The following is a 54,068-nucleotide window of genomic DNA, read 5'->3' as shown; positions in this document are numbered from 1 at the left end:
TGGCGATATTTCAAGCCTGTAACCTCCCCAAATCCCCGTTTTTGGTACTCAAAATGCATCTTATAATATTCTATGCATTTATCGTAGTGATGACAATTATTTCACCCATCTGGCCAGGCAGTAGGCATATCGAGAGAGGGCATGGCTGTACGCAGAAAATTTTTCATTGGGGTTTTTGTTTGTTTGTTTGTTTTATTTTCATTTCTGCGTTCACAATACATTATCAAAAATATTTACATTGTTTGTAATATACAAAATAATTCATAATGCATACAATATAAACATAATACATAATTTGAAGGAAAAAAATGGTGTGGGCATATACTTCAGTTTATTAATAATAAAAAAAGAGCATTAACAAAATTTAATGAACGCAAGGGTACCGCCATCCTGAGCGGTTAAGCTTGTAATTGATGGCGGCCTCATAATATATGCTTGTGATGCTAACTTGCTTCGCTCTCGCTTCATACTCGGAGGGAGATTACTCCTGATTGAAACTTTGGCGAAAGGTGACTCAACTGGAAGACGCTGACGTCCTGGATTCTCATAGGCACGAAGGATTATGTCGCGGTCTTTCATCAGGGCGAAGCGGACGATGATTGATTCAGGTCACGGGGTCTTGGTCAGTGGCGAAATTATGCTAGGGAGGCGGTGTGCGTTGGCGAGTGGTATCTTTGAAGCGTCTGCCGTGGGGATTCCAAGAAAGCTGGAGAAGACCTCACTTGCCTTCTGGTAGACATCTTCGTTGGGTGATTGTTGAACACCATACAGGAGAACGTTTGCCTTTCTATCGTGGATCTCAAGGAGAAGAAATTTTCCCTCCATATCTTCACGCTTCTTCTGGATGTCGTTCTGTACCTAGGGTAGCTGGTCTTTCTCAATTTTCGATATTCTCGACGAGGAATCTGACACACATGATTCAAGCATTTCAACCTTTTCTTTTGTTAGGCTTGAGGTTAATCGAGTCAAGTCCGTCAAAATCCGGTCAAACTTACTGCTCATTTGAGTTGTCAACGCACGAATCAAATGTTTGATTTCAGTGATATCCGCTGCCTTGTCGGGCGCGCCCGTAGCTTGCCCGAGGATCGGGGCGCTGGCGTCTTGAGACGATGTATCGTTGATTTGCACTGCCTGCGGCTGCCACGCCCAGGCTCTCCTTTGGCTTTAAAACCGAGGATTGTATGTCCTTTCCTCACTGATTTCCTAATTTTTCTGACGTGTGATGACATTCATAGTAAATACTTATCAGGCCTGAACTCCAAGTAGAAGATATCGAATGTAAAATCAACGAAAATGTGAGTTTTGTCAGTTTAAATTCGGGAGATTTGGCGTGCGTGTGCGTCCTCTAGTACATCCGTGAACTTCCCAACTTTCATGTTTCGGTCATGAAAAAGGAAAAACGGAATTCAGCCCTGTAGTTCTGTTTTTAAACACGTGAAAAGCAAATCGCAACACGCTTTCCGCTCTGTGATTCTGTTTTCGAACAACAACAAATAACGAAGTTATTGAATTAAAAATGTACCAATATTTTGTGAAAACAGGTATATGTACATCGTCATGAATATTCATTAGGTGGGCTGAAGATGTCACATCTCGACTTAGTTTTTTCTTATGCTATTACATGAAATTATAAATGTTTCTCTTTTTTTCAAATAACGAAGTTATTGAATCTTAAAATTTACCAATATTTTGTGAAAACAGGTATATGCACATCATCATGAATATTCATTATGTGAGTGATGAAGTCACATCTCCACTTTCTTTTTTGTTATGTTATACATGAAATCATAAATGTTTCTCTTGTTTTCACACATGTGTAAATGATGTGTGTCCACTATAATGAAATAAGATGAGGCAATAAATAACTAATGCATTTCATCAGTTGTCAATCCAATTGTTTTAGTTATTAGTAGAAAAAGTTTGAATAAACCTAATTTCATATAATATAATACAAAAGAACAAGTGGGGATATGACATCATCAGCCCAAGTAATGAATATTCATAAAGATATGTCTAGAACTGTTTCACCCGAATAATTCAAGTCAATAACTCGGTTATTTGTTATCCGATTTTGATCAAATTTTCAGCATTTTGCTTTGTGAATTTTACTCAATATTTCCAGCCCGGACCAGTCCTTTATGTGACATTTTGTAAAACACACCCCATACCTCTATTTCTTATCACTATTTCTTATTATTTTTTTTAGTACAGAGCGATGGCTGAGTTCAAAGTCATTACGACCAGTAGCGATGTTCCTGTGGGGTGGCGATTGGCGACACATGAGGAAGTAGAAGGTTATAAGACAAAGGTTGTGGGCTTACTTGGCGACATGGATGAATGGGTCATCGCTAAGCTTGCAGACGGATGGAAAATTTCCGGTTCGGGGTATAACTACCAAATTCAGAAATGTGCAGATCCTTCCGAAGGGATGGGCCATCGAGTGATCATCAATATGAACAAATCTTTCAAAAGTAAGGAGATCATATTTATCCTATAAAAAATCCAATTCGGTGCCAATGTGGATTGTAATAATCCTACATTATGATTTATCCGATACCTATTTCTCCTTAAAGACTACAGTTCACCACATAAAGTTGATTTCAACCAATAGAGGAAAATCAAACAAACAAGAAAAGCGACGAAAATTTCATCAAAATCGATTGGATAATTTTCAAGCTTCGCTTATTTTTACAAAATAGTTATAGTTACAATACAGCAAATGAGTGTCAGTGGTGTCACTCACTCGTTGTAATGAATATGAATACCGAACGAACATGGTTAGAATGTTCCGTTTAAAGGTATAAGTCTAAATAAATAAAAAAAAATTAGCTCTCCCAATTCGCGCTGACATACTAGTTTTTTCTTTCTTCATGTCTAATCAAATAAAAAAAACGTGCCTTGGCTATCCACTTTCAGTTATACTTCAGGAATATATTTTGATTACTATATATAATAGCATCATACTACCCCATTTGAATTATTGCAATGTTGTCTGGGGCTACACCTTCAAATCACACTTAGATAAACTACGTATTTTACAAAAAAAGTAGTTCGCATTATTTCAAACGCTCCCTACCGCACTCATACAAAGCCTCTATTTTCTCAACTGAACATAATGCCATTACAGGACTTGATATCATTACATTATCTCGTATTTATGTAAAAAATTTATGCTAAAATCTTGCCTCCTCTTTTCAATGACATTTTTGTCCCAAATTCTACAATACACTCTCATTTCACTCGCCATAGCAATCAAATTCATCTACCCTTAGCTCGATCAACTATATCTTTAAATTCCTTTAAAACTTGTTTTCCTAAGTTATGGAATAACCTCCCCTCTGACATAAAATCCAGTTCAACTCTTTTTAGGTTCAAGAGACTTATCAGAAAAATATTAACATGTGCTTAAAAAACTTTCAGTCAATTATTTGTTCTTATCTCATTGAAAGTCCTCCCTTCCCCCCACGTCCCCCCCCCCCCCACTCTCCCTATGTTTGCGGCTGTTGCATCAGTGTACTTAGTGTAATTATTATTAGTTGTTGTATATATTCTCAGTGTACATTTTAACTCGGTGTCCCCTTTTTACAAGCTCTGCTTTCTCCGGGGTCACCAAACCGTCATTCTATTGCTATATTTAGTATTTGTATAATTATATATTAATGGTATGTATTTAATTTTTCAGTGTTATTGTTTGATTTTTCTATTTTTATTCCAATTAACTTTTTGTCGGGGTGGACTTGTCCTTTAATGATTTTGGTGTCTTTGAATTTTGTATCATTGGAAAAGGCGAAGTTATCATTCAAATTAGACTTTATTTAATTCGATTTGGCAATATGAAAACCGTCATTCAATTTCGCAAAGCATGAGTCGAAGAAAGAATTCTGTGTTGGATAATGGTTTCATTTTCATCCATAGGCAATCAATTTCGCACTTACGCCGGTCAAAGAAAACAACGTCTAAAGTGGCCTCCTTCCCCTTTTTATATTTACTTTATTTCTTTGCTGTAGTTTTTTTAATGACGGAGTTTGTTTTAGAATTTGTATTGATCATATTTCGTTTGGAGGCTTTATTATTTTCATCTTGTTACATAATAATTGTGAATTAGTAAATATTAATTGCATAGATGAGGACGTTTGTCTTTTTCTTCATCTCGTCTTTATTTGGTTTAAGCATTTTTTTTCTAATGCTTGTCTCTCGTCTGTCTCATTCGTCGATTTCCTACCTATTCAACCGCTTGGGAAAATACGTCTTGAAATGGTTGAGCCACTGGGGGAACTTATCAAGCAATGTCGATCAAAATAAAGATAAATTACGGTAGTAAAAGTTTACGAGCTGCCATGATTGCAACTTTATAAAAAAAAAACAAGCCTTCTCTGACGACTGAACATTTTGGATCCATCCTCTTAATGCTCACGAATACTAATCTTGTCCTTTCGTGGAGCGTTGTGGCCCAGTGGATTAGTCTCCGGACTTTGAAACAGAGGGTCCTGGGTTCAAATCCCAGCCATGGCGTAGTTTCCTTCAGCAAGTAATTCATCCTTATTACGATGCACTCAACCCAGGTGAGGTGAATGGGTACCTGGCAGGAATTTATTCTTTGAAATGCGTGTGCGCTGAAATCTGCGTAATTACGGGTGCCAAGCTCCAGCTGAGGTTATAATATCCAAGTCCTTTGGAAGTGCATTGAGACACTGTTCATAATGTGATATGCGCTACACAAGAACTGTATATTATTATCATTATTATTTCGACGCTCACAGATAAAATCATTTGACATGGGCGGTAATTCAGCGAAACAGAATGGTGGGGGAGGAGGACACAACGATCCCTCCTTCGAGTATCGTACAACAGCCTTTAGACATGTTTGAACATAGTCAAGTTTTGTTTGCATACGATTTATAAAACGATTTTCGTGACAATCTGAGATCTTGAGAGAGGCTACTTGGCATACATGTATAGGAAATAGAAAAGTTGCATACTTGATTCCATGTATTCAAAGCAAAGTGCCATAAACGTCCATTGAACCGTTAAGTTAAGGACCAGCTCTTGAATAAAAGGGGAGGGTTGAAAAATTGAGAATATCGATAAGGACTCCTGATAACTTCAGAACACATGCAGCTTGGATAACTAAATCAATGCATATTCTTTGGATCAATTCGTCTTTTTTTATTTTTTGACACCCATCTCCAATTAAAGTTGATTTAAAATGCTAGGGGAAAATAACTTTAACCCAGTTCAATTAGACGTTTTATCTGTAATAAATATGGAAAAAATAAAACAGATACACTTCGTCACATTGCATAAAAGTTGAACAACTTTAAAATGTTACGAAAACGTATTTCAAATCGTGTTATTTAATACGTAGGTTCCTCCCACGACATATCACGTTTTAAGACTGACGTTTCAACGAATTTGAATGCCAGGTTCGAGGATAACTGAATTAATTTTTTTTTTTTTTTTCAATTATTTAACAATTACATGCTAAAGAAATAGAATTAGACAAAAAATTAGCTTAATTGTTGATCCACATTGTCAAACAATTCCGCGTATAATCAAAACGAAGATAATAATAATAATGATAATAATTTAGTCTTATATAGCGCTTTTCATGAAATCCATATCAAAGCGCTTTACAATGTAAAACATACGAAATATACAAACAAAAGTGAAATTAGAAATCATATAACTAAAAATATAAAAAAATATCAAGGACACTGTAAATGGGGCTATGTTAAATATGCTTTCTTCATGAGGTACGTCTTTAAATTGGACCGAAACAATGTGATATTTGGGTTAATAATAATAATAATAATATAGAGCATTTCTAAAGCGCCAAATCCACATTGATTATGTGCTCAAGGCGCTGTAATATACTTGGCGTATTATTATTACCCCGGCTGTAGCTGTGCGGCCATACAACGGAGGGAAGCTGGAAGAGTGTTCCAAAGTCGTGGGGCAGAGCTTGAAAAGGACCTATCAACAAAAAATTTCGTTTTTGCTTTTTTGACTGTTAAGAAATGTTGATTTGCAGAACGTAAGGACCTACTGGGAGTATATGCCTGGATTAATTCAGAGAGATATTTTGGAGCATGTCCATGAAGAGGTTTGAAAGTTAGGAGTAGTATTTTTAATTGTATACGAAATTTAATGGGGAGCCAGTGCAATTGTTTAAGAGTAGGTATTACATGGTCATGTTTTTTAGTGAGGGAAACTAGACGGGCTTTTCTGGAATTCCATGGAGCAGGCTATTGCAACTGTCAAGAAGTGAACTAATAAATGCATGAATGAGGACTTCAGTAGATGACTTAGAGAGATATTTACGAATTTTACCAACTTTTCTTAGAGCGAAGGATGCTTTACGACAGATGCTGTTGACATGGGGACGCATTGAAAGGTTTTAATCAAACAAAACACCTAAGATAGTAACCGTTTTAGAGGGATGGATATAAACATTTGCAATTTGAATTGGAGGTAGCCCAGGGGTATGTCTACGATGGGAGGAGATATGCAGGACTTCAATCTTGATATCGTTAAGGAGTAGATAGTTCACCGTCATCCAGAAACGAATGGCACCAAGACAATCTTCCACTTCAGTCTGCAACATTCGGAGAGCTTTCCAGACTTGAATGAGATATACAGTGCGTCCCAGAAAAAACGAAACTGAGATTTAACGATGATTTATCATAACTTAATCACAAATACAATAGACAAATGACCTACCAATGTAAAGCTTAGAATCTCCTCTTTCATCTGATATTACTTAAATTATTCCTCATTCACGCATGAGCGAGCAAAAACAATTTGAAGAAAGGATACCAAAAACTCATTTGGCGGGGGGTATCTAAATTTCAAAAAGAAAATCACATGTCTTAAAAGTTCAATATCTGCTCTTTAATTTGATACCTCAATTACAGAAAATGGTCAAGAAATAACAAAGTTCTGGTTATTTGAAATAAGGCTTGAATTTCCATAATTTCATTAAATAAACTGTTTTCACCAGTTTCCCACAGAAGCTATCGCATGGTTAACAAAAGACTTAATGCATGGCTGATCGTAAACAAAACGGAGTGTCGAGTGAGTTTGAACGCTAGCCTGTAAAACCTCTTCATTTTATGAAATTATTGAAATTCAAGCCTTATTTCAAATAACCAGAACTTTGTTATTTCTTGACCATTTTCTGTAATTGAGGTATCAAATTAAAGAGCAGATATTGAACCTTTTAAAAATGTGGTTTTCCTTTTGAAAGCCAGATACAACCCGCCAAATGACGTTTTGGTATCCCCTCTTCAAATTGTTTTTGCTCACTCATGCGTGAAGGAGAAATTATCTAAGTAATATCAGATGAAATTGGAGATTCTAAGCTTTACATTGGTAGGTCATTTGTCTATTTTATTTGTGATTAAGTTATGATAAATCGTCGCTAAATCTCGGTTTCGTTTTTTCTGGGACGCACTGTATAATTGTGTGTCATCAGCATATATCATACACGATAAACCATACGAATGTATAAGATATTCCAACGGTGTCGTGTAGCATATAAAAAGTACTGGCCCGATGACCGAACCTTGCGGCACCCCCCATTTAAGTAGAGTAGGATCAGATCGTGAGACATCTATGATCACATGTTGATATCGTCTAGTGATGTAAGAGTCAAACCACTTTGCTACAGTTCCAGAGACACCAAATCGTGTTTTCAGCCTGGAAAGAAGAACATCTTGATCAACTGTATCGAAGGCTGATGTTAGGTCCAAAAGTATGAGGATAGCATCATCTTACTTATATTCCGATGATGGATCTACGAACATGGACGGGATAACCTAAATTATTGTTGTTGCCGTTTTATTGTTTTTTATTATTATTTTGGTTAAGATTTTTTGGTGTTTGTTTTCAATTCTTCATCCAACTAGTTTTGTGATGGAGTGCTATTTTGTTTTACTCTATTTATAACGCATTTCTTTCTTTGTATTTTTTTTTCATTTCAAGATGGAAGTCGTCGACGGTCCTATTCCGAACATAAACAGCATGATAATAGTTGATTTTAGTGAATAAAAGTTAAAGCAAATATACATTAACAAGATGACTAGAAACATTTGATTTGTAAATCATATACACTACTCAAAAAAAGTTAAGGACCACTTTTTAATGTGTGTATACAATTTTCAAACCGGGTGTTGTATTTCTAGAAATACCCGAATATGGCTGTCTTGAATCTCCTCAAACACCCTGTAACAATTTCACACATGGGTGGTTTCAGTTGTTGCATGATGTCTCTCGCATTATTGCATATCCTGAAAAGTGGGCCCATTGTGAAGTGGTACAAATGTGGATTCAAATGCATTTTATGTCTTTAGTCTCTACAATCAACAAATTGCTGACAATAGCAATGCCAAGATACAGCTGTCCAGAATGCCATCAAACACAATGACATCAATTTCACACATGCAGTTCTTTCATGATGTCTCTGGCATCATTGCAGTGGGCCATAAGACAAGTGTCTTCCAAAGCATTTTCCGTCTTTAGTCTGTACAATCAACAACTTGCCTACAACAGCAATGCCAAGACACCACCTAAGTGAAACAGATGTAGCCAGAGCCCTAGGGATGCTGGAAGCTGGCCTCAGTCAGCGAAGAGTAGCCAGAATGATGGGCGTGTCACACAGTGTCATTAGCAGAGCAAATCAAAGACACCGAGAGACAGGGCTATACTCCGAGAGACCCCGCAGTGGCCGACCAGTTTCGACAACCCCTAGAGATGATCGCTACTTGACGAATCTCAGCCTCCGCAACCGCTTTCACAGTGCACGCCGCCTCAACAATGACTTCGCTGCAGCAACTGGAGTGATTGTTTCCACTCAAACAATCCGTAACCGACTTCACAGAGCCAATATGCATGCCAGACGGCCAACTCAGTGTGTCCCACTCACCCCTGCTCACAGAAGAATTCGTCTCAACTGGGCCCGGGAGCATGTCAGATGGACCAGACAGCAATGGCGTAGAGTTCTGTTCACAGATGAGAGCAGATTTTCCCTTGACCACAATGATGGACGTTCGAGAGTCTGGAGGCGACCAGGAGAGAGATTTGCAGACCCCTGTATTGCAGAACATGACCGTTATGGGGGAGGCAGCGTCATGGTGTGGGGAGGCATCACCTACGCCAACCGTACTCGTCTCTACGTGGTCCCAGGGGGAGCAATGACAGGAGTGAGGTACAGGGATGAGGTCCTTGAACCTATAGTGGTGCCATTTGCAGAAAATGTGGGACAAAACATCATTTTCATGGATGACAATGCCCGTGCCCACCGAGCTAGGGTGGTGACCGAGTTCCTTGAGGGCCAGGGGATTGAGCGTATGGAGTGGCCAGCGAGGTCCCCGGACTTAAACCCGATAGAGCACGTCTGGGACATGATGGGGAGGAGTCTCGAGCAGCTCGAAGCCCATCCACTTGGACTGCAGCAGCTGGGTGTGGCTCTGGAGGCTGCATGGGATGCACTGGACGTCAGAGACATCAATCGCCTCATCAGCTCCATGAGACAGCGCTGTGAAGCCGTTATTGCTGCAGGAGGTGGTCACACTCGTTACTGAACTGCCTGAAAGACACTCAGACATTCGTTTTTACCACTTCATGTCGGTAGCTGATACCCCTCGGGGCCCACTTTTCAGGATGTGCAGTGATGCGAGAGACATTGTGCAACAACTGAAACCACCCATGCGTGAAATTGATTACAGCGTGTTTAAGGACATTTAGGACAGTTGTACTGAGGTATTTCCAGAAATAAAACACCTTGTATAAAATCTTTATGTACGTTTTAAAAAGTGGTCCTTAACTTTTTTTGAGTAGTGTATAATATTTTTTTTGAGCAGGTCTGGATTTGAAAAAGCCTTCCAAGAATGATTTGTAGAGTAAAAACGTTGTTTGAATTCAACGCTGATTGTATATGAACGTTACATTCGACGGTAACAAAAAATAAACATAAGCATTTAATCAAAGTCCTACTTTAAATATATTTTCTCAAATTTCTGTTTGTAGTCTTACCGAAATGTTTTATAAATTTTTTTTTTTGTTTGGTTTCAGTCACTAAAGTCGAATATGGGATGCCTGGTGGCTGGAGGTTGGCGACTTACTGGGAAGTAGAGGATTCTATGAAAGATGTTACTGATTTGCTTGATGAATGGACCATCGCCAAACTTCAAGATGGGTGGCAAGTTGTCGGTGGAGGATATGGCAACAAACTTGAGAAAAATGATGATCCCAACAGAAAGTTTGGAGACCAGGTGATCACCTTAATCAGGCCAGTGAAGGATGTTCGTGTTGTTGAAATCGCAAAGGGCATCACACGGGATTGGAGTTGGGCGACGAAATCACAAGTCGAAAGCGTAAAAGGAGCTGTAGAAAAATTACTCGGAGAATGGTCTATTGCAAAGCTCTTAGATGGATGGAGAATTGATGGTAAAGGATACGGCTATAAGATCACCAAGTGTGATTCTGTTGAGGGTATTGGGGAAATGGTTATTGTACAAGAATCCCTCTAGATAATGATATTAGCAATTCTGGATTAGGGGTGGAGGCAAACTTTCCAGCCAGACGTTCAGCTTGATTCGGGGGGGGGGGGGCTCATATTAAATTAGGCAATTCGGGCCATGCGAAGAACTTTTCCAATGGGAAATGGGTAAGATGGTTAATATGGCTATTTTATAGACATTTGAAAGCGAGGGATTGAAGAAACCTAGAGGGTTATAGAAGCAATAAGTTGCATTTGCACTTTCATATTAAACAAGGGAACTTGAACGATTTGTTACGAAATTGTGTTGATTGTTTCATGAAGGATAGCAAAGTTTTCCATTCGGCGGTTTAAGGGGGTTTGATTCAGCACCCCCCCCCCCCCTCATTCTTGAATTTCATTATTTCTGGATTTTCAAGGAGTTTTGTCTTATCAAGTATAGGAATGAAGAAAAAAAAAGGATGTTTAAGGAGGATTAGGGACTCCATAAAGAGGCTGATCAAATAATCGGGATACAACTAACATTTACATGTTAAAAAATATTAATGTATTTTCTTGATAAAATATGTTTATTTTGCTCGCTTGGCTCATACTCGACAAAATTAAGTATCAAAATAGGTAAACGCAGAATCTCTTCCCATTTCAACTAACAATGAAAACAAAGGGCTATTTGGATAATTTTAGCATGTTTAGGACTGTAATACAGGAGTTGCTAGTGTTTATTTATGATCGGTGTTGACGATTTCAGGCCTATTTCAATACTGCATTCTGTGTTTAAAAAAATCCTTGAGAAAGCAGTACACGATTGCATTCGTATCTTTAAGGGATCGTCCAGGCTGGAAATATTTGTATTTCGATAAATACAGTAAAATTCACAAAGCAAAATGCTGAAAATTTGATCAAAATCGAATAACAAAATAACAAAGTTATTGAATTTTAAAGATTTGCATTATTTCAGTGAAACAGTTTTAGGCATGTCTTTATGAATATTCATTAGGTGGGCTGATGATGTCATATCACCACTTGTTCTTTTGTATTTTATTATGTGAAATTAGGTTTAATCAAAAATTTTCTATTAAGAACTAAAATAATTGGATTGACAACTAATTAAATGCATTAGTCATTCATTGTTCATGTTTATGTTCTAATATATTATGTTTGTAAAAGTGGAGGGCTCCGGTGTAAAGCCGTTTTTGTATTAATTAAACAGGACTACCAGGCACCTTAGTTTATATAATAAAGAAAACATGAATAAATGAATAATAAATGGTAACAAGATTTTAGAAAACAGTTTTGCGCATGAGTACAAGTGGGCCTATATAACATGTATAATATATTGTCTTGGAAATGCGTTTATCCTTAATTGTGAACAAAAGATAGAAATGTACTTTTATTTAGAATGGTTATACGTTAAGTAATTATAGTAGATTAAATGAAATATATTTAAAACGTGATTTTGATCACTCTAATATGTTATCATGTCTATTGAACTACGTATGAGGAAATAAACGTATTTCAGGGGTGAGATTCGAGGGTGTGAGACTGAGAGTGCATCATGTGTGCCTCTGTTATGGGCAGGTGAGGGTGTATTAAGGTCGGTTTTGACAATCTAGTTCCAAGTGCATTTTCTGGTATTTTACCATTAACCGGGGACGTCCCCGGTTCAGATTGCCATGCCTTTCAATTCCTCATGTCGTTCAAATCGTTTCATATAGCATGTATAGTAGACTGATGTTTTGTTCAAGGACAAGTCCACCCCAACAAAAAGTTGATTTGAATAACAAAATAAAAATCCAATAAGCATAACTCTGAAAATTTCATTAAAAGTGGATGTAAAATAAGTAATTTAGAAAATATTTAAGTTTCGTTAATTTCACAAGAAAAAACAGTTATTATGCACATCCTGGTCGGAACGCAAATGGGGGATCGATGACGCCATCCACTCACAATTTCTTTTTTGTATTTCTTATAATATATGAAGTATAATAATTTTCCTCCCCATTCTCTGTGAAACAAAATTTTCTTCCTCCCTGAACATGTGGAATTACCACTGCCTTAACATTTTTAGTTCAGTCACGTTGGTCCCTATCAAACCTATACGAAATTTAAATATTGCGTAATTCAAACATAACAAATTTTCTCATTTGTATAATTGGTTGGTGAGAAGACTACATCGATTCTATCAATTCTGAATATTGAGTTATTTGCATTGGTAACAGATAAAGTTAATGTACAATGAAGTAAATGTAATCAATATTGTGCATTGTGAGCATTATAAAAAAAACAATTTTTATTCGAAGTGATATGTATTTCATCATTTTTATATTTAAGAGTCTTTCGTATTTTTTTTTTCATGAGAATGGTGAGGTAGAGTATCGGAACTTTTGAATATATTATATTGGTTTGCTCTTATAGAAATATGATATCTAGGAACCATGAAATAATAAAATTACATAATGAAGTGATGGTGTGTTTGTCAGCATCTTTGAGAATTCAATTTGCTTTTGTCTTGATACATAGTTGCAGTGTATCTGTAAATTATAACGTATCCTTTGAACATAAATATGATTTGTAGAGGGGTTTGAATCTTGCCTTGATCTAATTAAACAATTTTTTCTGTGCGTAGGTTTCTGGGTAATAGCAATATTTTTTAATTCAATATATTGTACTGTAAATAATTGGTTATCAATTTGGATGCAGTTACCCCATTGCATAAACGCTACGCCAATGCAATTCTCAATGCGACAAAGGAGAGTGCCATGACGAAGTTGGTCCCTGCTGTGACGCACTGAGAGCGTTACCAGAACTTAAAGGGGTGGTCCAAGCTGGAGATATTTACATCTTAATAAATAGAGTAAAATTCACCAAGCAAAGTGCTGAAAAATTTATCAAAATCGGATGACAAAAACAAAGTTATTGAATTCTAAAAATGTGTATTATTCCGGTGAAACAGTTCTAGGCATGTCTTCATGAATATTCATTAGGTGGGCTGATGATGTCATTTCCCCTCTTGTTCTTTTGTATTTTATTATATTAAATCAGGTTTATTCAAAAATATTCTACCAAGAGCTAAAACAATTGGACTGACAACTGATTAAGTGCATTAGGTATTTATTGCAACAACTTATTTCGTCATAATGAAGACACATCATTTACACATGTATAAAAAAATGAATCAATTATAATTTCATGAAATAACATAAGAAAAGGGAAAGTTGGGATATGACATCATCAGCCCACCTAATGAATATTCATGATGATGTGTATATAACTGTTTTCATAAAATATCGACAAACTTTAAAATTCAATAACTTCATGATTTTTTGTCCGATTTTGATGAAATTTTCAGCATTTTGCTCAGTGAATCTTACTCTATTTGTTTAGATAAAATAATTTTAGCCTGGACCATCCCTTTAAGCGATGTGGTACAGTCTACAAAATATCTACAAAATATCGAGAGACCAATGCTCATGTACATGGAATTAGAACTGGTAACTAATTTCGCAGTGAGAACTGTATTGGGATATTCGGGGTATAACGACCTGCAAAAAAAAACTTAAGACGTTTTGAAAATTGTTTGTGAATGTTTATAACCGTTTGGTATTTGCTGGGATGATTGTAAATAACTTGGGTATAATGTGACTAAGGAAACTATGAACTGAATGAATGACATAAACATAGGAGACAAGTGTTCATCGGCACTTTTAAAAATTCACTTTTTTATAATCTTGATACAAATTTAGTCATTTATTATGGTAGTCTGGGGCCCGTTTGATAAAGACTTATAACTGCCATGGCTGCGGTGTCTCCGCAGCCAATTACAATGAAGGTTTCCTGGTAGATACATTAAAGCCAGAGTTACCAAAGTTGTAACTCTTTATAAAACTGGCATCTTGGTCTGTTAATAACATCATTTTGGTGGTGGTATCTAAGTCTTTGTGTTTATTACAATAGTTGTTTTATCCTTTTCAAAAGTTGTTATAATTATACAATGAATTAAGAATTATATATAATATGTGACAATGTATGTTATCAATTGTCAACTTTCAAATTGCTCATAAATAAATACACAAGTCATAAAGGTTTTTTTTTTTTTTTTATCTTTAAGGGTCTTTTCGTGTCTGGACTACTTATAACAAGCGTATTTTGATATACGTATGACGTTGAGGAAATGGTATTTTATGGAATTTGATTTCTTGATATGAATGGTATATTATTGAATATAAGAAATTGGATTTTGTGATTGAGCGGCTTGTATGACGAGCGTTCATGCCATATTAAGGCATCTTAGGCTTGTGATGTTACGCACGCCAGCATACACTGGCTAAATCATCTACGTGTGACAGCACTCTAACGGGTAAGGCACTTAAGACTCGTTTAGAAATGGAGCGACTCAGAAGCATAAGCTAGCAACGTCTGGAAACAATTACAGGTCAAGTCCACCCCAGAAAGACATTGATTTGAATAAACAGAGAAAAATCAAATTAGCATAATGCTGAAAATTTCATCAAAATTCAAGAAGTTAATTTTTATTTCCATTGCAAATATAAATCAAATACAGATACAAATCAAAGTGTAAGTACAAAATCAATATTACCTCAACATAATAATATATAATAAAAGCTTGTAAAAAATAGTATTAAGCGTGTATGGAAATGAGGGGATCCTCTAAAAAACATTGTTGTAGAGCATTGCTTGTATCAAAATCGGATGTAAAATGACATTTTGAAGTTTCGCTTTATTTTTCACCAAACAGTGATATGCACAACTCAGTGACATGCAAATGAGTCAGTCGATGATGTCCATCACTCACTATTTCTTTTGTTTTTTATTGTTTGAATTACACACTATTTCATTTTTTACAGTAAGCACCAACTTAACTGAACCATATGTAGTATCAAACAATGCTAATTCCACATGTTCAGGGAGGGATTGATTTTTATTTCACTTGATAATGAGGAGAAAATTTGAATATTTCATACCTTATATAATGAAATACAAAAGAAATAGTGAGTGGATGATGTCATCAGTCTCCTCATTTGCATACCAACCAGGATGTGCAGATAACTGTTTCGTGAAATTAAGCGAAACTTTAAGATATCATAACTTTCTTATTTTACATCTGAATTTGATTAAATTTTCAGTGTTTTGCTTGTTGGAATTTTCTCTTTTTATTCAAATTAACTTTTTTGTTGGGGTGGACTTGTCCTTTAATGAGAAAAGTAAATTAAAGAGGTGGTAGCTCCGGATTCATTGACTTTCAAAATCTTTGAATATTAGCTGAGCCTTTTTTCAGGCTTGCATTTGCACACTGAAACAACATCATGACCTCAGAATATATAAGACATCACATTCAGAGGTCGTGACATGGCAAAATTATTTTAATATCTTGAGTTTGTTTGCGCAGATTTGACCAATATTTATTTAGGCTTGAGATGCATTTTCTCACCATTTGTGAAAATTATGGAATATTCCTTAGCCCTGTCGATTCATATCTGAACGGGTCTCAACTTGATAAATTGAATAACATGTTATGTTATACAGGGCCAGATGTAAGATCAGATCACAGCTCCGGTGGCTACCCTGGGTAAATAGGAGTTATTAAATTTTATTACTACAGATATCTCTTATTGCATTGTTGGTTTAACGGGTTATGTAATACAGTTAGTTATATCGTGTGTATGGGTTATAATATTTGGTATATTTGGAATAAAATTTTCATTTTTCAATCATTCAAAAAGATTGCGTTATTTAATCATGTTATTTACCTCATGTAAAAACAGTCAAATAGCGAGAGAGAGAGAGAGAGAGAGAGAGAGAGAGAGAGGGACAGAAAGATAGATACAAACAAAGAAGGAGAAGAAGAAGATAAAGAGGAAGAAGAAGAAGTAGTAGTAGTAGTAGTAGAAGCACTAGCGTACCTACGGGGGGGGGGCAGGGGGGCAGTCAATTTTTTCTCTGGTACGAAATCCTTTATTTGTGATTAAAGACCTTTTTTTTTTTTTTTTTTTTTTTTTGCTTGTCAATTTTTTTGGCGGACGGTTTTGCCCCCCCCCTGTGGAAAATCCTAGGTACGCCACTGAGTAGTAGTAGTAGTAGTTAAAGTAGAAGAAGAATTAGGAGGAGGAGGAGAAGAAGAAGAAGAACAAGCGCAACAACTACTAGGCCTACACACGGCCCTGAGAACGACATGGATTGCTGATGTAAATTTTAGGAGCAAAAAAAAATTGTTTCACCACAAAATGAAGATCGTTTTGGTCCCATGAAATTTGACAAGTAAGCCCCTGAATTGTGCTTAATTTTGGTGACTTGTTCTGTCTTTTATCATCCCTATCAGATTTCCAGTGTGCTCCCTATAGACCATAACACACACAGCGCCCCCAGAAAAATGGAGTGTGCTTCAGCACCCTCGCTTCCCAGGGTCATGCTACAACAAGACAGGGGGTGCCATGGGTCTAATTACAACAGGAAGGCAAAATATATTCGTTTGGCCCAATCCAGTCGATTTTTTTTTTTCAATTTGATATTGCTGATTGACAAAAGTGTATGAATATGCAGTGGCGTACCATGGGTCACGGCATTGGGGGGGGGGGGGGGGGGCACCAGCAAAAAAATTGAGTCACTTAAGCGCGCACAGTTGCCAGGTATACTGACCTTATAAAGACATTTTAAGAACAGTGCCAATAAACGGATATGTATTATATTATATTTTTATATTTAGACCTGAAAAGGGACATTATGAGCAATTTTGTGTAATCATGATACGTACCTGTTTCGCTAAACAAACAATGCGAACGCGAAGCGCGAGTTGATTTGTTTTATATATATTGACCCCCAAACAAGATAAGGACTATATTTTAGGAATCCATTAAGAGTATACATATCTCACCATAGTCATCTAATGCGAGTGCCAAGCGCTTGCTGATTTGATAGAATTTCATCTAAACCCATGAACCTGTAGTCATTGTAAAATTTAGGAAATTTAGACCTGAAGAGGGACATTCTAAGGCTTGTTTGTTGGAATTCACTAAGACCATACGTATTTCACTATCCAAATAATTCGAGCGCGAAGCTCGAGCTGAAAATGTTTGATATTCAGATCAGAAAAAGGGATATCTTAAGGACTGATTTTAGGAATTCATGAAGAGCAGACATATCTCACCAATTCACTAATGCAAACGTAAGCTTGAACAGGAGAAGTTTTATATTAAGACCTTAAAATTGGTTAATCACTTTATGTAGTCATGAAAAAGAACCATATGTCACTACATGAAACAATAATAACTCGAAGTGCGAGGAAATATATTTGGTGTATATTGCCTTGAAACGGGAGGTTTTCGTACAACAGGATTATATATATCGTCAAACAGACAATGTGAGCACCAGGAACAATAAAGACATAGGCCCTCAGCAATTTATGTTTCATAAAGAAAAAAAATCCTCATGTAATATAATATAACATAATCATAATATATTATAACATTATAGTGAACAATAAATCCTCATTTCCCACTACGATTCTCTTTCTTTCTCTTTTTCTCCTTTTTCCCGTTTTTTTTTTGTGGCCAGCCGATCGGGGGGGGGGGGGGCACGTGCCCCCCATGCCCCCCCCCCCCCCCCCGTAGTTACGCCACTGTAAATATGATTGAAAATCTGATAGAAATGTTAAATACTGAACTTCCTTTGCCCAAATTGGGAAGATATATCAATGACTTTGGGACTATTTTTTGACTGGCGGAAGATATAGGGCTATTTTACTGTTTCAGTTGATGAATTCGATCCTGTCATAGCTATCTTCATACTACGATACCCTTTTCTGGTCAGATATGGAATGTCAGATATAAAATCCTTTCCAATGGTAGTAAACATTTCACCCTCTTATTTCACGTTTATTTTTTATGAATTTTGTAAAACTGCCATTTTAAAGTCTATGGGCAATGTTTTATGTCGCGTGGCACCAGGAAAATAATTAAGCCAATAAGATTATGGGGAGAGAGTCAGAAGAAGAATGCGCAGCATACAGGGAAGCGGCTGAAACGTAATTATAAATAAAGGTGATTATGAAGGCTTGATAATCAGTTAAATCAATTGACAGTCTTTTATTAATAGGGATGTATTCTATATATTTGAATATCGAAATAAGAAAGAAAATGTGGTGGCTACTTTTCATCGGGTTCACATGTTGTTCAGTTAGTAAGTATTTCATCTGTTTCTTTCAATGGTATTGTGTTTTCTGGCATATATGCCCGCCATGCATATATTGATGATAAGAAACTCGTCCATTTTAAATTCGTTTTTCTTTAGTCATTGCAAACACACCCTTTTTTGTGGGTTGTTTTGATATTTCCTTGTTCTATATCCTTGTTGTTTGTTTGTTCCTTATATTAATATGCTTTGTGTTTGATTTCTGATAACGGGCATTATAAATTTGTATTCTTTATTGCTATCATTATTTTTGTCATTATGAAAAATCCACAATGCCATAATTGTCGCTTGTATTATTTAAAGTGATGTTATTATCGTTATCATTATCATCATATGGATTCCGTAAAAACTTCTCCACTAAGCTGGCTGTTGTTGATATACAGGATAGAATAATTTCTGAAATAAATATAAATCAAAGTGTAATAGGGATCTTAATGGATCTTTCTAAGGCGTTTGATTCACTGTCTCATGTCATTCTTTTAAAGAAATTAAGTACTATGGTGTCAGAGGTATTTGTTCTGAATGGTTTAGGTCTTATCTTTGTAATAGAAAGCAATATACTATTTTTAATTCATTCTTATCTGATTTTAAAGCAGTCAATACTGGTGTGCCACAGGGATGAATTTTAGGGCCCTTATTGGTTTTAACTTACATCAATGATATTGTCAATTCTTGCCACTATTTTTTTATTTTATTTTGTATGCTGATGACACTACTCTCCTTGCCTCCAATAGTAACTTTAATTAACTATGTGCAAATGTTAATTTTAATCTCTCAAAAGTCGCAATATGGTTTAAGTGCAATAAATCATGTTTAATGTAGTAGTAGTAGTAGTAGTAGTAGTAGTAGTAGTAGTAGCAGTTGTAATTGCAATAACTATTATTCCTCTTATACCAGGATCTGCCTTTTATTAAGCTATCTTCTAACAAAAAGCGCCAAGGAAATTAAATTTTAACTAAAAACTTTCCACTATGAATGTCCGAGAGTTTTATTATCAGTCTGATTGAACTGAAGCTGATTATCGCTGCTACCTTTTAGAGATAGTCGTAATTGAAAGTTGAATATTAAAGTAAACCTAAGCTTTATCTCAAAGGCCTAAACACATAATGCGAGCGGGAAGCGAGAGCTATTTTTTTTCTTTCATGTATTTAGACCTGAATATTACTAATAATAATAATATAGGTATATTTACCCAGGGTATCCTCTTCAGTTCTGAAAACTGTTCTCCCGGTAGGTCCCGCTATTATTATTACCACGGCATTAGCTGGACTGCCTAGGCGCTCATACATTCAAGGGATTTCTTCCTATACCGGGTACCCATTCACCTCACCTGGGTTGAGTGCAACACAATGTGGATAAATTTCTTGCTGAAGGAAATTACGCCATGACTGGGATATTGATATTGATCATTCTGATCAGCTTTTGTAGCCATGAACAACATGTGTATCTAACTTAACAACTGATACGTGCTCGAAGCTCTTGCTGAAATTTTTTGACATTTCGACGTGAAAATTGGACATTCTCGATAACATGTATAGTCAATAGGATGATGGTTATTTAACTAAAGAATTGATGCAAGCACGAAGCACGAGCTGGAGACAAAAAAAATATTTATTGTAATTTGTAATTGTCAATAGGATGGGTAACCAAACCTAAATATATATTCCTGGCTTTTACCGACTTAAAGCTTTTTTGTATGGTCAAATTTAACGGAAAAGGTATGATAAGGAAACACTAAAGAAATTGCTTGTCTGTGTGCGTTGTGTTCCTTGAAAATTGACGAGATGTAAGAAAGCGTTCATACTGGCATTTTCTTATTCGTTTATTTATCTATTTATTCATTTATACTTTTATTTATTTGTTTATTTATTTATACTTTTATCATGTTTTTTTTTACTTTTGCGCAGTTGAGTGTAATAAAAATTGCGCGATATAAATGTACAATTGTTATTATTATTTATTTATCAATTCCCAGCGTTTATCCTTACACATAAAATGTGAGTGTTCGCTGCCCGTGCACGTTATATTTACTTTTTTCCTATGTGTGTGTGTTCTCCATTATCACTGATTGTTATGTTATCATCCAGGCGATCTCCCCACAACCGAGGCCTACATGTATAATACTACCACTTGGGAAGCCTGCGCGGTATATTTACTTTTTTCCTATGTGGGCGTGTGTGTGTGTGTGTTCTCAATTATCACTGATTGTTATGTTATCATCCAGGCGATCTCCCCACAACCGAGGCCTATTATACTACTATATGGGAAGTCTGGAATAGAAAAAATCCATCCACCATCGAGACCAAGCCCGCTGCAAGTGAGTGATAGACAATGATTATGATGACACTTTTGAATGTATTTTGGACTTTTAAATATATTTAAATCCCATCAAGTACCTCCGTTCAGCATGTTAAACTCGATGAGTCATAGTTCATGTAAAACATCAGTCTCTTTCAGTCAGTTTGGATAATGATACGACAGAATTGGTTGTTTGTTTGTTTGTTTTATTTCCGTATATGAAAACAACGAATGAAGAGTTTGGTTGCAAAATGGGTTAGGTCCACTTTGGACCATTCCGAGAAAAAAAATCCTTTTTATTTTAACTTACTGCAATATTCATATGAGAAACTAAATTGTCATGATGTACTACCCTATCATGTAAACATAAAATTTGGTATAAAAGAAGTCTAACTCTCTTCAATTTTTTTTCTCTATATATATTTTTTTGAAATTATTATTGTGGACCTTACCCCTTTTGCAAGCAAACTAAAATGAATCCAATCTGGTTGGAATAAAAAAAAAAGTGATATATTCAAAAGAAAAATCATTGTGGACCTAACCCCTTTTGCAAGCAAACTAAAATGAATCCAATCTGGTTGGAATAAAAAAGTGATATATTCAACAACACAAAAATCTTTGCGGCCTAACCCCTTTTGCAACAAAATTGAAATGGACCTAACCCCTTTTGACAAAAACAAATTCTTCTCCATTTTTGTTCACTTTTTAATTGGAATTTAAACTATTCTTTGGTATTATTTTTACAGAGCTACTAAAAATCTATACATTGTGACCAATAAAAAAAATCAAATTTTATGAAAAATGGACCTAACCCCTTTTGCAACTGAGCTCTTCATATATTCAAACCTTAAAATTTGACATTCTAGGGTATAAGCAATTTTATAATCAAGATCAGGATGCAAGCGCGAAGCGCTAGCTGAATATTAATCTATACTGAATCGAATAAAAATTTAAATCACAGAGTAATACGTAGATGATTTTAAGGCGTGTTGTCAAAAGTGTGCGTGCGTCTTTTCCTTTATATTCTACGGCGAAGCCGCTGAGCGTGCCATTGTCCATTTTGCTTTCCTATGGGTCAGTGCTCTTGCCATTCAAGACGCCAGCGTGCCCTTTTGCAGCGAAAACGGAAGCGTTCGCTTTTATCTTTTCTTCTGGCATGCTTCGGTTGGCTCTCCGATAAGATGTTTTTGCATTAGCGCCCTCTATGTTAACTATTGAACGCCCGATCTCTAGTCACTGATCTGAATATCATTGTGTCCTTGTATCGGTGTGCCTAGTCCAGTGGGGGTAAATACATGTATTTTCCAAAGTTACGCTTTCACAATTTCTTTTGATAGTTTTTCGTTTTAGGTTTTAGTAGTGACAAAGTTCAATTGGATTTAGATTTCATTTTTTTGTTTGAGTTGTTTTATTTTGAAGAATATACCGTTAAGACATTGACTTTCTAAAAGTAAATGTTGAGGCGCGGGTAAGATTTTTTTTCATCACACTGAGCCCACACAGTCAGCATTGTCGGGTGAAAAGGAAAAATTTGGAATTGTCCTTAACTTCTTTGTAAACGAAATGCAAAACCCTTCGCAAAAGATGCAATATAAATCATACCTGGGTCCCAAAATGATGGCATTTAAATTTCTACATTGAAACGCTATACTGTGACAAAAAATAATAAACACATAAAATGCAAGCGTTTTTTATGGGAAAAAAGATGAAATTTTACTCTTATTTTACATTATGTTTAAACATTAACATGTTAGAAACTTATATATTCACACATAATACAGATGTCGTGCAAAACAAACGAATAAAATATCATTAATTTGAACTTTTAAAGATTAAATTGGATGCTCAAGCAGTCATATCGGTCATTGTTAATTAAATGCACAATTCTTGAATTTCATTGCCCGAAATTTTGAACAAAAAGTACTTTCGTTACTTTGTAAGACCATTACAAACATCTTTACCTTCAAACGAAATCAAAAGCACTTAACAAATTAGTATTAAAATTATCAAATTTGAGGTAGTCTTGACCAAGAATTGAGTTGAATGTTTATAAAGGAATTATAGCGTCTTTTAATGAATCCCATTCTAAACTTTGAATGACCGATGTCTCCGGGGAAAAAATATCGCGTGAATCAAAATGCATTAACATATTTAAGTGACTCTGACATGAAATTGGACAGGAAAACCTATATTATCTTTTTACCTGGGATCCGTCTTTATACTCTTATCAATTTCCCCTGTGATCTGGAGTACAAAGTGACCAAGTGTTCTTGATTACCATCCAGGAGCCACAGAACCGAAGGGGGTCTGGGCTGAAGCCTCCACACTCCTTTCCCCCAAATAGCGTACAAAACGTAAAAAGTACCATGATTTTATGCATGGTGAACCCCCCTTCAAAACCGTTCTGCGGTTTGGGGAGGCTTTATTATTTCTTTCAATTTTCCAGTTCTACTCACAATATTTAATTTTGTCAACTTAATTTGAATGGCTCCTTTTTTCATCCAACTTCATTTCTTCCTTTGAATTTTTCTAAACCTTTTGTATACTTATTTTTTTAACCTTCACGTTTGACTTATACAATAGTGCATATTGCCGTTGATTTCTTCTTCCTATCAAATATCTGAATTTATCTGCAATGTGTGTGTGTCAAATTATTGCAAATTAGATTCCCAGTGTCTAAGGTAAACACAATTTACCGACGTAAAGTTTGTAATACGAAAGCCTCTTTGGCCTAGTTTCCCTTCCAACTTTGTACTTCATCTCTTAATCGTATAGCTGTATTCTGTATAGCTTGCAAATTTAAATACTTTTACACACACAAAAAAAATCAATAAACGTTCAGGAAATGGTAATGCGTCGGTCACATTTGCTCTCCGGCGGCCGTACGGCGAGTCGAAAACAGCCGTTTTATTCATTTTTATTCAAACCACCTATATTTAGCTGGTACAAAAACTGTTGAAACGACTGTTTTCGACTCGCCGTTTGGCCGCCGTAGAACAAATGTGACCGAGGTATTAGGCATACTAGATCAAGAAGGATGGAGTGTATGCTGGCGCAGATCCTGCTGAATTAACACAATGCAATCTAATAGGCGCCGTATTTATTTTGAACAATAGTTGGCCTCTCAAAAGTATTGTGGTCTATTCTGTGGCCTCTACTAAAAGAAGTCAGTGGGTCTATATTCTGCACCTGGAGGGTACAGTAGTGATTCCGGGGGGGGGTGGCATCCGGCCCGTGCGCCCTCCCCCTTTAAGAGCCATTATCAATTGTTAATGTGAATATGCCATTTTTACACAAGTGTCCCCCCTTTGAAACTCACAGCATGTATTTTAATGAGGATATGTCGTTCATGCACAAATGAGGACCTTCACTTTCGCCTGGTAAACACCCCTTTTCCAAATATATTTGATTATTAAAATGCACGTAGAGATGATAGGCAAAGAATATAACTCGGATGTTAATATTAAGAGTAGACCTATAAAGAGGGAAGTTACATGGTTAATTAAAAATGTGTTGATAAAATATCAGTGGAACGTTATGTTATAATTTGCTGCGCCAAACCGGTTTTATGTAATATTGCTCTTTATAAAGACAAGTATTAAACTACATTAAATGTCGAAATGCTGAGAAATATAATGGAAACCATATTAAAATACACATTACGGAAAGAACCAAAATCAAGGCTCTAGTATGGGGACAAAACGAGAACAAGAAAACTACCCATTTGATGCTCATTTTAATTCCCCGAAAGCCGGACGTTGAAAATGACCTGGCCCAGTGCATTGCTAGCTGTATTTAATGGGAGAGCTCGGCTTACCCCATTGTCAAGGTAGATTTAAATTACCCCATTCTTGATTGGGGAGATTACCCTATTGTTGAACATAGAGGTGGTCTGACTGGTGGCGGATTTCAATAGAAGGATGACCTATTGATTGGTGGGGGTATTTCAATGGGAGATTACCACTTTGTCAGCGCGGGTGACTGTCTTGATACTTTGATGTGTCCCCGATGTGTATTTTACTCGAACACCGTGTTTGCAACTAATCCCAATTAATGAGACTATTTGGCATCAAAATGAAAGTCTAACTTCCACCCTTTTCATAGATTTCGTTTGAAAATACTTACAGTGTACGTTTAAGGTAAAACTGAAATATGAGAAGGCGCTTTGTAATATGTAAACCAAATATGATTTGTTCATAAGTATCTTTATAATAAATGTTACAAAATCGAGTTTCATAGAACAGATGTTATACTCGATTTAATTACAACCAAAATATTTCAAAGTCATCGAGAGGGTAAGTATCAGACTAAATAATGCAAGCGTGATTTGTTCAGGCGCGGGTAAGATTTTTTTTCAATCCCACTGAGCCTGATCTCTTTTTTTCATATTAAAGCCGGGATAGACATGTGGTTAAATAAGCATTAATTGGATTCGTGCTTTTGGGAAAATAGTATTTATTCACGAGCAAGAACATTGAACTGTTCAGTGTTGGCACCGGTTGGCACCACTGCGATGAAGTTAATTCGAATTGTGTTTTTGAACAAGATCATAATAGTAGAAGTAAAAACGTTAAGCTTATTATATATATATTAATCATTCTGATTTATGCATTATTCTGGACTTCACGTGTCTATAATTGAATGATTTATATGTATTCAATCAGTGGCAGATTTTCAGGTGGGGGCACATTTTCCCTTGAAAACTTTTTAGACAAAAAAGTTGTCACTAAAATAGGGCATTTTGACCCGTTTAAAACGTGACGTTAAAAAAATTAAGGTCTTTACTTGTGTTTGAACGACATATTCATATTACAGATATTTGCTGTGACTCTCAAAATGTGAGTACACTTGCAGGGGCATATCCAGCCTTCGCCAAAGGGGGGGGGGGTCTTTTTAACCACATTACCCCCGATCAGCCGCTCAAATCTGATTTTTGTTTGTTTAAATATATGTAAAATAATCTCATAAGCCTTATGTAAATAGTGGGAGCGCGAAGCGCGAGCTATTTTTAAATTATTATTCCATGTATTTTGTCCTAAAATGGCATTCTGGCGATGCTTGTGATCCTAAACGAGATGAGTAAATTTAATATACGCTTTGATCATTCGGATAAAAAAGATCTGTTAACGGCTGATTGCAGATAGCCATGAAGACGTTACATATTTCAACAGTCAAATAACGCGAGCGCGAAGCGCGAGCTGAAAATTTTTACCTTTCTACCTGAAGAATAGAAATTCTAAGCAATTTTTGTAATCATGAAAAAGTTGAATATATAACAAAGCAATTGGTGCGAGCGCGAAGCGCATGCGGAAAATTCAAGATTTGTAGGAAAATTGTGAGTGGATATGGATCACAGTTAAAAAGGAGCTGATATGTTTCATTATTATTACTTTGAGTTTTGACATACATGTAGGACCGGGACATTCTAAGAACATTATTCCATCGTATGAAAATTATGACTGTCTTCCTATTTCTCTTCCTATCAATGCGCGAGATGAAACTTGTCGATATTCCATTCTGAAAAAGGGACAATTTATCATTAAATTAATTTATTAATCTAATAAGCCTAATCAGAGCGCGAAATCTGTCAATATTATAGCCTGAAAACTGGCCATTTAAAGCACTTTTGTAATAATGAATAAGATGCATGAATTAATATATTCTTAACAATCAATGTGCGTGCATATCGCCAGCCGAAAATTGTTGATTAACTGTCATAGAATGGAGATTTTAAGTAGTTTGTTATAGAATTAATATTTAAATCCCCTGGATCCAACTCTGGAACAATCTACCAAAAAGTATTAAACAAGCAGATTCAAGAGAGAAATTCAAATCCGTGTTAAAACATTGTTTGTTAAAGATAGCTTTCCCTCCGCATGTGAAGCCCCTCAATTGTTTTAATACAGCCTACTGTGAACTGTACAACTACTTTATTTTTTGGTGAAATTCCTTCTCTCTATATATTTTTTCCTTAGCGTTTAGATAAATGTTTTGTGCTAAGTGGTATACAAATAATGTAAATTAGTGGCGTGCGTTTCCCGATCTCCGTATCGCAATTTCATTGTTCTCGCTCTAATGGGGGAGGGGAGGGGGGTCAGTGTTCTATCAAGCAAAAGACGTAGGCCTATATGTGCATAAGTTCATGTCATTGGTGTAATGATAAAGAATCTGATGAATTATGTTTGTCGACGTTATAATAAAGTTAATACAATCAATATGATTCAGGCGTACACCGCTTTAACTGCATTGGTATCATGCATCCAGAAATCGAAATAGCCGATGTATTCAAAACGTACGTATAGTAGCCGGGATGGCATGCAGTTCGGATGTTACAGTACTCTAACATTAGAATAATCTCGTATTACAAATGCCAACCGCAAAAACCCGCAAAATCTTTTCCAAAATTAGATGAAGGCGGTCCATTCTCTCTCTTTTTAATTTAGATATAATCTATGTATTTCAGGATCATGATATGAAAACCTTTTATAACAAACATGATAAAGGAAAAACGCGTCTCATGTTATACATGGTTCATTGCCGCAAAATGTACCAATCATCTTCATTTGTTAGCATTTAATCAACATTACCACTGATATTATTATTCGTATTATCATGTCCGTTAATATCACTTCAAAGTTATAATTATCATTATCATCATCACCATCCTCATTCATTCATTAGCTATTTCCAATCGTTCTCCAATATCAATTTTATATTTTATATAATTAAGAATATATGAAAGATAATAGTAATGATTATGGTGATGCTGGTAATCATGAACATTAGATCCGTTTTGTGAGATAATTTATGCGATTTTACATGCGAATCGCTACTCGATGATGGTGAAAGAAAGAAGTCGGGACGGTAGTTACTGTATACACGTACTTTAATACACTATAGTACAAAAGATTCCCCATCGGACGGGCCAACGGTCTTTTGAAGTAGGTTCATCTATTGAAATTATGACAATAATCACGACAGCGGATATGGGGAACTATTCTCTTAGCGCCTCTCCCATTCATTGTTGTCTGTGGCGAACCCGCTGAGCATGCCATTGTCAATGATTCTCTACACGGGTGAGTGATCTTGCTTTTTCATGATCATAGGCCTCGATGAGTATCAATGCCAAGTAATCCTGAAAGGTCAATAATGTTCAATTCTTGCTGGAGAAGACTATTTCATGGCCCTATTTGCTTTTGCTGTATGCCAGTTGTTTACAACCTGATATAGATGATAAATAATAATTATCTTTCATCTACTTTAGAGTAATGATCTAATGTTAACATCATTCAACATAATCATCCTGAAGCTTACGGCCCCATATCTTTACCCGTGAAGTATTGAAATTTGAAGTTTAAATTATTGAACATCATGGCATCCTAGCATTGTATTGATTTTTACTATCACTGCAATATAGATAAAAACATAGAGTTAATTCTACTCACATTGATTTTACTTTAGAACAAATTCACCCCCCCCCCCCTTCCCGCTACAACCTTTCTTTCATTCCCTTTCATTATTTCCTTACCAAAATGATCCTAATTTCAATAACTATGATAATGACATAGATGACTTGCTGTTGACGATAATGATGCTGCTGATGATAGTGATGATAATCAACACTGATGATGATGATGGTGGTGGTGGCGGTGATGGTGAATGTGGTAGTGGTAGCCTTGGTGATTATGACAAATGAAATACTGAAAGTTACGAAAGTCACACATTCAATGAATAATACCAAGAAACATACTTTTTGATGAAATAAAAATCACACACAATTTATGCAACTTGTAAGCCTCCCATTTAGTTCTTATTTTTTTAACTGAATTGTGTCCGCTTATATTCCTTCTTGATGATGATTTAAAGCTTTTAAGTTTATAATTATATTGGTAAATCGCGGTCAGAAAAGTTCATGTCACCATTCCATTCCTGAGTACTATATTATATCAAGGCGATATAATATTGATTATATGAGCATGGCCCTAAAATGATTGTGATGTGATAGGTATGAAATCAAATGTGTTTTATTGGAAAATTTAGCCCTTTTCACACATTCTGTTTTTTTTCAGCGATTTGGCGACCGATCAAAATGTGTGTATTTTGTATTGGAAACCATCTATCGGGGAAGACTTCAAGATGTAGGTCTGTTACATTGAAACATACTTTGTTTGGTGCTCAAAAGGTTATTTCTAAAATAGAACATCATCGAGAAATGGTGCTTGATTCATGACATATGAAAAAAAAAATCCGATGACCACTGCACTTTTGTAAACATTTTAGAATGCTTGTTAATACTCGACAAAATTCAAAAGACAAAATTACGTATTATTTACCAAAGTTAATCGAAGAGTTTTAACATGACAATTAGAACAATGAATTAAACACTACCCATGCAGAGAACGATCGAGATGAGAATAAAAACTTGATCAGATTATGTAATATACTGATAAGCTTTTTCTTTATCTTCCTTTTTCCTCTTCGTATTCTTCCTCATCTCTCATTATTATTCTCATCCCTTTTTGCTGCTCCCCCATTCTACATGTACGTCTGCTTCTCCTTGGTAATTCTTCTTCTTCTCCTCCTTCTCCCACCTCATCGATTTATGAAGATAAAATTATAATGAAATAATAGAAATGTTTATGAAGATAATACTTATAATAGAGAAATGAAAATGATTGCGATTGTAACAGCGGTGATGACGATATCGATAATTATGAGAGGTCATAGCCCATGTACAGCACAAAGTATCAGACGCAATTTCAAATATGATTACATGACGATTTTGATACGAAATATTTATCATAAATCTAGATCTAGTACATTAATATACACTTATTTTTGTAGAATAATGAAATCGCCGCTCAATATCGATAATTCTGATGATGACTAAAACGGAAAAGCATACGTGGGACAGCGTATTATATTGCTTCGAAAAATACCTGACATTTGATGGAATTCCGTGCTTATATAGCTCATTTCTCAGCACTTTTACGATTTTCTTTCACAGGGCTATTTGGCAAATATTTTTCATTTATACAAACAAACACTCCGTTGGTAAATTTCATTGGATTCTGATCGAACTAATTTTCAGATCGTTACCACATTTGGTATTTATCTTCACTTCCGAACATTTCGTTTAATACGTTAAACCAATTAAATGAAGTTATATACTTTAGTCTGTTATAAGTTGTTTATATGTTGTACTCTCATACCCCGAGAGGGGATCGATAGGGTGAATAAAATGTAAATCTAAATCAGGGGCGGATCCAGCCTCCGCCACTGCATGTCTTCCCCTCTGTTCCCCTTTCACTCTTTCCCTTTTCCCCGTTTATTTCTCCCCCCATCGTCCACCAGCTCTCACTTCTTCTTTCCCCTTATTTTCTGTCTCTATCCATTTCCATATTCCAATTTGTCCCCCCTCTCCCGTTGATTCTCGATCCTAAATTTCTTCCCCTCTCAAATTTCCTATTTTTTTTCTCTTTCAACTGTTTTTCCTCCATATTTTTTCACCCTTCCTCTTCCTCCATCCCAATATTATTTTCTTATTTTCTCTCTGTTTCCCCTACCTTTTCTTTCCCTATCCTTCTTAGTTTTCTTCTTCCTCTTTTCATCTTCTCTTTTGGTCCCGCTTCTTTAAAACAAGGAGATAAAGAAAATTAAGAGACAATATGTTATCCTGGGGAAATGGTTGCCCGTCCAAAAATGAACAAACTATTTTTAACAGTTTCTAATAAATCTTTGATCTATCTATGACTAATAGTGCCAAGCTGTTCCGGTCATATTCATTTCATCTTTCCATTTCCTTCTCTTTTTTTTTGTTTCAGATGCGAGTAATAATAAATATTCCAAGTTGACGTGAATTCTACGAATGGCTTGGGCCTACGAAACGAAAATTTGTGGAATCTTATTTTCCCACCTAAAACGTCATGAATTGACTCTCTTTCAATTGCAAAAAAAGAGGTTTTCATGGTTATTGCAGCAAATTCGAAAGATCAGTAACGATTTATGACAAGTGCGTGATTTTTTATTAAGCTACCGTGGCTTTATGAATGCACCCGAACCCATTATAGATGCGAACCATAGTTCAGAACAGTAACCCGAACTCTCCGATCCGACAATAAATATGAAGGCACGCCTTTTTTTGGTCGTAGAGGGAGCTATTTAGAATAGATTCTTCGGTCTTTCGACAGAAATTAAGACTTGCAGGAAAGACGCACAAAAGAACGGTGGCATCAATGGGCCTTTGATGGCGGCCGTTCCTTTGAAGACGAGGGAACGTTGGGCGGGAAAGCCGAAGCGAAAACCCGGATGCAGTAAAAACGATAAAGAACGGTGCATGGACTTTTGACAAGCTCCCTAACAGGACATGGCTTGCATTGATTAAAGAATGCAACGCGATGGGCGAGCTGAAATTTTGGGGACAATCTAGAAATAAAGACATTTCAAGCAATTTCATGCAAAGGATGTGTATCTAGCTAAACCAGTAGCGTAACAACGGGGATCACGGGGGGTAAAAATCAGCTGGCAAAAAAGAGGGAAATAAAAGGGGAGAAAGAAAGATAAACGTAGTGTGGGAAGAATAAATAATTTTATAATATATTATGTTTTGTTACATTATATCATGTATATTATATAACATAATAAATATTTTGTTCATAACATTCTGGAACATGAGATGCTTCGGGCTAATGTGTTCATCACGCCTGGTTCTCTCTTTGCATGTTTAATTATATAAATAATCCCAATCAAAGGGGCTAAATGGTGTTAAAACATTTCATTTTCAAGTCAATATACACCAAATAGATTTTCCTCGGAATTCGAGTTTTTATTATTTTATGTATTTTAGTGACATATACTTCTTTTTCAGAACTTCTTAATGTTATTGCCCCCTTTTAACGTCAGAATCTAAAACGTTCCAAATCCATGCTTAAGCATAACATTGTGTTTCTTTTTATTTTATCTTGTCCATTCCAAATAAATTCGAATGTGATTCTTTCTATTTCCACAGAAACCCACTTCGGGACCACAATCAAAGATGAGACATAAATCAGCTTTGAAAGTGCATAAGTTTTTAGAAGATGAATTTTCCCTAATATGGTCAAATCTCTTTGCTTCAATAACTTTTTTATTTTGCTTAATATTTATTTGTAGTTCATTTCTTCTTTGACCTCCACATCCATGGTAAAATAATATATGTTCCCAAAATCTTCACTTCTTTAACCATATTCCATCATTTTGGGACAGAGTCCTGGTTTGTACTGGTTCCTAATCTCATTAAATTAATTTTATCCTTGTTTAATATGAGACCACTTAATTTACCAAAAACATCAAAAGGGTAATTCAAGTCTTTCTAAGGACCGTTCATCTCGTACAAAAATCGATACATCATCAGCATACAGCACTTGTTTAACTTCATTCTGAGCCAACAAAACACCCCTAACCCCTGTATCATTTCTTATAACGTTTGCAAGTATAATTCAATAGATAACATAAAAATATAAGGCGAGAGGGGATCTCCCTGTCTTACCTCTGTATATCAAAATAACAGTTGTGAAGCCACCATTCGCAACACAACTACATGCTCCACTATCAAAGTTTTGATCCACTTTCTAAAAGATACACAAAATCCAAACATTTCTAATACATTTTGTATAAACTCATGCGATACAGGGTCAAATGCTTTTACAAAATCCACCGCTAATAGATAGCCTTTTATATTGTTATTCAAAGCCTGAAACAAAATATCATCAATAAGACGAACTGCTTGGCCTATATCTCGATTATTAATGTATCCATAAACCTGGTCAACCTGTATAATTTCGGGATGAATCTCTTTAATTCTTTTGGCAAGAACTTTAGTGAGAATCTTAAATAGGGCTATAGTTTTTAATGTATAGAGGGTTTTTACCTAATCATTCAATTAGTCTAAGAGTGATTACTCCTTGTTTCTGTGATGCAGACAATTCACCTTTTCAAAAGCTTCATTTAAACAATCAACCAATAGGTCATCAATTACACACCAAAAATTGGAGTAGAATTATGTGGTTAAACCATCATTACCTGGGGCTTTATTAAGTTGCATGCTTTTCAAAGCCTCAAAACATTCACTTTTGCTTAATTTACCTTCACAGCTATTTTTATTGTCTTCTTAAAATTTAGTAATACCTTGGAGGAAAGGGAATTTTTTTCAGTAAATTTTCAACATCATTGCAAACTCCCTTACACATGTTACAAGAATATAAGGAACTGTAGAATAATTTGATGATTTTTAGAATTATACCTTCACGGTCGCTATGTATCTGATTATCTTCACCTATTAATTTATGAATCTCAGATTTACGTTTGTTTGATAACACAAGTTTTTAAAAAAATGCAGAATTCTTTTCCCTCTTTTCACCCCAGGCCGCGCGTGACCTTACTTTGAGACCATCAAGGCCAAAGTCAAATAACTTCTTAAGGAGTTCTCTTTTTTCCTCCAAATTTTTCCGCAAAACATCAGAGTTATTCACAGCAATTTGCTGTTCTAAGTATTTCACTTCAGACTCTAAAATCAGCTTTTGCTTATTTCTTTCTCGTGCATTTTCTTTAGAATATTTTCGAGTATACTCTCTAATCTTTTATTTAATAAAGCCCCAAAGCAATGAGTAATTAGAAAAGACATTTCTGTATTGCTTTTTCCAACTAAGAATATCATTTTTCATAGCAGAAACATATTCTTTATCATAACATAGACTGTTATTGAATTTCCAGTATGAAGGACCTCGCTTCACTTTTTTTTTCCCACTACTAAGAGGTAAGTAAAATTCCAGAATGGTCTGGAGTTATAGACGGTAAAATGTCACATTCCAACACCAATGTTTCAACTTCTTTTGATATTATCCAATAATCTAGCCTATTTTGAATAGGTGGTGTCTTCTGTCTGAAAGTAAACTGTTGTTTTCCGATCCTGGATATCTTTTCCTCCAAATATCTATTAATTGAAATTTGTCCATGAACTCCAAATATTCTGTATTAAATCTAGATTTCACCTGTATGGTTGACCCCATATGATCTAATTTATCATCTAATATCATTTGGAATTAATAAAGACATCACAACTTTTATTATTATAAATTATTATTATGATTATTATTATCCTTATCATTAGGCCTATAGATCTTTATTAAATAAATCATTGTAATTATGATACAAATATAACATGTAAATACATGTTTCCGTGTCATAGGCCTATATATGTATATTAAACATGTTAAATTGGGAAATATACAATAATTAGTTGTAGACAGTAAATCCTAAGAGTAAAAATAGCCTTTTCCTCGTAACGGTTCGTTTCGCTCTCCTTGTCTGTACCTATCAAAAGCACTTCTTATTAATGATTGATATGATATTGACGTGTACATTTTAACTAGAAAAAAAAATTTGATTATACTATGTATTTGGTATGTGTATTACATTATACTTAACTTAATTCCTTCTGAAATTGTAAGATTACTAACTACACCTCAGTGAATGGTTTTACCACATTCGTATGTATATAGGAGGTGCTTTTCCCGAAAACGAAATATCCATGCAGCATAAGGTTATGAACAGACTTAGACTATACGCAGCTAAGATGAAAGCGAGATACACAAGCGAACTTAAGGACAATTACCGCCCTTTCACACGGTTAAAGAAAATCGTAATTTGAATGATTCCAGTGAAAAGTAAGGCTAATGACGAATTTTAGCATGTGTGAAACGAAACTAGAATCACGAATTCAAATTCCAGTTTTATTCAAATTACGGTACGACTTTTCCGTGTGAAAGGTCCGATGACAAATAGCAATCATCATTAAAATGACGATGATTCAAGATTCACGTGTGAAAAGGCCCTTAGTTATACTGAGGCTATATCAATAAACGAAACAAGATCGTGTGACTCCATTTTGCCATTCAATAATGTTATATACCATAAAAACATGTTATGTTTCGTTGTTTGATATCATAGCGAAGATTTCAGATTTATTCAAAATGTTTGATGTGATGAAAAAATGCTTAGGTATTATTTTGATTGTGTATGTCTTGGAAAATCCCGTGAAGTTGTCGGTCACTTTACATGCCTAAGATGCACATGTCGTCCTGAATATGCTACGATATGGGTGATGAAAGTGTGTTTCGGTGTATTTATTTTGCCTAAAGCTATTTCCTGATTATTCTTATATCATTTTATACATTATTTTTTATTCTAATTCTACCAATATTATTATGGATTACCACAGTTTTCTTTCCCTGGCGTTCCCATGGTTGATATTTCCTATCTTGTTTTGTTTATACAGAATTGTATTGTTTTTGTATTTTTCTTTGCTGAATAAAAAATAATGATAATAAAAGAATGTTTTAAGTTTCGCACTCTGAAACATTAAATAACAAACAAGAATCGAAGCATTGTATTTAATGAAATATTTTTGACGAATTTAATTCTTGCCGAGTGACATAACAATCGTTAGAAATAAATGAGAAATTATAGCTTTATTGCCGTATTAGATATGAATCGTAAGAGGAATTCGATGTTCTTTCTTAATCATAACAGTGTCATTGAATACTTTCTCTGTAAACAAAATTGTCAATGAAAAAAATAATATTTCCTTGACGATAGGCCAATTCCATAGCCAATTAAAAGAAATAGATAAGCGGTATATAGTTCATTGTCTAACTATGAGAGTTTAAATATTAAATAGGTAAAGGTACAATAAACATTTTCATGCATAATGGTAGGATACTAATACATGGGATACGTTGAAGAACTTTAAAGAAGTCCCATTCTTTTTAACGTTTCCACCACGATTCTTGTCAAATAAATGTTTAAAAATAAACAAATAGTACTGTACTGGAGATAAAAGCAAAAGGCGAAATAGGGAAAGAGATTGAAGATGAATATCTAGATTTCTATTACATAGCTCAGTGGACATACATGCATAATATTTGCCCTACCCCCTCCCTCCCCTCCCTCCATTTCCCAAACATTGTTCTTTCTTTTTTATTGCCCCCTATTTTATAATCCTGTATCAAACTCTGTGCATGAATAATAATATTGCTATACAGTGCGTCTCAAAAAAAACTATACACTTTTGAAAGGGCTACCAAACAAAAAATATGTAATTTTGGGAGAATATACCTATATATATGGAAAGCCAATGAAGTCAACTTTCAGATGACACCAAAAAGTTGGAAAACTATTCAAGCTTGAGTGAGCACTACCCGCTTAAACAAAGGGTATGAAAATTAGGGTGGGCAGGAATTAGCCTTCCAATTTCTTTCAGTTTTTGAGAGGCGAATCCCCTGGAACTTGCAAAGTTGAGGGTGTTGTGATAAATTAATGATCAATCATTATTAATTTAGGTTCTTAGAGCTAATTTCTGTCAGTTTTTGAGAGGCGAGTCCCTTGGAACTTGCAAACTTAAATTGATTTAAATTAAATTAATTGTTCATTCATGATCGATTTAAATTGTTGGAGCAAACTTCATGAATTATCAAATTGAAATTTCATCCATGAGTGAGCGTGAATTGCAATCTTTAGTGCAGCATTTTAACTTTACAATGTGGATCTCAGCAGTGTGTTCATTGGAGCCAGGAGAATAGGGGTAAGATAGGACTTCAGTGGGTGAAGTAAGCTGATGGGAAAGGATCAACAGAAAGTTTAGCCTCATTCCTGTAGGTCCGTCCCTTCCCCCCTCCTGTTGAGATTGAGACTGATTGCTATTTAATGCACGCATTAAGTCCAGAGTGGACTGTCAATTTGATAATAATTTCTGAAAATTAGGTCATCAACTTTCACTTATCAATCATTCAATCAACAATTTGTTAGTAAATCAACTCAATCAATGTGATCAAGCAAATATTCACCTTTTTCAATAAATTATCAATCAAACATTCAGCTTTTTCAATAAATTATTTCATAAATCACCATAATTAGTCAAGTTCTTAATAATCATTCAATGGAAAAGAAAGACCCATCAACCATGATAAGTCACTTGTCATTTAAGTTTTAAATACCATCCAGGAGAAAGAAAGGGGGTGGAGAGCGGGGGTGAGTACATGACATGTAATTTGTAAGAGAACACAAAGAAGAATGCCCCTTTAACCCAGTCTTACCCTATCTCACCCCCTTGCATGTATGAGGTACAAACACATTACTCTGACTCTCACAAGCACACTTGCTAAGATCCACATAATAAACTAAAAATTACACTTCCTGTCATGTATTACATTTCAATTTTGTAACTCATGAAATTTGCGTAAGAAACCAAAACTGATCTCAATTCGTCAGTAATTTTTTTAGCATAACACCCTACACTTAACTTTGCAAGTTCCAAAGGACTCACCTCTACAAAAAAAACCTAGAAGGCTAATTCCTGCTCCCCCTAGCAAAGGCTTGTCTCTCAGGAGGGGTGAAAGGGGTAGAGAGAGGGAGGGGGGTTAAGTGATTTGTTGACCCTTATCCCATCCACCTACTTCTCCCACCTAAGTCCTATCCCTTCCATGATCACGTTGCTGAGATCCACGTGAAAAAACTAAAAAATTGTATTTCATGTTCTCTCATGCATTAATTTCAATTTAATTATTCTTGAAATTTGCTCTAAAAACCTAAATTGATAAATGCTTGATCATTGATTTATCAGAACACCCTCAATTTTGCAAGTTCCAAGGGACTCGCATCTCAAAAACTGAAAGAAATTGGAAGGCAAATTCCTGCCCAGCCTAATTTCCATACCCTTTGTTTAAGTGGGTAGTGCTCACTCAAGCATGAAAAGTTTTCCAACTTTTTGGTATCATCTGAAAATTGACTTTATTGGCTTTCCATATATATAGGTATTTTTCCCCATAGTGACATATTTTGTGTTTGGTAGCCATTTCAAAAGTGTATAGTTTTTTTTGAGACACACTGTAGAGAGGCGTGCGTAGTGTGTTTCGTACATCGGCCGCGCATGTGCATTGAATTTTGGGAAGACATCAGTGGTGAGGACTGCGTTGGTCTGTCTGCACTTGTGTAAAGGTGTGTGGGAGTGTGTGAGAATGTGCAAGTTTGTGAGTGGGGTTGTGTCTGTGTGTGAAAGAGATAACGTGTGCAGTTGTCACAGGTCGGGAGTGTGTCTTCCCCTACATGTCAGTAGGGCATTTTAGGAATCCCTTCACAGACGATTTCTATAACGCGGATTATCCTTTTGTCAAAGGCCTTAATAACAAATCAGTTAATCAAAGACAAACTAGCAGTGTCGTCATGGACTCTGGACAAGCGACATATTTGCACATTTTTTGTCCGGTCCGAATCTTAAGACGATGTGCTGTCCTGGTGCACCAACTTTCGACAATGACCTCTAATCTGTCCATTGTGATTTGACAGGCATTTCGATAGATTCTCAACGTTGCAGAAAGCGTCCGCGAAGTGGAAGCTAAAATACGCTGGTGTGTCATCAGGACCCCATGGAAGGACATTGGTACACTGCAAAAACTCCGGTGTTGATTTAACACAAGCCAGGAATCTGTATATGTCCACACCAGAGAAGTATCAAAATAACACCTGTTTGGAATCAACCCGATGCTGTTTTAATACCAATTGGTGTTGTATAAACACATATCTGGTGTTAGACCAAAACCATACTGGAGTTCTTTAACACTTCTCTGGTGTGGACATTGCGGGCTGGTGTTAAATCAACACCGGAGTTTTTTCAGTGTATTCTGTTAATACCGCTGAAATGGGCCATCTTCCTTATTTTACGATATTTGACGATTTTGTTTAATTGATCATGTGTATATTTTATTGCTTTATATGGAAATAAACACAAACAAGGGCTAATGCGTACATGGTGTATGTAAACGGCAATAGGTAGTTTTTGCATTTACTACGGAGACACTCTCTACAACGCATCGATTCCTTTGAAAATGCAATCAAAATCACAATAGAGATGGGAGGCTTTTGTCGAAAGTTGGTGGACTGGGACAGCAAATCATCCGACGATTTGCACCAGACGAACATCATTTCGTTGTCCAGAGTGAAGAGATTCCGATGCTGTTCAGGAGCTCATTTTATAAAGAGTTGCAACTGTTGTAACCTTGCCATTATGGCAACTACCATGGTATACTTGTCTTTGATTGGCTGCTGAGCCCTGTTGCCATGGTGGTTGTCATAGGGGCAAAGTTACAACAGTTGTAACTCTTTATGGAACAGGCCGTTGGTCCACTAACTTTTTATCCATTGTGATGTGACTTGTATTTTCAAAGGAATTAGTGCGTTGTAGAGAGTTTCCCCGTAGTAAATGCGAAAAAGTCTGGAATAATCCAAGAAAGGGGAACTGGGGAGAGAGCGGATAAGTATCATTCGTTGGGTGTTTTGAGATGATGGGCGTCGGGTTGTGCGGGATGCTTGTGAGCGCGGGATGCTGGAGTGGACGTGTCTGTGTGAAAGAAAGATTTGGGTACGTGCGGGTGCACCCACAAAAAAAGTGTGCGTCAGGGCGTGAGAGGGATGGTGTGTATGTGTGAGTGGATGAGGTTGGTTGCACGAGTGTGTTTGGGAGACAAAGTGAGGAAGATGAGAGAGAAAGAGATCAAGAGAGAACAAAAATGTGAGTGTGTGAGGGTGAGAGGGGTGTGTGTGTGTGTGGCGTTAATCGTGTTTGTGAATGGACGGAAGGAGGGTAGGTCCATGGCCTGCCAAAGTTTAATGATGGAAGAATGAATGTTTGGGTATCTGCTAAGTAATAAACTCCTGTACTCTGTCTAACCTGTCTTAGTTAAATGTCGAATTGATTTTTTAAAAAGCAGATAACCCGAGATAACAGTGAGATGTGGTGCAATAACTAGCTCATCTATTGCATCATGAATATATTGATAGTTTATTATCATCGAGGTCAAACCATAATTCTCCGAACTCTCTGATGCGCATGAATATTTACATTCGAATTGAAAGACTGCAGGTGCCGTAGTAGTTTGTTATCACAACTACATCACAAGTGCACATTTGCTCTTATTAATGTTTTTTCGATGGAATGAGCTTTGTTTAGAAAATATCAGTGTTTCTAATTTAGGAATGGAAATTGGATGAAAATGAAGTTGTGGCCTTTATTCCGGTTCGATAATGTCGGTGTAAATATCCTCGTCACTCATTCTGTTCAAGGACAGGTAATCCTGAAAGTAAAAACAATATTAACAATCATCATGAATTTCAGAAGAAATACCAAATGATGGCCCGTATTCTGAAGTCAGGTTTAACTTAAAGCTAAATGATAGTAGTTGCAGTTAAACACTAATTTCGTGAGAAAGTCTGTAAAACCAAGGTTAAGTATGGCTATGTCATCGTGGATCTAGATCTGGTACAGTTACATAAACTGAACTTTGTGAAATCATAAAATCTAAGCTGAAATACGATCACACTGAAGATCGCCAACACAGATAGGCACACGTGGGACAGTGGATTATTATTGCTGGAATAAAGACCCGACGGAAGTGACCGAATCCGCGCTTATTTTGCTTATTTCTCAGCAATTACACAATTTCTTCCAGAATCCTTTGGCACATATTTTTTATTCATTCAAACAGACACTTGGGTGGTCATTATATTAGATTTTGTAAAAAGTCATTTTGAGATCGTTACCAGAACTGGAATTTATCTTTAAACTAAGGTTTAAAGTTGCGGCTTAAGTATGGGCAGCCAATTGTTACATAAATCACGAACAGCAGATATATGATATTTCAGCTCATTTGGCTCTCAAATCATTCATAATTGTGTAGGAAGTATAAATAAATGACTGTCTTCACGATCGATGAATCAGGAAAGAGAACAGTGAACACAAGAAGCATAATAAAAACTTGATAAAAATTTGACACTTTTGGCTTCCCATAATTTTAGCACAGAGTTAGTCCATGGTCTAAGTTAAACCTGACTTTAGAATACGGGCCAATGATTTTCAGAAGAAATACCAAATGATGGGTTGTGTTGAGAATTGCACATGATAAATATTAAGACGTTAACAGGTTGCAACAGAAGTATACCTTCGCATCTATCTCTGTCCACACGGTAAAGAAATATTGGGTAAAATGTTTACCACCACGAGGGTAATTACATGTATGTGTCCAACCAATTTGGGCAGTATTTTAACCACTGCGGGAAGCATATTTTCCCCGGGGGGGGCACTCGACCAAAAAAATGGTAGGGGTGTGCCGCGGGCGAGACAAAAAACGGGGGCCTTGGAGTGGGCTCATTGTAAAAAGGAGGGTCCTCGGAACGGGCTTCGGAACTACAAATGTTTGTGAAAACGGGGGTCCTTGGAACGGGTCGCCTGCGTGCGAGTGCCTATGCATCCCTATGGAACGTACTTGCAGCTAGCCCGGCGGCACGACTGACGGGCGCGCTAGCGCAGAGGCGATGGTCGGACAGCGAGCTGCGGCCGCTTTTCACCAAAATTGCGACCGGAACGGCGTAACGGAAAATATGCGAAGCCCTGGAGCGGATTTTTTTCTTCTTTTTTCTCGAGAAGAAGAAAACGCTATGCTCTGGAGCGGCTTTCTTTGTTCTTTTTCTCAATAAGACAAAAATGCTATGCCTCGGAACGGAAATTTGAGTGTAAAAATGGGGGTCCTCTCCGCGGCACATACCCACTATGCATTATATACTGAGTGCCCCCCCCCCCCAGATATTTTCCAGTAAGGTTTAATTAAAAAAAACCCAGCAATTACTTTAGAACGGGCAAGATTTTCATCACACTGGATAGATAAAATGCCTAAAGAAATTCCCAATGTTGGTTGGACACATAATTACCCTCATGGAGCACTTTTACCCAATATTTTAAGAGTGGAAGTCGGCACACTTTTCTGTGACAGTATATTTCATTTCCTTTTCTCCTCTGAAATATTACAAGAGTATGAAGAGTATGTAATCTAACTTATTGTAGGAAACATGTTAGAAAATCGTAATAATGTTACCAAGAATAAGATGAAGAGATTTGATTTCTTTCAAGAAGTAAATGTGTTCTAGTGATATTTCCTAGAACAGTAGGCATTCCAAAATATCACAAAGTACACTGCAGTGGAAGAGCACGCCTGGGACAGCATTGCTATTCAATCAAAACTTTGGGATCATATATCTTTTGCAGATGATTTAATCATTTTCTTTTCTTCAAATGCCCCTTTACTGAATTATAAAATGAGCAATTTCATCAGCATTTGAATTGATGGAGGGCGTTTTAATCTACTTACATTAGAACCTTCTAACATCCAACCGATTTTGGTTTGCATATCGTGGAACGAATTTCGTTGATTTGTGTCCGTCTTCCAACAATTACTGATAATCTTGAACCTGTTAGTATAATAAAGTCAAACAATAATTATCAACCAATAAATGGCACTTGACAATAAAGCTGCTCTCCGATTTGTACAGCCATCTTCGATTCTGTAGTCATTTGGGGACCAATATTCTAGAAATCATTGCCAAAACAGAAAACATGTATTTAACGTTTAAATCTACAAATTATCGTCGTTCATCAAAATTTGCAGAGAGTGATTGTAAGTATGATTGCCAAGTTCCCTAAATCATATCGTACCGATGTCGTATGTGAAGCCCTGTTCTTAGTACCATATTATGATGTTTATAAATCATTGTTACTACCCGTTAGATGCGTTCGAATATTATGCAAATAGAAAGAATCTTTGACAACAATAAGTAAGCTGATCATAATACTGAAATAAAATACATTCACACATAAGTACACACATTGGTAAAAATGTTTCATGCATTTCAATTATTTGAATGAAATAAAGAGTAGTCTACAAAAAATGCGATGATCAAGGGCACATGGAGCAAACCAGAAATCAAACTTAGGATTTTCAAGTCTCTATTCGGTGGAATTAGTCAAATCTATCATATCGGCTCCATCATGACAGAATATATATATATATATATATATCACGATTCCTACAAAGAAGGATCCTTGTCATACTAGTCACGCGTTTGATATAAATTTTTATAGAAATACAAATTATTCAACCAAACATCTTCATAAATATAACTCATTCAAAACATTTCCACGTAAATACCCGAAATTGGATTTCCTTCCTTGTTTGGTTTCACCATTTCAAGGGAAGTTTCATTTTCAGAAGGAATTTTTTTTGTAGGAACGAGGGGTCAACTGTCCATGTGGTAAACAAGTGCAATTAATGAAATTGTAAATTTTGCTGATTGCATAGTCGATCATTTCTGTTATTAATGCCTCTCCATACAATATATAATTCGATGACAAACACTTTGAATATATAACTGGTTAGATTCTAGGGAAAGTATATATTTATTGGTTGAACTCAATGGTATTTTAACATGATGAAGAATGTCTGCATAAAACTGTCTAAAGATATATTTAAAAGGCATGGGCGGCATACGTATCTGACTTCTGGATTGTTAAACGGAAGGCGTACTAGTATTTAGATAATTTCAACATAAAGTAATACTTACTACACTTTAGGCCACCCCTGTTCATGGCAAGCAACGAAGGACATAATTATTACTATTCCAAATTGAATGCTTAAATTACCTTTAAATATCATGCCAAGGTTGTAAGATACCTTTAGAGGTGAATAATCAAGGAAATCACAGATACCATTACATTTGACAATGTTTGAGTAAGATTATAGTCATTGCTAACACACGCACTCGTAGTTATTTATGTGTAATCATGGTATGGAGCCATTCTATCATTTCCTAAATACATCTTTAAATATATATAAATTGATGGATTTACATACATATCCAAAAGAAGAATACTACTGGAAGTTTTATATTTAAATTCCTATTCAATTACATTTATTTCCGCCTCTTCTGAAGCAAGTATGTTCATGTATATCCTCCTGAAAAATATACGTGATCAAGAGGTTCCAGCATTATTGATCGTCATTTTGTTGTTGCTTATTGATACGGTAATATAATTTATGGTACAATAATCATAACCTGACTTGATTACTTGGCCCCAGCAACTAAGTTCTAGTTTTTTTTAGAATACTGTCATATCGCTATAAACATAAATTAGAATTACAGAATTATACAGATTCTTTTGATTTATACCAGATATGAACCATTCACTATATTTGTCATTTATCAAAAGAAATTATAACAAAAATGTACTGTGTTTTAAAAAGAAATACCGAGGTCTAATGATGGAAAGCACCAAAAAAAAATAAGCAATTGGCTTAATCATTTTCAACAGGTGAGGGCGCTACTTACAAATCTTCCCCACAGTGCCTTGGTCTCCTCATCCGATATCCCTTAGAGATCCTGTCTTCTAATTCATCATCGTTGACTCCAGGGTAGGGCTGAGCGCCTAACGGACAAAAAGAGCAAAATTACAGGAGAATTCTCGTATTAAAGGTAAATACCAATTTGTACTCAATTAATATAAGTTTACAATTATAAAAACGTAAGTAACCTATATCGAAAAAGCATACCTATACATTTCCTTGATTTCCTGCTAATTCCCAATACTGGTTCTTTTTCAATTACTCAAATCATTCTCTTTATTGTATTGTAACAATGTCGACTTCATATGTGTTGTATGTATTGTGTTCCTCTGAATGTTTTATGTATATATGTATTGTGTAGGGCCCTGGTTGACAACACTCACTGATAAGGCTACCCAGTGGGTAAAGAAGACGAATAAAATAAAATGAAAATAAAAATGATTTCAACATGTAGTTCGTCCAGAATGCAACAAAATGACAGCCCGCGTGTCGGTATGTATTACATGCAAAAGGATTCTGCAAGAAGCTGTGTAATTGCAGACAGATTTGCAAAAAAAAGCATGGAATTCTGGTCAGATGTCGGGTCTTTCTTCAACCAATATCAAGACACTGTCCCACGTGTGCATATCTGTGTTGGCCATATTCAGTGTGACCGTTTATAGAGTTCATGCTTTCATACAGTTCAGTTTATTTAACTAATGAAGTTAACCTTTGTTTTACAGATTTTCTCAATGATATCAGTGTTTACTGAAACTGCATTCACGTATTTTTCAATCCGACATTTAAAATTTGATGACTAAAAGAAATTAAGGGTTAAAATGACCATAATAAGAGTCAAATAATCAATATATTCGAGTCATGCATTCTTACCGAGGGTAACCAGCTCCCAGAGGAGAACACCGTACGACCATACATCACTATCGGTAGTGCACCTACCGGTTAATATTGCTTCAGGTGAAAGCCATCGATGTATCGTCTAGAGATATAAGAAAATATCGCCCTCTGAATCAAGATGATCAATATAACGATGATAGGTCTAAATGATTCCTTTCCCGGCTAATCACCCTTAACCCCCCCCCCCCCCAACACACACACACACCCTTACACACACACACACACAGCCTCACAGACACAAGTAACATGTTGGGGCGTAACAAGACTTTGAATTTTATTGTTTTGTGTCAAATAGAGCAAACAATGACTTGAAATGGATAACACCAAATTCGAAAAAATAGAATAAGTTTAATCAACATTGTTGTTAAATATTAGAAATATACAGACAGCTAACATCAAAGCATATACCATTTTATGCAGTCTCATATCAAGCGTCTTTAACTTTTGCAAAGAACTTTTGTGAAAATTAATTTTTAATCATAGACATTAAGTTCAACCTTTTACTTTAAGCTTTTTAGCATAACGCCCTCTACTAAACAGATAAATCTTAACTCTAAAAAGCCAGGGGGCGGAATGCGCCCCCCCCCCCCCCTCGATATTTTTCGCGATTAATCCACCGCGCGAAATTTTTTGACCGCGCCGTTCACTGAATTTTTACTCTCAAGTCTTGCGCAACTTTTGAAACCAAATTTGCGATGCTCGGATACCAGTTACAAAATTACGCAACATTATGTAAATGCATGTCAGGGTTAAGTTTATAAAGATATTAACCATTACCATTATTCAAAATATTTGCGGAACTGATGAAAACTATAGGATCACAAAGGCTTAGTTTATCTTTGTACAATATCATAGATCATAATCATCCTTTTTGTATATCGAACATACGTTAGGTCTATTCTGTAAGCAAGACTACGTGAAATTTAAGTCGAATGGTCGTTTCAAATAGCAAAATAACTTAACCAAAGTAAGTAAGAATTATTTAGGGAAATGTTATTAGATCACACACCTTCGCGTGGTATGTTTGGTGATTGATGTTTTTTTTTACTCTTCTCTAATAAGAGAAATCCAACATTAGTATACGCCTAAAAATGTTTATAAAATTAAAATAAGATTATCAAAATGGTAAGAATTTAAAAAGGACTCGGACGAATAAAGAATGTTCCGATTGTTGAAAAAAATAGTAAAATATATCATTATTATACCCTTTTGAGTTCAATTTAAGAGTATGACCGAAAGATTTGATGTGAGATAAGATTTCCCATATGGGGAACTGTGCCCAATATCACCCCCCCCCCCCCCCATCCCCTTCCATTGCCCGCTGCTGTGAAGGCCTACTATCACTTTCTCTTCATTATTTCCTTTCCGACCTCAAATTCGATTTGGATAAAGCTACTTCCAAAATCGCCTCGTAAGGGCCTTATCTAACAAGGAGTTGCGATTGATCCGATCAACCACATTGCAATATTTGTATGCGAAACTGAATTTTCATGATACCCTACTATGAGAACATAAAATTGGGTATAAAAGAAATCCACCTGTCTTCATATTTTTTAAGATATTCTTTTCCAAAAAATTCTGTTTGGACCTAACCCCTTTTTTTATGAAGTGATTTTTCTTTGCTATTTTAGTTCATTTTTTAATAAGAATTTCAACTTTTCTTTGGTATCATCTTCTTGAGCTACTAAAAATCTATACATTGAGACATAAAAATCAAATTTGATGAAAAAGTGACCTAACCCCTTTTTCAAGTGAGCTCTTCATATACATTATGGTTTATCGGATCAATCACAACTCTTTGTAAGACGGGTTCAATTATTTTGACACGATTAGACGTAACTCACCTTTTTTGGAGAAGAGATCCTAGTCAAACCATAGTCTGCAATCTTACATGTTTTATTTTCTGACAAAAGAACGTTGCTTGCTCGCAGGTTCCCATGAACAACCTGTTCAATCAATAAAATTTGTTATTAAAAAAATCCGAGATTAGAGGCACCGATCATAAAGCGACGTAATGCATTTTAATAACGAGAAATTAATATAAATCGTAGTGCTTAGAAAATGTTTATTGATAAATTTGAAATAAAATAAATACAGAATAATGTATAATTATCATTTGAAGTCTTATACCAGATTAGACTAAACAAAAGTGGGCTGGATACAGAAATGTTGATTTTATTTGATAGATATACCATAATAATATTTCGAAATACCTTTCGAGTAGAGTTTTTTATTTATAGAGGAACATCTCTCATTGGCTATTATGAGCTTGACATTATTTTTGTTATCCTGTTTATATCCAAATTCGAACTCATGCTGGGTATAAAGCATCAGTAGTTTATAAACGCCGGACCACCCAGGATCAGATCCGGGGTGATCCAGGGCATTCTTGGAGCATCTTTGGCATCCTTGAAGGCCGCTGTAGGTCCGTGATCGACCGGGAGGACAACGTGGCAGCTTTCGGGAGGTCCAAAACATCCGGCATCCCCTGTGGACTGCCGTGTTTGCAGAGAAATTCGGAACGGTCCGTTTAACTGCCGCGTTGGCCTCCCGGACATACTCGGTCCTCCAGGGATGCCCAAGGCGTCTGCACGGATCTCTCCTCCGAACCTCCCCGGATCTGATACGAGGTGGATCGGTGTCTATTTTGTGACAGCATGGGGATAACTTTAAACACGATTAAAAATTCACGCCCGTGATGCCTGACTATAGAGGTTCCTATATAAACACGCTGAAAGTGTCACCTTTTGTGAAGCTAGAAACTCCATTCCTTTCGCGATCTGCCAGGCGAACGTAAGTAGTTCCGGTTCCTTGACCCGTCGAACAATAGATCTAACATTGACGTAAGCCTTGTACGTTGATCGAGTCTTTCCTGCGTTGGTTTGTAGATACGTCAGCAGCGTGCCGTACGGAATGTATTCATACACGATGAACGCTGCAAGGTGCATGATGGGAAAAAGGGTAGAAGAACGATGATCTGCTTTTTTTTTCTTATTACTATTTTTTTACAATATCATTCGATTTGACTTGCATCACTTTAGGCTGCTGTATCAATTTCCTCATGACGGAAAATAAAATTGAATTGAATTGCTTACATGCAAATACTAGCTAACCACTTTGACCGCAGACTTTGTTATTTCGTATTCTAGGCCTAAAGTAATGTACTTCTCAGTTCTGGTATGTTAATAATGTTTAACGTCTAAATGTATGTGTGCGTATTTACGTGAGGGTATGCGTGCACGTGGGTGTGTATATGTGTAAGTAAGCATGTAAAAGAACCAAAAAAACCTTCCTGCACTTCTTTCAAGTATTTTTATTCTAAGCATTAGAGTTATAGTTTAATTTGAATGTCAGTTTTTTCCTGAAATCTCTTCTCAACCTATATTCGGGTTGGTGCCAGTGTAAGTAAATAAATGGGCACGAAGACTTCAATTTAAAAGAATGGTCCGGGCTGAAAATATATTTATAGCTTAATAAATAGAGTAGAATTCACTGAGCAAAATGCCGAAAATTTCATCAAAATCGGATAACAAATAACTAAGTTATTTTTGCTTAGTGGATTCTACTCTATTTATCAAGCTATAAATATTTTGTGAAAACAGTCGACATGAATATTCATTAGGTGGGCTGATTTTGTGTTTTATTACATAAAATTTGGTTTATTCAATTCTTTTCCTTCAAGAACGAGATAAATTGGATTGACAACTGATTTTATAGTGCATTAGATATTTATTGCTGCAACTTATTTCATTATAGGGGAGACATATTATTCACACAAATATGAAATAATTAAAAAAATTTGATTTTATGTAATAACTTAAGAAAACGTAAAGTGGAGATGTGACATCATCAGCCCACCTAATGAATATTCATGACGACTGTTTTCACAAAATATTGCTAAACGAAACTTCAATAACTTTATTATTTGTTATCCGATTTTGATGAAATTTTCGGCATTTTGCTCAGTGAATTCCACTATATGTATTAAGATATCAAATATTATCAGCCCGGACCATCCCTATAACGTCAATTGTTCTCAATTGAATAGGAAATTAAATTTAAACGACCCAAATCTAGATGACTGTCCTATATTCTTCTTTTCAGCCTCCTTCTATTCCCAATTTCTAGAATATATATTTTTCTCACTACTTTAAAAAATCATAAGGCGGCACCCCCTCCCAATGGAGCACTGCCCCTCTGCGGTACCTACACTTTAAATGAAAAAGAGCTAATCTGGTCCCTTATAACACTCCTCTTAGAGTGAGACGAGGGATCAATCGTTTTGGAGTGGGATTTACATCTTTTAAGAGTGCAATATAGCTTATTCTGGAGTGAAAATGTATAAAAATATAATGTTCGCCCCAGTAGGAGCTATGACGCACTCTCAAAAGATGTATATCCCACTCAAAAACGACTGGTCCCTCGTCTACATCTTTCGAGAGTGATTTATAGCTCCTTCTGGAGTAAAAATTTCTAAAAATACATGATAATCACTGATCGCTCCAGAAGGAGCTATAACGCACTCTCAAAAGATGTAAATCCCACTCGAAAGAAACTGGTCCCTGGTCTACATCTTTTGAGGGTGATTTAAAGTTCCTTCTGGAGTTAAAATTTCTTTAAAAAAATAATATACACTTTTCGCTCTTGAAGGAACTATAACACACTCTAAAAAGATGTAAATCCCACTCGAAAACGACTGGTCCCTCGTCTAAATCTTTTGAGAGTAATTTATAGATCTTCTGGAGTAAAAAAATATCTAAAAAATGATATAACTTTTTGCTCCAGGAGCTATAACGCACTCTCAAAAGATGTAAATCCCACTCGAAAAAACGACTGGTCCCTCGTCAACATCTTTTGCGAGTGATTAATAGCTCCTTCTGGAGTAAATATATATTTAAAAAAATATATACACTGTCCACTCCAGAAAGAGCTATAACGCACTCTCAAAAGATGTAAATCCCAATCGAAAACGACTGGTCCCTCGTCTCACTCTGAGAGCAGCGGGATTCGGGATCAGGCCAGCGTTTCATGAAAGGACTTGGCAACAGTGGTTCTCAGCCAATAAAAATAAGGGAAAGTTGTCTGATCTGACAACTTGTCGGACGAAAATGTTAATGAAACACTCCTCAGATTAGCTATTTCTTGATTAGAGTGTATATAGTATTGCATTATAATACTACATACACTGTTCTAAGCAGCATCCGAGACACTTGACCACATTGATGTGTTTAGGGAGAGCCCATAAGGTATTCACGATGTCTAGAAGATTATTCTTTATACCGCTAACACCTGGATCAGGGAAGTACGGAAGAAAAACAAACAGGTGAAAATTTTAAAAGGGTAATAAAAATAGCTTTTCTTTTCTTTATCAATCATATCTATCTCAAAATATCCTTCGACCATATAAAGCAGAACCTAACATAGAATACTATAGATATATACATAACATAAATATACAAGAATGTATGATTTGAATATACATCATAATCAAAATAATAGATTTACAGCAAAATTATATTTCTCTATCATCTATTAAATAATTAAAATTTTATTATTTTTCACATAAATATAATGTCCACCAACACGGAAGTAATAAAGCATAGAATTAAAAAACACTTAATAATGGTGTTTTTCTAAATTTGTTTTAAAAGATAATATTTGGCGTACAGAATAATGGAATTAAATTAAACTCCTATATTTCCATAAAATCCAAAAAAAAATCATTTTTAATTAAAGGAACTTTATCTTCTAAAATGAAACGTTGTACATCCATAATAAAACCTCTTGTAATTGGACAATCCCCCCCCAAAAAAAAAAAATATATATGATTTCAGCAGAGTTATTACAGAATGAACATCAATCAGACTTCGAAATATTCAGTATTTTGATATATTTACTGACCTCAAATATAACGTGGATCAATTTAAATTGGAATAACGAAACAGGATTTAATAAGCACTAAACATATCATGGCCCAATATAAATTTGGAGCATTTTAAAGAGTATTCCATTTATCAAATGCTTTAGGGGGTTAAACGTTTGATGAACACTCAAACTATGAATATACTGCCAAACCCTCAACACTTTCATTTTGTTTTTAATCATAGTCTCTTGAGACGTAATAATTACTTCTGACATTAATTTCGGAATATTTATTTTCCAGTAACGAGGGATAGCCGTATAAACTTTTTTGGTTTAAGAACATAATTAAAACATGCTAAAAAAAAACAGGAAAGTTGGGGGTTACACCTGGATCCAGTGAAGCACAGATAGAACACAAAAAAGGAGAAAACGATAAAATGGATAATACGAATAACTTTTTTTGGTTCAACTACATAATTACAAATACACCAACTCCCACTTCCTGATAAAAAAAAGTTATAGATCATTTGTCTTACGAAAGGGAGCTTGGACAGTAATATTCAGAATAACGTTTGGGGATTTTTTTTTTCTTTCGATATAAACACTTTTAAAAAAATGCTTTCCCATTTGAAATATTGGATTGCCAATACACAAAATTACGAGTTAAATAATTTAAATAAGACGCTGAAATCGAGACACAGTATTATTTGAAGTTATTCTACAACTACTATATACTACTACAATACAATATAAAAACAATAACAATCATCATCATAATGATGATGATAGCAATTACAATAATAATGAAAATTATGATATAATATTAATAACAATAACAAATGATAATAATAACGATGATAATATTTATTGATAATAATAATTTTTGAGCGCACACACCGTTTAACGACGCCCACGACGCTAGCCCTGCAACAAACATCTACAAATTCACATGGTGCCCTCTTTTTGTTGCTCTGTTCCTATTATTACTTTAAAATTGATGCTAGGAAAATGAAAATGCACCTGATAAATCTCTTATTGCTGCTTCGATCTTCTTTTTCTCTTTCCCTGGTACACCTCGAATCTCTCCTTTCCAAACCTGACCGAACGGGGTGACGCCAATTGATCCAATCTGGGAGTAAAATCGAATGTTTCTCGACGGTACCTTGGCCCCAACTTGTTTGCCAGTCAGCTCTCGTTCAGTCGTAGCAACTGTAATGGATTGGATGTGATTGGTATTTGGTATCAATGAAATCGATATAATCATCATAATTGCCTTCATCATCATCATCATCGCCATCACCATCATTATCATCGTAATCATCATCATCACCACCACCACAAACATCATTATCATCATCATCACCATCATTATTATGATCATCATCACTACCATCGCCATCATCATTATCATAATCACCATCATCATCATCACCATAATCATCATCATCATCACCATCACCATCATTATCATCAACACCACCACCATCATCATCATTATCATCATCATCACTACCATCGCCATCATCATTATCATCATCATCACCATCATCATCATTTTCACCATCACCATCATTATCATCAACACCACCACCATCATCATCATCATCATCACTACCAATCGCTATCATCACCATCAGTATCATCATCATCATCACCATCACCATCAATATCATCGTCACCACCACCATCATCATTATCATCATCATCACCACCACCATAATCATCATCACCACCACCATCATCATAATTTTCATTATTATTATCACCATCATTATCATCATCATCACCACCACCATCAATATCATCGTCACCACCACCATCATCATTATCATCATCATCACCACCGTCATCATTATCATTATCATCATCACCACCACCACCACCATCATTATCATCATCATCACTACCCAACTGGAAAGTTCACCGTGCCTCACAGTGTGTTCACAGTGTGGAATACAATGTGGAATCACATTCCCACTGTAGTTGAATCTGAGCATTTCAACAGTGTGAATCTCATATTCACATAGTGAACAACATGAACACGCTGTGAACAGTCACACTGTCGAAGCTGTCCACAGTGTACAAATGTCTTCACATTGTTGAAAGTGAACATTTTAACAGTGTGAATAATGTTTTTACATAGTGCACACACACTGTGGACACATCGTGTGACACTGTGTACTTTTCCAGTATCAAAATCATCGTATTTATTATCACCATGTGACCATCGTCGTCAACACCATCCCCATCATCATCACCGTTTTCACTACTATAATCATCGTTGCCATGATCATCATCATTACCATCACCATTTTGATATTCCATTTCTTTGTCTTCTTTTTTTTTTCTTTCATGCTTTTTCTCTCGTCGATTTTTATAACTTATTTTCATATCCCTCCTTTTCTTATTAATGTTTTTACTTTCTTTTATTTATGGCAATGTAAAATGGTCAATAATTTTACATATACACTTGTATTTTGACTATATAACTTAGACATTATATTTCATCTCAGAGGCAGTAATTTTTTACAAGTTCTGCTTCTTTTTTAGTGTCTCATTCCTTATCTTTTCTACATCATGTGCAATCATGCTATTGATTTTGTTTATGTATCAAGATTTGTTACCAATTTACTTCAAACAAAATTGTTAGTATTATTTTCATTATGTTTTTATATTGTATTCTTTGATTGTGCATTTGATACATGGAAAATAAAAACGCTTCAACTGAAGTGAACCTTCGTCATTATCATGACTAACACTACACTAAAATTAAAAAAAGCATTTCCTGCTCATTGGCTTAAAAAAATAAGTACGATGAAAGAAAAGCAAAATGAGTCTTCAGAACAAGAAGAAATTGATACATCTGTTGGTGAACGTATTAATATAACTTGCACCAGAGCAAAACAATATTATGTGTTGTTTTTACAACAAAAGAAGGTTGATTTTTATATTTTGGACATCTGGGGAAAACAACTAAAATTGCCAGAAAATTTAGTTTGGAAAGATATCCTTCATTTTAAATTCAAAAAGATAAAAGATAACAGAATTAAGCA

The 54,068-nt window shown here is 35.6% G+C and overlaps 2 protein-coding genes across 2 annotated transcripts in view; one reads left to right on the top strand and one right to left on the bottom strand.

Annotated features, from left to right (window-relative positions):
* The first annotated feature begins 2,206 nt into the window (after nt 1-2,206).
* LOC135155186 (uncharacterized) lies at nt 2,207-10,943 on the top strand. The gene is made up of 2 exons (XM_064104046.1): nt 2,207-2,471; nt 10,072-10,943. Exons 1-2 carry the CDS (start codon nt 2,216-2,218, stop codon nt 10,527-10,529), a joined length of 714 nt encoding a protein of 237 aa, XP_063960116.1. The 5' UTR covers nt 2,207-2,215; the 3' UTR covers nt 10,530-10,943.
* Nucleotides 10,944-35,432: 24,489 nt separating this feature from the next.
* LOC129266569 (tyrosine kinase receptor Cad96Ca-like) overlaps nt 35,433-54,068 on the bottom strand; it is a 30,118-nt gene continuing 11,482 nt past the window's right edge. The window contains exons 5-12 of the mRNA XM_064104255.1: nt 52,036-52,224; nt 50,338-50,442; nt 47,898-48,088; nt 46,998-47,099; nt 45,130-45,235; nt 44,246-44,342; nt 42,232-42,331; nt 35,433-40,164 (exon numbers count right to left, since the gene is read on the bottom strand). Coding sequence (XP_063960325.1) covers nt 40,099-40,164; nt 42,232-42,331; nt 44,246-44,342; nt 45,130-45,235; nt 46,998-47,099; nt 47,898-48,088; nt 50,338-50,442; nt 52,036-52,224 — 956 coding nt within the window. The 3' untranslated portion in view covers nt 35,433-40,098. The remainder of the gene's footprint in view (nt 40,165-42,231; nt 42,332-44,245; nt 44,343-45,129; nt 45,236-46,997; nt 47,100-47,897; nt 48,089-50,337; nt 50,443-52,035; nt 52,225-54,068) is intronic.

The sequence above is a fragment of the Lytechinus pictus genome, chromosome 8, assembly GCF_037042905.1.
Source record: "Lytechinus pictus isolate F3 Inbred chromosome 8, Lp3.0, whole genome shotgun sequence".
Lineage (NCBI taxonomy): Eukaryota > Metazoa > Echinodermata > Echinoidea > Temnopleuroida > Toxopneustidae > Lytechinus > Lytechinus pictus.
This window is presented reverse-complemented; position numbering and strand designations above follow the sequence as displayed.

What these genes read in the sequence shown, in the direction of transcription:
- LOC135155186 (XM_064104046.1), top strand. Translation starts at nt 2,216, where the DNA reads ATGGCTGAGTTCAAAGTCATTACGACCAGTAGCGATGTTCCTGTGGGG. An exon ending in TATGAACAAATCTTTCAAAA is followed by an intron (nt 2,472 to 10,071) that starts GTAAGGAGATCA and finishes GTTTGGTTTCAG; the next exon opens with TCACTAAAGTCGAATATGGG.